This window comes from Hyla sarda, chromosome 3 (genome assembly GCF_029499605.1).
Source record: "Hyla sarda isolate aHylSar1 chromosome 3, aHylSar1.hap1, whole genome shotgun sequence".
Lineage (NCBI taxonomy): Eukaryota > Metazoa > Chordata > Amphibia > Anura > Hylidae > Hyla > Hyla sarda.
Genome location: NC_079191.1, coordinates 121,111,093 through 121,183,181, shown reverse-complemented (window position 1 = coordinate 121,183,181; position 72,089 = coordinate 121,111,093). Strand labels below are relative to the sequence as shown.

Genomic DNA, 72,089 nt, shown 5'->3' with positions numbered 1-72,089 from the left:
CCGCCTCCTTAACAGGGTGGCCTCAACCACGGTGACGTTCCCTGTTCTCACTAAGTGAGGGGAAAAAACAACAAAATAAAGTAATAGATAGAAAGGGATAGGGCTGCACAACCCGAGGCTCCAGAGACAAAGTGTATGTGATAACCACAATAGTGCAAAACAAACAGACAATAACCCAACTCCAACTCGTTTCACCTGTCATATCTACACAGGATCATCAGGGAAAACAGTGGCACAAAACATAAATATTAGTGATAGTACCAATTAAAACAGGGCACTTATGATAGCTAAGTGTTCCCTAAATTCACAGCAAGCCAAACCTAAATAGTGGCTAATTCCTCCAAGTTTACCCTCCTAGTGTGGGATGTACACTAGGTGCATGAAGTATGCCACGTATATCAAACTAGATTGTACCCTATGCAGAGTAGAGGCTATAGTTAGCCATGATATTCACTCAATACAAACATGTCCACAATCAGAAAAAAATGCATAATTTGCTAGCATAGATGTATAAATATGTATTAAAGATGTAATTATATACACACCAGATCCTCTGGATTCATAAACTGGATACAGATGGTGATGTAGTTGACAAAGTCACCATTAAATATTGCCAGTAAATATACATAGGTACCATAAAGTAGTAATAACACCATAAGAGGGTGAAAATTGGCCAGGAAAAAGGCAGTAGATGACTTAATGTTAGTGTACTTACAGATGGGTACACTAAACACAGTGATAGCAGCACAATAGTAGCTATCACTAAATACACATAGATACAAAGCTGCCTGACCTGACAGATGTAATAAGTATAACCAATAAGCAAGAGCAAGGGCCCATATCCTAGATAATGGATAGTTGGCCTAGATAATCAGGATATTCAAAGATATAAGAAAAGCCAGTGGAGTGTAATGGCACCCCAGCAGCAGGTATACTTAACTTCCCCAGACGTTGGTACACTTAGGGCATCAGATCATGATAGGCTGGCGACATACTGCGATGTGGCCAGCAAAATGTATCGGCCTGTTTTATATAGTGCGCATCTTACCTGGCGACCAGTCAGAGCCAGCGGCGCATAAGATGATGTCAGACGCCGAGCGCAAATAACGCGTCACTGACCTGTAGATGTTAGTGAAGCGGTCAGGTGCGTCCCTGAGTGTACGGCACTATGGCGCATGCGCGGTTTAGCCGCACCTCAGACCCAGGCTGAAAACGATCCCAAGACACATCACGTGACCTATTTAGGTCACGTGAGCGTTCCAAACGCCGGAAATGGGTTTAAAAGGGTAAGTAACATATATTATGGCCCAGAAAGATGTTATAACATTAGAAAAGAAGCAAATAGCGATGCTATAGCTGCAAAATTTATGCAATCTTATATTGGGAACTAATGTTATGCATAGAGATGGAAAATAAAATAAAATAAAAAATAATATATAAGAGAGTGATCGCTGCTGCAAATGATGAACTTGAAGTACAACAAGGGTTATTAAAAGGTAAACTGACCAGATAATGTAGTCAGTCAACAGGTCCCCATTTTTTGCACAATATGATACCAGGATATAAAAATGGGACAATTCTAGATAGGCTGTCAATGTTGATTAAATATGATGAAATTTCAATGTTATAATAATAGTACAGAAGGGCGGTCTAACTAAGGACATATGATAGATATATGTATATATAATTAATTCATGACCAAATAGATACTAGAAGATGGGAGGATTACTCCCCAATTAAAGAAAAAGGGGGCTCTGAGCGTGGCAAGTAAAACCAGATAGAGGGATTGCCGTCTACTATGATCGGCATAGTGCCTAATCAAATAAAGGAGGTAAATGACAAATGTTCATATCCCCAGGGGATACAGTCCCCAATCTATAAATCCACTGGGTTTCTTTTTGCAGGAGGCGACGATCTATGTCGCCACCCCTTACATTAGCATGTACTACCTGCAAAACCTGAAAAGAAATTGCACAAGGTGTAGACGCATGTGTGGATCTCATATGGTTAGAGATGGGTTTGTCTCTCCGATGATTAATGTCTCCTATATGCTCTAATATGCGACGGCGTAATTCTCTCTTAGTTTTTCCCACATACAGTAGGGGACAGGGACATTGGCATGCATATATTACATTTATGGTTTTACAATTAGCAAAATCCCGACTAATGTATCTATGTCCATCATGTGGGCTCTGCAGATACTTTGTCACCTTAATATACTCGCAGCCTTTACATGTGCCACATCTATATGTTCCCACCACCTTACGGTCAAGCCAGGTCCCTCTGGCTGGTGGTGGTGAAAAATGACTATGTATCAATCTGTCACCTAAATTTCTACCACGTCGATAGGTGATCTGTGGGCATTCACCCACCAGCTCGGATATCGATGGGTCTGATGTCAAGATGGGCCAAAACTGAGTGATGATGTTACGTATAGGTATGGCTGCTGTATCATACGTCCCAATTATTTGGAGACAGTTGTCCTCTTTTTTAGGGCGAGGGGTAAGCAATGAGCTTCGATTACATTTCCTTGCATCATTATATGCTTTAGTAAGAATACAATTGGGATACCCCCTCTCTCTAAACCTTCGTCTTAACTTATTGGATTCTGTTCTAAAGGATGCATCATATGAACAATTTCTCTTCATACGTAAGTATTGAGCCTTAGGGATACCACGTTTTAAAGGCACTGGATGATGGCTGTCCCATTTTAAGAAGTTATTTCCCGCAGTTGGTTTTCTATAAACACATGTATCTATTCTTCCCGAGGGGTTCCTGCTCAACACCACAAAACGAAAACACAGACTATCTTTGTGTATTTCATAGGTAAAATGGAGGCCTATCTGATTAATGTTTAATTCCTGTACAAAGGAGAAGAAATCTTCTCTCTGTCCTGACCAGATGATGATAACATCGTCAATATACCTTCCCCAGAAGGATATTGATGACTGATATTTTGCTAGGGTGTCACCAAAGACAATCGATCTCTCCCACCAGCCCAGATAGATGTTAGCATAGGTGGGCGCTGCCGGACTGCCCATGGCAGTCCCTCTGAGCTGGTGGAAAATCTTGGTGTTAAAGGTAAATAAATTTCTGGTCAGGACAAAGTTAACGAGCTGTAGAACGAATTCATTATGTTCTTTTAGATGAATACTTCTACTGGACAGGAATGATCTCACAGCCTCCATACCACAGTTATGTGGTATGGAGCTGTAAAGGGCCTTCACATCAATGGAGCAAAGCCAGGAATCATTATCAAGTGAGACATCCTCCAGTTTTAGTAGCAAATTGGTGGTATCCCTGATGTACAAAGGGAGCGATAGCACAAAAGGGCGTAATATTTGATCGAGGTAAACTCCAGCATTTTGCGTGAGGTTGTTAATGCCTGACACGACTGGACGGCATTTCAGGGGTGAAAGCCCCTGTTACGCCTAGCGCTCCGGGTCCCCGCTCCTCCCCGGAGCGCGTACGGCGTCTCTCTCTCCGCAGCGCCCCGGTCGGTCCCGCTGACCGGGAGCGCTGCACTGTCATGGCCGTCGGGGATGCGATTCGCACAGCGGGACGCGCCCGCTCGCGAATCGCATCCCAGGTCACTTACCCGTTCCCGTCCCCTGCTGTCATGTGCTGGCGCGCGCGGCTCCGCTCTCTAGGGCGCGCGCGCGCCAGCTCCCTGAGACTTAAAGGGCCAGTGCACCAATGATTGGTGCCTGGCCCAATTAGCTTAATTGGCTTCCACCTGGTCCCTGACTATATCTTACCTCCTCCCATGCACTCCCTTGCCGGATCTTGTTGCCTTGTGCCAGTGAAAGCGTTTTGTGTGTCCAAAGCCTGTGTACCAGTACTTCTGCTATCCACCCTGACTACGAACCTTGCCGCCTGCCCCCGACCTTCTGCTACGTCCGACCTTGCTTCTGTCTACTCCCTTGTACCGCGCCTATCTTCAGCAGCCAGAGAGGTTGAGCCGTTGCTAGTGGATACGACCTGGTCACTACCGCCGCAGCAAGTCCATTCCGCTTTGCGGCGGGCTCTGGTGAAAACCAGTAGTGACTTAGAACCGGTCCACTAGCACGGTCCACGCCAATCCCTCTCTGGCACAGAGGATCCACCTCCTGCCAGCCGGCATCGTGACAGCCCCTTGTGTATTTTGGGCAATCCGTAGAACGTTGCCATAGTGGGATACATAGGATAGATAAAATCATGTTCTTTTTTTATCAATGAGATTGGAGAGTAAAGCTTTATCAACAATGGCCTTGAGTTCTTTCTGAAATATCGATGTAGGATCCCTATCCAGAATCCGATAGCCTGTTTTATCTTTAAGTGCATTTATGCACATGGTAACATAATCCCCTTGATCCATAATGACCAAATTTCCCCCTTTATCGGAGGATTTAATCACTATGGTTTTATCTTCCTCCAAGGCTTTTAGGGACTGTAATTCATCCTTTGTTAGATTAGTGACCTGGTGATGGTCATTTCTCACCGTATCCTCTATGGCTCGGATAACTACTCTTAGGAATGTATTAATACTATCCTCTTCATTGATTGGAGGCATTCTAGTACTACGGAGATGACATGTAGAAAATGGACCTGGGTCTCTCGCTGTCATCCAAGAGAGACACAAGTAATTGTGCATCAGAGAATTCATCAGGAGATAGGCCATGTTCCATACCAAGTCTCAAATCACGCATTTTAAATAATTTTTTCCAACGTAAGGACCTGGCAAACAGATGGAGATCGCGTACCCATCCAAAATAATCAGGTCGATTTGTGGGTATAAATGATACGCCTTTATTAAGAAGAGAGATTTCAGTTTCAGAAAAGATTCTTTTTGACAAGTTAATAATCCGTTTATTGTCTGGTAAGGGAGAAACCAGTGGGTCTTTTGATGTCGATGCTAGCCCTAGCTCTGGGTCAGCATCGGACCCTTCTCCAAAAAAGATGATGTGGAGGAGGAATGCACTGGCACATTGGCCTGTGAAGAGGAAGAGGCAGAGGGCAATCCATATTGTGGAGGTCCATATGATTGATTTCTGTTTCTGCCTCTTCCCCTGCCTCTGGGGGCGTAGTTGTTGTATCTGTTCTGCCATCCTCCCCTACCTCTAAATCTAGTTCCGTATGGTGATCTAGATCTAGATCCTCTGTTTGACTCTTGATCAGAGTTTTCTGTATCGGAGGATGAAATCTCCGTATCAGTACCTCGTTGTGTATCACCTCCCAAAAAAGAGTATGCTCTATTTTCCTTGAATTCAGCTAAGTCTCTCACGTATTGTTTATGTTTTCTATCTTTCAAGATATACTTAAATTTCTCAACTTTATTTTGCAATTCAAGTTCCCTTTTAGCAAACTCAGGGTCAGACTTCAAGGAAAGAGCAATCTCAATGGATTCTTGTAATTTCTGGGTGGTGGTAGTTAATGTTCTTTTTTCTTCTTCTAAAAGCAGGTTCATAAAGCGTAATGAACAGATAGTAGCTTCTTGTTCCCACTTGAGCATAAGCTCAGGGGTACGCGATCTCTCAGCAGGGACTATATTGATTCTTAGTCCCTTTGGTACAATATTGTTGGAAATGTAGCTCTCCAAGGAGCGTACTTCCCACCATGATTTAATATTGTCCCTATAATGATTTGCCACATCCTTAAATGTAGAATTTAAAGTAGGTATCCCTTTATTACTAAGGCTAAGTCCTTATCTGAAAAAACTACTTTGGCCTCCTCAGCCCAACCTTCTAGGTTTATGCGATTAGATAGAAAATTAGCCATCTAACTGACAGCGTAACAGCGTTAGACCCCTAATCGTAATATGCAAATGCCGACTAATATAGTCAACTTAGACAGCTACCGAAATACAAATCCCGGTATTAACTGAGATGCAACAACAACTAAAGGTAATCACCGATTAGAGGATCACTTACAACTTTTGTGATCCTATATTATCGCAATGATAAATGTCAAGAGGATATTAGGAAAGAGAATCACCGAGAAATCATCCTCATGATCGGTACAAGATGATGTTTAAAATATAACTTTTAATGTACTACAAACTAAAACTGGATAGAGGATGACAATTGAACTAATAGTAGGTGCTACATGTACCTAAAAGTGCTAGGGAGCCCGGGGGTGTGCAGACCCAATCCTTATTAGATAGATAAATAACCAAGCCTCTTTTAGATTAAGATGGATTAACTAAGATAGGAACGAATGAGGTCCTGGATTACAGGGTGTTTAAACAATTATTCACTAATGAAGTAATCAATAAGAGAGATGGAGAGATGTGTGCCCACTATGATAAATATGCCCATCCTTCTTTGCCTGCCTTTTGAGGGACCCACCTCCTTAACAGGGTGGCCTCAACCACGGTGACATTCCCTGCTCTCACTAAGTGAGGGGAAAAAACAACAAAATAAAGTAATAGATAGAAAGGGATAGGGCTGCACAACCCGAGGCTCCAGAGACAAAGTGTATGTGATAACCACAATAGTGCAAAACAATCAGACAATAACCCAACTCCAACGCGTTTCACCTGTCATATCTACACAGGATACACATATCTGAACTTTGAAGCCCTCTGATGTCTTCCAAAAGGAAAAACATGTCAACTTTATAATGCAAACATAAAGTAGACATGTTGAATTTGTGAATCAAAATATAATTTATTTGGAATGTCTATTTCCCTTACAACCAGAGAGCTTCAAAGTTAGAAAAATGCTAAATTTTAAATTTTTTTCATCAAATTTTGGAATTTGTCACCAAGAAATTATGCAAGTATCGACAAAATATTAACACTAACATAAACTCGGAATCCAAATGAAAAGTAAAAGCATCCCAGAGTTATTAATGCTTAAAGTACACAAAAAGAAAGAGAGATACGCAATATAATGCACACCCACAATAACTGTAATCCAAAAAGTATATCTTTATTACATATAAATAGTACAAAAAGCAGACAATACAGTTAAAACCAATTAAAAAAGGCCCAATTGGCCACTGCACAAACGAGGGGGGGGGGGGGGGGGGGGGGAGAACCCCCTACCAAAAGGAAGGGGAGAAACCCCACCCAGGGCACCTGCCTCCACAAATACTCAGGTTATCAACCTATCATACAACAAGAATATTAAATCAATACAGTCCTGTCCCCACAACACCAATAATATGTATACAACCTGAATATCCTCAGTATATAGCACAAGGGACTGGTAGTAGAGGACAATAGATGGAGGAGTAATATGGCAGGTGCCCCCCTAAAGACCCCACGCGTTCCGTTGCACGTCGGCAACTTCCTCAGGGGTGTTGTGCCTCCTTGATTTAGTCTCTGCTACATATACCAAACATAATTACCCTAATTACTCCCCCATCTATTGTCCTCTACTACCAGTCCCCTGTGCTATATACAGGACTATATTGATTTAATATTCTTGTTGTATGATAGGTTGATAACCTGAGTATTTGTGGAGGCAGGTGCCCTGGGTGGGGTTTCTCCCCTTCCTTTTGGTAGGGGGTTCTCCCCCCCCCCTCGTTTGTGCAGTGGCCAATTGGGCCTTTTTTAATTGGTTTTAACTGTATTGTCTGCTTTTTGTACTATTTATATGTAATAAAGATATACTTTTTGGATTACAGTTATTGTGGGTGTGCATTATATTGCGTATCTCTCTTTCTTTTTGTGTAGTTATTGTTATTTGGTACGCTTAATAGCACCCCTTTGTGTATGATGCTGAGCCCGCCTGCTTTCTATATACATTAATGCTTAAAGTGACAGTGGTCAGATGTGCAAAAAACGCTCTGGTCCTTAACCCCTACAGGACCCATAACGTAACGTTACGTCCCGACACCCTGGGTCTTAAGGACCAAGGACGTACAGTTACGTCATGGGCAGTTCCGGTCCCCACCATGCGCCGGGCGGGGATTGGACCGGGATGCCTGCTGAAATCATTCAGCAGCCATCCCGTGCAAATGCCCAGGGGGGGTCCTGAGACCCCCCCCCCCCCCCCCCCATGTCGGCGATCGCAGAAAATCGCATGTCAATTCAGACATGTGATTTTCTGCTATTCCGGGCTGATCGGGTCTCTGGTGACCCGATCACCCGGAAAATAGGGATGATCAGAGTTGTCAGTGACAGCCCCGATCATCCTGAGGGCTAAGAGTGAGGTAGCAGTGCTGTGATCTCCTCCTATCCCCTGCCATTGGTCAGAACTGATTCTGACCAATGGCAGCGCAGGACAGTGGGTTGCCATGGCAACCCCCCATTCTGCCCACCCCTGAATGTCAGGCAGAATGAGGGGAGAAGATGGAGGCCGGTACCTGAAAACAAGATGTGTGGGGCCCGGCAATCATCGCAGACATCAGTGGAGATCAGCGACGCAGGTAGGGAAGCGACGGTGGGGGAGGGGAAGGAAAGTTGCAGTAAAGCAATCTTTACTGTGGCAACCACTAGGAAGGCCAAACTGCAACTCCCAGCATGCCCAGAAAGGCTGTCTGGGCATGCTGGGAGTTGCAGTTTTGCAACATCTGGAGGGTCACAGTTTGGGAACCACTGTTACAGTGGTGCCCAAACTGTAGCCCTCCAGATGTTGCCAAACTACAACTCTCAGCATGCTTAGACTGCCCAGGCATGCTGGGAGTTGTAGTTCTGTAACATCTGTCCCTTCAGATTTTGAAATTTTCATGAAATTTTTGAAAATTGCTGCTCTACTTTGAAGCCCTGTAATTTTTTTCAAAAAGTAAAAATATGTCCATTTTATGATGCCAACATAAAGTGGACATATTGTATTTGTGAATAAAAATAAAATGTATTTGGAATATCAATTTTCCTTACAAGTAGAGAGCTTCAAAGTTAGAAAAATGCTAAATTTTAAAAATTTTCATGAAATTTTGGGAATTTTCACCAAAAAAGGATGCAAGTAACGACGAAAATTTACCACCAAAATAAAGTAGAATATGCCACGAAAAAACTATCTCAGAATCAGAATATTCGGTAAAAGTGTTTTAGAGATATTAATTCTTAAAGTGAAAGTGGTCAGATGTGCAAAAAATGCTCTGGTCCTACAGTGAAAATTGGCCTGGTCCTTATGGGCTTAAGGCCAAAATGAGCCTGGTCCTTAACCCCTTAAGGACCAAGCCCCTTTTCACCTTAAGGACCAGAGCATTTTTTGAACATCTGACCACTGTCACTTTAAACATTAATAACTCTGGAATGCTTTTAGTTATCATTCTGATTCCGAGATTGTTTTTTCGTGACATATTCTACTTTAACTTAAAGTAAAATTTTATGGTAACTTGCATCCTTTCTTGGGGAAAAATCCCCAAATTTGATGAAAAAAATGAAAATTTTGCATTTTTCTAACTTTGAAGCTCTCTGTTTGTAAGGGGTAAAGTGAACCTTAATACCCTACAGGTGATTCACGACTTTTGCATATGTAAAAAAAAAAATTATTTTTTTTAGCTAAAATGCTTGGTTTCCCAAAAATTTTAAATTTTTAAAAAGGGTAATAGCAGAAAATACCCCAAAAAATTTGAAACCCAATTTCTCCCGATTCAGAAAACACTCCATATGGGGGTGAAAATTGCTCTGCTGGTGCACTACAGGTCTCAGAAGAGAAGGAGTCACATTTGGCTTTTTGAAAGAAAATTTTGCTCTGGGGGCATGCCGCATTTAGGAAGCCCCTATGGTGCCAGAACAGCGAAAAAAAAACACATGGCATACCATTTTGGAAACTGGACCCCTCGGGGAACGTAACAAGGGGTAATGTGAACCTTAATACCCTACAGGTGTTTCACGACTTTTGCATATGTTAAAAAAAATAAAAATATTTTTACCTAATATGCTTGGTTTCCCAAAATTTTTACATTTTTAAAAAGGGTAATAGCAGAAAATACCCCCCAAAATTTGAAGCCCAATTTCTCCTGATTCAGAAAACACCCCATATGGGGGTGAAAAGTGCTCTGCTGGCACACTACAGGTCTCAGAAGAGAAGGAGTCACATTTGGCTTTTTGAAAGCAAATTTTGCTCTGGGGGCATGCCGCATTTAGGAAGCCCCTATGGTGCCAGGACAGCAAAAAAAAAAAAAAACACATGGCATACCATTTTGGAAACTAGACCCCTCGGGGAACGTAACAAGGGGTTAAGTGAACCTTTATACCCCACAGGTGTTTCATGACTTTTGTATCTGTAAAAAAAAAAAAATTTTTTACCTATAATGCTTGTTTTCCCAAAAATTTTACATTTTTAAAAAGGGTAATAGCAGAAAATACCCCCCAAAATTTGTAACACAATTTCTCCCGAGTACGGCGATACCCCATATGTGACCCTAAACTGTTGCCTTGAAATACGACAGGGCTCCAAAGTGAGAGCACCATGCGCATTTGAGGCCTAAATTAGGGACTTGCATAGGGGTGGACATAGGTGTATTCTACGCCAGTGATTCCCAAACAGTTGTAAAACTCCCAGCATGCCTGGACAGTCAGTGGCTATCTGGCAATACTGGGAGTAGTTGTTTTGCAACAGCTGGAGGCTCCGTTTTGGAAACCGTGGCGTACCAGACGTTTTTCATTTTTATTGGGGAGGGGGGCTGTGTAGGGGTATGTGCATATGTAGTGTTTTTTACTTTTTATTTTATTTTGTGTTAGTGTAGTGTAGTGTTTTTAGGGTACAGTCACACAGGCGGGGGTTCACAGTAGTTTCTCGCTGGCAGCTTGAGCTGCGGCAGAAAATTTGCCGCAGCTCAAACTTGCAGCCGGATACTTACTGTAAACCTTCGCCCATGTGAGTGTACCCTGTACGTTCACATTGGGGGGGGGGGGGGGGGGGGGGACATCCAGCTGTTGCAAAACTACAACTCCCAGCATGTACGGTCTATCAGTGCATGCTGGGAGTTGTAGTTTTGCAACCGCTGGAGGCTCCGTTTTGGAAACAGTGACGTACCAGACGTTTTTCATTTTTATTGGGGAGGGGAGGGGGGCTGTGTAGGGGTATGTGCATATGTAGTGTTTTTTACTTTTTATTTTATTTTGTGTTAGTGTAGTGTAGTGTTTTTAGGGTACAGTCACACAGGCGGGGGTTCACAGTAGTTTCTCGCTGGCAGCTTGAGCTGCGGCAGAAAATTTGCCGCAGCTCAAACTTGCAGCCGGATACTTACTGTAATCCTCCGCCCATGTGAGTGTACCCTGTACGTTCACATTGGGGGGGGGGGGGGGAACATCCAGCTGTTGCAAAACTACAACTCCCAGCATGCACAGTCTATCAGTGCATGCTGGGAGTTGTAGTTTTGCAACAGCTGGAGGCACACAGGTTGTGAAACACCGAGTTTGGTAACAAACTCAGTGTTTTGCAACCAGTGTGCCTTCAGCTGTTGCAAAAGCTACAACCCCCAGCATGTACGGACAGCGGAAGGGCATGCTGGGTCTTGTAGTTATGCAACAGCCGGAGGCATACTTCTTTGGCTGGGGATTGTAGTTATGCAACAGCTGGAGACACACTGGTTTGCTACTTAACTCAGTGTGCCTTCAGCTGTTGCAAAACTACAACTCTCAGCAGTCACCGACAGCCAACGGGCATGCTGGGAGTTGTAGTTATGCAACCACCAGATGCACCACTACAACTCCCAGCATGCACTTTAGCTGATTGTGCAAGCTGGGAGTTGTAGTTATACAACAGCTGAAGGTACACTTTTCCATAGAAAAATGTGCCTCCAGCTGTTGCAAAACTACAAGTCCCAGCATGCCCATAAGGGCATGCTGGGAGTTGTGGTGGTCTGCCTCCTGCTGTTGCATAACTACAGCTCCCAGCATGCCCTTTTTGCATGCTGGGAGCTGTTGCTAAGCAACAGCAAGAGGCTGTCACTCACCTCCTGCTGCTGCTCCACGATGCCGCCGCACATGTCAGTCCCTCGCCGCCGTCGCTCCTGGGGCCCCGATCCCAACAGGGACGCCTGGGATCGGGGTCCCCAGCACCCGGGGTCTTCTTCCCGCACCCGCTCACGTCCTCCGGAAGAGGGGCGGAGTGGGTTGCGGGAGTGGGTTGCGGGAGTGGGTTGCGCAACAGGCGCCCTGATTGGTCGGCCGGGAAACCGGACAACGAATCAGGGCGATCTTGAGGTGGCACCAGTGCCACCTCACCCCTGCTGGCAATTGTCTCTGACGGCCCCGATCAGCCAGTAATTCCGGGTCATCGGGTCACTGGAGATCCGATTGACCCGGAATCCGCCGCAGATCGCTGGACTGAATTGTCCAGCGATCTGCAGCAATCGCCGACATGGGGGGACATAATGACCCCACTGGGCGATATGCTGGGATGCCTGCTGAACGATTTCAGCAGGCATCCGGCACCGGCTCTGCTCCAGCTAGAGGCGGGGGCCGGAAATGCTCAGGGCGTATCCATACGCCCTCGGTCCTTAAGGACTTGGAAACGGGGGCGTATGGATACGCCCTATGTCCTTAAGGGGTTAAGCGGTTGAAGGAGTACTCTGGAGTAAAACTTATTTTTTTTTTTTTTTTAAATCAACTGGTGCCAGAAAGTTAAACAGATTTGTAAATGGCTTCTATTAAAAATTCTTAATCCTTCCAGTACTTATTAGCTGCTGAATAGTACAGAGGAAATGGTTTTCTTTTTGGAACACAGAGCTCTCTGCTGACATCACGAGCAAAGTGCTCTCTGCTGAAATTTCTGTCCATTTGAAGAACTGTCCAGAGTAGGAGAAAATCCCCATAGCAAACTTATGCTGCTCTGGACAGTTCCTAAAATGGACAGAGGTGCCATCAGAGAGCACTGTGCTTGTGATGTCAGCAGAGAGCACTGTGTTCCAAAAAGAAAAGAATTTCCTCTGTAGTATTCAGCAGCTTATAAGTACTGGAATGATTAAGATTTTTTAATAGAAATAATTTACAAATCTGTTTAACTTTCTGGCACCAGTTGATTAAAAAAAAGTTTTCCCCTGGAGTACCCCTTTAAATGTTAGAGAAAAAATTAGTTTGGCCTCAGAAAGATAGTTCATCAAGTTTCCCCTATAAATGCTGCCTGGCACTGGTCACTATAGTGGAGTTTACTGTCCCTCAGTCCCCCAAGTCCTTTTTGGAATTTTTCCCCAGTATTTTATTATTTAGCACATACTGTAATTGTACATGTTGTTTTTATGGCCCAACTGCATAACTTTACATTCATCCACATTACACTATATTGGCAATGTCTATGCCAAGTGCCCGCATCTTCCCCAGACCCCTCTGTTGTATCATGTTGCCCTTCTCTGTGGTGATTTATTGGAATAGTTGAAGTCCCCCGTAATAATGACTTCACCTTTCATTGCTGCCCTATCAATTTTTCCTATTTGTCTTAAGGTTTTCTGCTGCTTCCATTATACTTGGCGACTCATAACAAACCCTTATCAGTAACTTATTATTCTTTCCCCCATTCAGTGATGGGAACCAGTGACGTTCCCACTACTAACCTTCACAGAAAGGCTCCAAGGACAGTCAGTTGGAGACCTTCCCACGGAGGAAAGAAGCCATGGTAGAAAACAATTGTGATCAAGGTGCTGGAGATGAAGAACCATCACAAGTGGAGAAGCCCGATAGCTGGAGACAGCAGAACATCAACCACCTCTCTCCAGAACACATGTCCATCCTAAACAGTGAAGGCTATGACAGAATTCTTGATGATGACATCATAAACATGGCACAGGACTTCCTACACAAACAATATGAAGACTTTGGTGGCCTGCAGACTGTCGCTGCTTTACTTGTGCTGGGGTACAACCTACTCAAGGAAGCCATGTAAATTCATTCTGACGATGGCCTAATGCACTAGCTGACCACTTGCTACAAAAATGGCAACATCCTGGTGGCCGACAGTATTAACATCAACAATCTGTCTCTTTCTATCTGTGAGCAGACAAAGAACATCTACAGTAATGTGGTCCATGAGCCCCTGAAACATCTTAAAGGGGTACTCTGCCCCTAGACATCTTATCCCCTATCCAAAGTATAGTGGATAAGATGTCTGATCACGGGGGTCCCACCGCTGGGAACCCCCGCAATCTCCTCTGCAGCATCATGTGCTTGCAGCATCCTGTGCCTGATGGCGGGCGATACAGGGGCCGGAGTATAGTAATGTCACGCCCCCTCCCATATACTTGCATTGAGGGGGCGGGTCATGATATCACGAGGGGGCAGGGCCGTAACGTCACGATACTCTGGACCCTGTATCGCCCGTCATCAGGCACGGAGCAAAGTTCGCTCCATGCAGCAGATGACACAGGGTGCTGCAGAAGAGATCGGTGGGTTCCCAGTGGTGGGACCCCCGAGATTAGACATCTTATCCCCTATCCTTTGGATAGGGGATAAGATGTCTAGGGGTGGAGAACCCATTTAAGTTTCTCAACGTAGATCATCAGAGAAATGGCTATGATTGTGGGGTATATGCTGCAGCTTTTGCCTATGGGCTGCTAGCAGAAGATGGTGACCCGAAGCAATATACTAACACCAGTGCATAAGAAAACACCTGATAGCCTGCCTGCAAAATGGCAATATCACTGTTTTTGTTTCCCCCTTTTTACCTTGAATTACTTGGAGTCACTTAACCTTTTTTGGGGAATTCAAAGGGGTGCTGCCTTGTGTTATATTTAGAGGTGCTGAGAGCCCATTACTGCACCTACAGTGCTGTACTGACCATGCTAAGTTGTGCTACAGAAAAGGCACAACTAAAAAGCATAATGGTGTACCCAGTGTGCTGCTCAAGGGACCCGATCCATTTGCAACAGGATATAGAGACAAAACGAATGGAAGAAGAAATGATGAGAACTGCTGTCTGGTTCCACCAGGATTCTAGGCCACCACAGTAGCACAGGACTTCATTTTATTTTGGAAGCAATAGGATGGACAACACGTTTCAGTGCTAGCGTGCGCCTTCCTCAGGTGCAATATAAAATTCTACAAAAAATATATATGAAAATAAGAAAACAGCCATAGTGTGATAAATATACATGCAAAATGTAGAAATAACCCCTTTCTGACATGTGACGGATCCGGTCCGTCATGCAAAACCATGTTGTTGGCGACATGTGACGGACCTGATCCGTCATGCAGAGAAAGCAATCAAGGATCAACTTCTCTGCACTTTCAGCAGCGGGACCGGGCTTTGAATCACACTCGGAATTCCGCCACAGCTGCCACGAGAGAGATTGCGCCGGTCTCAGCAGCATTAACCCCATAGATGCTGTGATCAGTACTGATAACGGCTTCTATGGGATTGACAGGGGTAGGCGGCCCCCCTTCTCCCCTCAATGGCGACCTTGCGATGCGATTACGGGATCCTGTTAGTTGCCATGGCAGCAGGAGGCCAGCTGATGGACTCCAGTCTGCCAAGTATGGAAGCCTGTGAGGTCCAGCCATAGGCTGGATCTCACAGGAAAACTGTCAATGTATAAGGACAGTTATACAGATGAACTGCAGCAGCAGAAGTATAATAGGCAAAAAGTTAAAAAATATAAAAACATAAAAATGTTTTCCAATAAATAAAGTGTAAAAAAATAAATAAAAATAAACAAATGTCCCTTCCCCAATAAAGCCCTGTTTTATAAAAAACAAAAAAAAACCCTATTCATATTAAGTATTGGTAATTTTGGTCAAAAAAGTTGAATAAAAATGATCAAAAGGTATCATGTATTACAAAAATGGTACCAATAAAAATAAATGACAGCTTGTCCCGCAAAAAATAAGCCCTCACACAATGCGGTCGGTCGGATGAAAAAAAAAAAAAAGCAGGACATCAGAACATGGCAACACAAATAAGGGGAGAAAAAAGGATTTTGTTGTGAAAAGGAAAATAAAACCATAAAAATCCAAATTAGGTATCACCATAATCGTACCGATCCACAGAATAAAGATAACATTATTTGTACTACATAGTGAACACCATACATTTTTTTTTTAAAAGGCCAGTTTTCCAATTTTTCACAAAATTTTGGAGTAAAAAAAATAAATAAATTTAAAAATAGCTGCATGTATCAACAAAGATTTACCAGTAAAATAAAGTACAATATGTCACAATAAAGACAATTATACAATGTGTGTGCAGAGAAAAAAAAGAAAATGACAGCTAAACCTAAATACCTCAGAACTGTAAAAAGCCTTTGTCCAGAATGACAAAACATGCTTTCAATGTCCTGTCCTTAAAGGGGTACTCCCCTCTAAACATTCTATCCCCTATCCATAAGATGTTAAATTGTGGGGGTCCTGGGGACCCCTGTAATCTCCAGGCCGGCAGCAGCGGCGTCAGGAACACAGAGGTTTGCAGCTGTTACGCCTCATCACATAGACGAGCATTGAAGGGGTGCGGCTGGCATCGCCAGTCATCGGGCATGGAGCGGAGTCCGAATGACAGGGCTGCCACAGCGGAGATGGTGAGGGTCCCCGCAGCTGGATCCCTGCAATCTAACATCTTATCCCCTATGCTTTGGATAGGGGGATACATTGTCTTCAGCGGAGAACCCCTTAAAGGGGTCAAAAAACTGAATGAAAACATAGATGGCATAATGATGGCATGCTGGGAGTTGTAGTTTTGTAACAGCTGGAGGCACGCTGGTTGGGAAACACTGTCATAAGGTTATACATGCCTTTATGACATCTAACCAAAAAAAAAGCTTGTTGCCCATAACAACCAACTACAGCTCAGCTTTCATTTCACCAGAGAACTATAGGAAATGAAAGGTAAGCTCTGAGCTGTTGCTATTAGCAACAATGACTGCCCCAATTGAAGACATGTTAGACTACTCCAGTGAGTTCAGTGTGAATGGTTACGCCCTCAGCCCGGCTACATGAGGTATCTGTGACCCGAGGGAGCGGCCGTACACAGGCGTGCGTGGTACAAGGAAGTGGGCGTGGTTAGGCGGGGGCAGAGGGCGCGGTCGGGCGGACTTGTTGTTAGGAGCAGATGATATGCAGCAGAGCGGTTGCTAGGGTCACAGAATCAGTAGGCGTTCCCTAAGCATGGGGGCGTGTCCAATTACCCGGCAGGTGTATGGATGGGCGGGGCGCCCCGGTGAAGTGGTTGTTCCAGTCTCACTTCTGTCGTTGTCACCTGTGTCTTCCGCCGGAACAGAAATGGTAAGAGGGGGATCGGGGGGTCAGGGGCAGGAGAGCCGGGGGCACGTAGCTGGGTACACCATGATCGCTGCCAGACACCTGTCTCCGGCTGTGATTGGAGCGCGCGTGCGGCTTGACAGCTCTGCCTGTCACAGGTGGTCAGCAGGGAGGTGTCATGGGGGCTGCCATCTATTAACCCTGAAATTACCTGGCGTCACCGGCTTCCTGGCAGTAATCTGTAGTAATGTCAGTATAGGTGACTGTACAGTGACCTGCCGGGGCCACACAGCATTACAGCACGGAAATGGAGAGCAAGTTCACTACTGTACAGGTGTCCATAGAGCAAGGAAGATCTGGGGCAAGACATAACCCACTTATTCTTCTGTATACCATCTATATACAGTCACCGCTCTGTATACCATCTATATACAGTCACCGCTCTGTATACCATCTATATACAGTCACTGCTCTGTATACCATCTATATACGGTCACCGCTCTGTATACCATCTATATACGGTCACCGCTCTGTATACCATCTATATACAGTCACCGCTCTGTATACCATCTATATACAGTCACTGCTCTGTATACCATCTATATACGGTCACCGCTCTGTATACAGTCACTGCTCTGTATACTATCTATATACAGTCACTGCTCTGTATACAGTCACTGCTCTGTATACCATCTATATACAGTCACCGCTCTGTATACCATCTATATACAGTCACCGCTCTGTATACCATCTATATACAGTCACCGCTCTGTATACCATCTATATACGGTCACCGCTCTGTATACCATCTATATACAGTCACCGCTCTGTATACCATCTATGTACAGTCACCGCTCTGTATACCATCTATGTACAGTCACCGCTCTGTATACCATCTATATACAGTCACCGCTCTGTATACCATCTATATACAGTCACCGCTCTGTATGCTATCTGTATACAGTCACCGCTCTGTATGCTATCTGTATACAGTCACCGCTCTGTATGCTATCTGTATACAGTCACCGCTCTGTATGCTATCTGTATACAGTCACCGCTCTGTATGCTATCTGTATACAGTCACCGCTCTGTATGCTATCTGTATACAGTCACCGCTCTGTATGCTATCTGTATGCAGTCACCGCTCTGTATGCTATCTGTATACAGTCACCGCTCTGTATACTATCTGTATACAGTCGCCGCTCTGTAAACCATCTAGATTATCCCAGATCCTCCACCAAATTTCTCAGTGAGACACTTTTTGGCTTGTAGGCCACTGTAGTTTGGTGGAGAATTTGGTAGAATTGGTGGGAACTGTATTTCCCTGCTGTCTGACTGTTTCTAGTTAGAACATTGAATGGCAGAAACATTGATGCCAGTGCTACCATAGGAGAGCAGATAATACAGCCTTTAGGACTTATAGGGGCAGATTTATCAAAACCTGTCCAGAGGAAAAGGTGCTAAGTTGCCCATAGCAACCAATCAGATTCCTTCTCTCATTTTTGAAAAGGCCTCTGAAAAATAAAAGAAGCAATCTGATTGGTTGCTTTGGGCAACTTAGCACCTTTTCCTCTGGACAGGTTTTGATAAATCCCCCATAGTGTTGATACCCACAACTGATGATCTATTCAGATCTATCAGAAATACTAGAAGACTTTTCTTCACTTGCTAGTTGTCACCGCTTCTCATGTTTAGCGGCAATTCATAAACTGGTTTCCTATGTGAGTTGCTGCAAATATTCAGTCATATTGATTTACCTACAGTCAGAAATTGTATATGAATACCATTTACATAGTAACAAAACATCTTATACATTGACTCAACCTCCAGCTGCAATGAGCAAGCAGTTCTCCCCGGGGTATATGCTGCGGTGTTACATTCATACATGTAGAATTGCTACCCTTTTCTTATGTAAGTACTATGCAACTTATAGGATTTTATCCTGGGAGATACTTATTGCACAAGTGTCTCACCTCTTTCATGATAAACATTTTAATAATATATCAGGAATAAACCATAGCAGAGCATGAAAGAATTCCTGCACTCACCATAAAGGTAAAGGTAATCGGGCTCCTTCTCAGGGCCTCTCACAGACGGACAGGCAAGGCTGGCGTGGGGTGCTCAGAGGCGACTGCCGGAGGTTTCGCGCAGCGTGGTTAACTTTTTCCGGTCGGAGTCACCTTTGAGCGCCCCACGCCAGCCTTGCTGCACAAAACCGCTGGCAGTCGCCTTTGAGTGCCCCACGCCAGCCTTGCTGCGCACCATGCTGTGTGAGACCACTGGCAGTCGCCTTTGAATGCCCCATGCCAGCCTTGCCTGTCCGTCTGTGAGAGGACCTGAGAAGGAGCCAGATGACCTTTACCTTTGCGGAGAGTGCAGGAATTCTTTCATGCTCTGCTATGGTTTATTCCTGATATGCTGTTTGCCACCATTCCTAGCACCTCAGCTGGTCCTTCACTCTGAATACCCACAGGGCCGATCCTGTGTCCATATACAAGTGTTGTGGAAATTCGCACTCTTGGTGGGGTGAAGAAAAGTTGAAACTTATCTGGCGCTCGCTGGATGGAGTGAAGAATGCTAGTACACTCCAGGTAGTTTAGAACAGCGTTATTTTATTGTGATAGAATAGTAGACAACGCATTTCGAGGGGGTCTGCACCCATCTTCCTCAGGTTAGCTCCCTGACCTGTGGAAGAGGGGTGCAGACCCCCTCAAAACATGTTGTCTATTATTCTATCACAATAAAAGAACGCTGTTCTAAACTACCCGGAGTGTACTAGCATTCTTCACTCCATCCAGCGAGCGCCAGATAAGTTTAAACTTTTCTTCACCCCACCAAGAGTGCGGATTTCCACATTGCAACACCGCCCCAGGACGCTGGGCACGGACAGACACAGGCTGCTGCTGCTTCCTCCTAGTCAAGGCTGACTACGGTGTTGCGCTCGGAGCGCAACACAACAAGGTGAATAGTTTTATTTACACACCTTTCTCACATCTACTAACGCGAGGTAAAGGCACAGGGTGTGCCGGTTTTTGTCCCGTTTCTTTTTCATATACAAGTGTTGTGATAGTATACAGGCTGCAGTGCTACTCTACATTCTTCTCTAAGTGCTATTTTAGTAATATATACATACTGGTGTGTTCTGGCCATGAGAGTTTATCTTTGTGCCTGTGATCAGCTTATTACACATGTATACACCAGTATTACTGATCTGTATGGCACACATCTGGAAGATAGTGCCCATAATTGACTATATCTGACGCCACATAATGCCAATCGCTGCTTCTAAGGTAGAACCTGAAACCACATGTGGGCAATATTTGGCTGCACACAGACTGCCTACCAGTCTGTAAGACACATTCATGCCAGATTTTTACTACAGGCAGCATAGGTGCATGTGCCAGTATTGTAGGTACTCAATGCTTCATTGTGCTACTGTTTATCAGATAATTTATCAGATTATTATAATTTTTTATCTCTATTCGTTTCTCTCCTATGTAAACATTACTTTGCAGCTAAGATGAGCAGCCCAGCTATAAGCCCTTAGGAAACTGCCTTTCTTCTATATCTCTTCTAAGGCTCCTTTCACACTATATGTTGCTCTGTTTTAAACACCCGTTATAATGTCTTGTTATGAAAACCCTTAAAAATGGCCGTTACAAAATCCCATTCAAGTCTATGGGATTTTTTGATTATCCGTTATCACCCGTTATAGCCCGTTATGAATAACGCATGTTATGTGTGACAGGAGAAATAACATCACATGCACTCATTTTTCTCCGGTCACAAATAATAACATTGTTATTCATAACAGGCTATAATGGGTGATAACAGCTAATCACAAAATCCCATAGACTTGAATGGGATTTTGGAACGGCCGTTTTTTAAGGGTTTTCATAACGGGACAGAGCAAGATATAGTGTGAAAGGAGCCTAGGCTTCTTGTGGTAGAGATGAAAACTGTCAGGGGAATAGCATCATGCTTGGTGATCTATTGTAGTGCCAACGCGAGGCAGTGCTTTATGTAGAAAATTCAGAACTACCCTAGTATCTGGTCTATTAGGCCAGGCAGGCTAATAGACCAGATACTATGATAGTGTGTTATTGTTACAGTGTGTACTTGTATCTGGAGATAATAATAGTCTTTATTTATGTAGTGCCAACCTCCATAAGTAAAATGACTAATATTCAAAACAAATAAACAGTGAGACAAATGAGAGCTCCCTGTCCATAAGAGCTTACACCCTAAAAGAAATGGGGCACGATAGGTACATTGTCCTAATTTTTAAACTAGATTGGCCCACTGTTTTGACATTTTTAAGATAAATAAGCTGCATGTGTCCATCACCCTGCCACTATATAAATCAGCCGATATACACCAAAATTGATATAGTAGAGATACTCTTGATTTTGAGCAAATCAGGTTGTGTACAGACCACAGACTATGGCTGTGTGACACAAGACGCCTTCTAGAAATGAGTTTTCAAGCTATGCTTTTAAGTGAAAATACTATACCATGTCTAAAAGTCCAGGAGAGTTAGTTCTACAGAATAGGTGCAGCACAACGCTCTTGTATAGCTTTACAGCACCCCCTAAGAAACAGCAGCTGCATGGAGGACATTATAGGGCAATACTGGACAGTGTAAACTGTGAATTAAGCCCTGGGGTGAGATCTTAGACAGTGAACTTGTATAGTCTCTTTGCAGTGACTACATATGAGGAAGAAATAATAAACCTGATTCCATTATATTTCTGACTTCTTCAGGTTTATTTGGTTTACTAATGGATTTTGAGCGAGAAATAAATTAGTGTCAGTTTTATCTGTTCCCATAAATTTCTTGGCCATTTCCTTTTCTTTTACAGACTGTCGGTAAAATGTAAGGTTGTTTTTCAGTAATGAAAGAAAATTTATCTTATTATAAAACTTTTTAATTTACTTTCACAGAATTTTGAGTCAAGGTACTGTATAGAAACATACAGATCTTCGCTTACCCTCTGCTGATTCGATTGCTCCTGGTCACTGCTCCATGGTTCCTAGGAGGGGTTCCCTGCAGGAACTGACCCCTCAGCCAATCACTGGCCCAGGTCACCATGGCAACCAATGATTACCTTTTTCTATAGCTGATATCTAGTGCAGAAAAAATAGAGCAGAGCTTCCTTTAAGGTCAGTATGTTTGTGGAAATGTGCAGCAGACAACGGAGGTAGCATCTATTAGATATGTGCTCACCTTATTGGGTTGTGTGGTTGTGTTCCCGGGGATCAAACTCTGGTTCCCTCAGTTGATCTTGGACTTCGGGTAGAAGACAGGAAAAATTCCGGGTGTTCAGGCGCGTGCCGCAAGAATGGAATGTCATCCAGTGGTGGGAGATATATATATATATATATATATATATATATATATATATATATATATATATATTCTTTATTCAGCCGATAAAGAATATATATCCTACCACTGGATGCCATTCCATTCTTGCGGCACGCGCCTGAACACCCAGATTTTTTCCTGTCTTTTTCTGGAGCTGGGATAACTCTTTAAGGGTAGGGTCACAATTATCGGATCTGCAGCGTATTTTACGATGGTGATCCGCTCATGACTGACCCTAGAGTGTGCATCCTGCTATGTTCATGTGACAGCTCGTAGCAGCAATCCAATGCTACGAGCAGACACCCAGGAATCTGCACATCCCTAGTAAACTGCGGGCACATACGCAGTCTACTCACAGACATCGCGGCCGCTCCCCCTGCTCCCTGAGGTAGGCAGAGAGCGGCCGCGCTGGCTGAGAGTAAACTGTGCATGCGCTTGCAGTTTACTACAGTCGTGTAGATCCATGTGCGAGCAGACACACGAGGATCTGTGCGACTGTAGTAAACAGCGGACGCATGCGTGGTTCACTCGGAGACATCGTGGCTGCTCCCCTGCTCCCTGAGCTAGGCAGCGATGTCTCAGAGTAAACTGCGTATGCGCCTGTAGTTTACTTTAGTCGTGCAGATCTCTGTGCGAGCGGACACACTGACACAGCAGGATGCACACTCTAAGGTCGGCCATCTGCAGATCCACAGCATAAAATACGCTGCTGCTCCATTACACGTGACCCTACCTTAAGAGTAGATAGAGGGTTTTTTTCTACTAAGAACCTTTTTTCATTATTTTTCCATTAATGGTTAGAATTGTGGTCCTGAATCCCTTGTTTCTCATTACTTCACAGCTCCACTTTAAGGGTACGTTCACACATACAGGATCCTGTGCAGATTTGTAACTGCAGATAAGAAGCTGCAGCAGAAAATCCTGTGCCTCAAACCCTGTGCATCAAATCTGCGTACGTGTGAATGTACCCTAAGGAGGAGTTTAAATACACCACCAGTTAAGCATACTTGGGGACTCTCCCTTTTAAGTATATGGGTTTGACGGAGCGCTGAGCTGTCTGTCGGCCCCATAGACATTGAATGTACGTGGACTTTTACAATTCTTTACTGTTTTATCACTGTCACTGTTTGGGTATGCATCTCTCTTATATGATGATGTGTTGTCCACAGTGGTGCTGTAGTGACATCACTATCGATGGCATTTTTCTGAAATGATCCGTGATGGCCATGATTCTTTTGTTTCTGAGCGATTATAATAAGCTGAAGTTTTACAGTGTTGGGAGTTGTAGTTGAGCTGGAGGCACACTGCATGGGGGGACTGATTTACAGATTTACAGTGTTGATCCTTCTTTTTCAAGACTTCTGCAATTCGCCCTCGAAGGATGGATACCAGCTTTTGGGCCAAATCCTAAATAATGACACCTTATTCTTGTCTAATCACTGCTTGAAGTTAAAGGACCGAAAAAAAACATATCCCCTATCCACAGGATAGGAGATAAGTGTCTGATCGCGGGGGTTCGATTGATGGGACCCCCGCAATCTCTCGAACGGGGCCCTGGCATTGCCTGATGGCCATAGTGTCGAGCTCACTGAGCTCAACGAACACGCCCCCCCCCTCGATACAGCTCTATGGTAGAGGCAGGGAGGCACGAACGCTGCATCGCCACCTCTCCCATATAGATACGTGGAGGGGTGTATCAGCCGCAATGTCATGGCCACGGCCCTGTGCAGGAAATTGCGGGGGGGGGGGGGGCATCGTTTGGACCCCCCCACAATCAGACCTATCCTGTGGATAGGGACCACGTTTCTTTTTGCTGCAGATTTCCTTTAATCACAATTTTATTTTAGTTTTTTTTTGTTTCTCAACCCACTTTTTGAGGATTGGCCCCAAGTTCTCAATGGGATTGAGATCTGGTGAGTTTTCTAGCCCTGGACCCAAAATGTCAATGTTTTACACACTAAACCACTTAGTATAGATACAAATAGTTATTCATGGCAGTGTTCTTGGCAAAATTGTGAGTGAGCCTACTCCTTTTGGATGAAAATCCATCACACACATGAATGATCTCAGAATGCTTTAAGTTAGATTGTCACACAGGTTTTTTTGTGGTGTTTTTTTTAAAAACTGTCACTGCAGAAGTGTTTTCAAAAGGAATATAAAATATAAAGGATATATATATCCTTCTTACTGGATCCACTTTTGATGTTGGCTCAAAAACTGCAGTGGCAGTAAAACATAAAACGCCAGAAAAAAATCTATGTGTAAACCTAGCCTTAAAGGGGTACTCCCACCCCAGACATCTTATCCCCTATCCAAAGGATAGGGGATAAGAGGTCTGATCGTGGGGGTCCCGCCGCTGGGGAACCCCACAATATTGCACGCGGCACCCACCTGTTTCTTGTCCGGAAGCGCTGGAGGGTCTGGGTTGCGACCACGGGAACGGAAGTCCGTGACATCAGGACTCCGCCCCCGTGTGACGTCACGCCCCATCCCCTCAATGCAAGTCTATGGGAGGGGGCGTGACAGTCCTGACGTCACGGACTTCCGTTCCCGTGGTCGCGACCCAGACCCTCCAGCGCTTCCAGACAAGAAACAGGTGAGTGCTGCATGCAATATTGCGGGGGTCCCCAGCGGCGGGACCCCCGCGATCAGACATCTTATCCCCTATCCTTTGGATAGGGGATAAGTTGTCTAGGGTGGGAGTACCCCTTTAATGGTACTCTTGGTAGCGCTCACCTTTTCTTCTACAGACAAGAACTTTTTCAGTTGTTTCAAACATTCATTTCAGAGAAAATGACTTTGAGGCTATGTTCACACAATGGAATTTCCATGTGTAATTCCGCATTGGAATCCTGCAGGGATATACTACAGCAGCAGAGTCCCACTGATTTCAATGGTATTTTGCTGTGCAGCTCACATAGCAGAGTTTCCGCATCGGAAATATCTGGCACAGAAATTCAAATTCCATTGTCTGCAGAAAGAATAGACATATCTATCCTGTCTATTAGATGGCGCATTCCCGAGCGGTCCTTGCGCCACCATGTTCTGCCGGCGCTCCACTGTCAGGGGATTTTCCGTGGGGACATCCCTAGCCCAACAGTCCTATGCAGACCCTGTACTTCCTGCAGAATGTCAGTATGTCACTGATGTTTCTCTTGGAGAGTAGTGGCTTCTTTGCGGCCCTTCTTGGCATCAGGCCAGCCTCCAAAAGCCTTCAGCCTTTGTTATTGGTCAATATTTGCCCAAGATTGGTCGAGCTTTGTTCATTTCAAAACCTTTGGCCGTACATTTGACTGTACATTTGAGTTGAATTGCTCATTTTGTACTTCCCATGTAGATTATTAAGTGACCATGTATTACATCAGTGTTTTCCAACCAGTGAGCCTCCAGCGGTTGCAAAACTACAACTCCCACCATGCTCGGACAGCCTTTGGCTGTCCGGGCATGCTGGGAGTTGTAATTTTGCAACCGCTGGAGGCACACTAGTTGGAAAACACTGTATTACATGGCCGTGCCAAATCCCCCAAAGCTGAATCTGTTCTTGGCAGTACCTCTCCATCTATCATGTTAATTTGTCCTAATAGGGTATAGAGCCAAACTGGACGCTCCCTTCAAAAGGTGCTTCCCAGTCCAGATAACTGGGAATGTAGTGCCTCTCCTTAGCCGTGGAACTGTTCCAAAAACAGGATGTGGTGCTACCTCGAAATTTTCAGGTCATTGCATCTGCCTTGAGAATCAGTCCATGTACACAGTCCGTTGCATGACAGTCAGTAGTTTGCTCACAGATTTGTACAGCAGCTAGGCTCTCTTATGAATAAATCATAAATAGTTCCAATTTTTTTTAGAAGCCGTACTGTAATTTTTAGAAACCATCTTTGGTGATGCATCTTACACCCACTGTGCGCTCTGTTCCTGCGTGTTCTTTCAAAGCTGGCACATTGTTGGAATGGGATGGGAGGGGGTATCACAGCAGGCTTTGCTTTAAAGAGTAGCAGTTCTTAATATTGCAAGGGAAGAGAAGCCGAAATAGAGCAGGTCGTCTGAAAATTTTAAATCTTCAGATTGACGTCTCTCGATTGTGTTTACGATGAGCTATAAAGGAATGGCTTCATAATGATTTTTTCTCACCTCTTATCTAAAGATTTTGTTTAAATAGTCAAGTGCGTTTACTGTTCCTGATGGTTGTATTGGTGAGTCTGAACAGCTCGGGGCTGAACATACAGGTTTGCAAAGTAATCATACAAGTGCCTCGTGCCTTTGTCCACACAGAGTTCAACCATCAGTCAAGGTCAATTCACACTAGAGCCCTGCATGGGGATTGGGATCCCACAATAAAAAAAATTGCAGGCAATAATGAGGTTGTTGCGGTTGGGAGCAGACAGTCACGCGATATGCTTGGGAAACCTGTGTACTCCTGCACTGCAGAGAAGACCCTGCCTATATCACCTACATTATAAATGTCAAGAGTTCAGGTACAGGTTTCGGCACTACCTAGCTTAAGCTGTAATAAACTTCCAGTGTGCAGTCACGGTACATGGGAGAGACAAATGTGAGCTTCTGTGGGGTGCACTCAAAGGGATGATAGTCCATGCAATATCAAATATCAAGTAGAGGAATGAGGCACTCACCACTGTAGATATGAGCTTCTTTATTTTCTTAATTCCATGTGCATACGGTAAAACAGTCAGGTCGGGTGAGGACGCCAACTAGTTGGCGTCCTCACCCGACCTGACTGTTTTACCGTATGCACATGGAATTAAGAAAATAAAGAAGCTCATATCTACAGTGGTGAGTGCCTCATTCCTCTACTTGATATTTGATATTACATTATAAATGTACCACCCTTCCAGACCCCCAAATCCCAGCTGAGCTTAACCAGCATCATGCTGTGTGTAAGCACTGCCCAAGCATAGCCCCTTGTCATGCGCTGCTGTATCCCCTGCTGTAAATAATTTGGTGGTACGCTATATACTTAGTACGTGGCATACGTACAATGCCCACAACAGTGGACTTCCCTCTGTATGAGGAGCCTGCCCTTGAGGACCCCAACAGGTGATACTAACATAGTAAATACAAGACAAGTACACTACATATACTCATAGTTTTACACAGCCGCCTTAGTGCCCACCAGATCACACCTTATACTGACTGCAGTGAACATATTTGGCTTAGCCCTAACATTTGCGCAAATGTTACAGGAGCAGACTGGATTGGACACGCGTGTAGCGGGAGTGGGCTGGATTAGACACACGTGTGGGAGTGGGCTGGATTAGACACACGTGTGGGAGTGGGCTGGATTAGACACACGTGTGGGAGTCGGCTGGATTAGACACACGTGTGGGAGTCGGCTGGATTAGCTACACATGTTGCGGGAGTGGGTTGGATTAGACACACGTTGGAGGAGTGGGTGTGAATGGACACATGTTGCAGGAGTAGAACACACACATTGTGGGAGAGGGCAGTAATGGTCCGAAATTCATCTGGAGCGGGTGGCAGCGGGATTAAGTAAACAGTCCTGCGCAGGGCTCTGATTTACACCACATTTTGCTCACACATTGCTGTTGTGTTGACCACCTGTCAAGGTGTGCCAACCAATACTGCAATGTACCTTTTGCATTGGGTTTAATGGACCAAATGTAGTCTAATAGTGACTACAAATGGTCAATTTCCCTCACATATACTGTATCTGCGTAGGACTCAAAAGCATGGTCTGCGTTTGAGCTCCGACTGCGAAGATCATTTCTGTGATCGCTATATACATTACACATTTTTGTACCCAATGCATAGCTTGGTGTCTGGGAAGCCTTTGCTACATGGCAGGTCCTTTCCCTGAACATTCAATGCTATACACAGATACCTGGACTGTCAACACTGCGAGCACCAAGTCTGGTTCCAAATCACTCATTGTAGTGCCCTAGACCTGTTGCTAAGGAGGCAGAGCTACATACTAGACCCAATCCCAGGGGATTCAGTTCTAATGCTCGTGCATCTACAAGGGGAGCTATTAAAGGGGTACTCCGGTGGAAAACTTTTAATTATAAATAAACTGGTGGCAGAAAGTTAAACAGATTTGTAAATTAAGAGACTATAAATACAGAGTCCGGCACTGCTGTGTATACGGCAATTGAAATGACTACAGGTGGGTAGCAGAAGCCAACAACTATTCCATGTGGTGCTCAGTCTTGATATGGCAAGTATATCCAACAGTCAACGTGGTAAGAATAGAAGACGGCACTCACCCAGGATAGTAGCTTCAAAAGTTCTTTATTGTATGAACAAGGTGGCGGTGTCAGACAGGTGAAAAGACAGGAACACCGAGGGCCTCAGCGTGCAGGTTACCTTTTTAGCAGATTTGTAAATTCTACAAAAAAATCTTAATCCTTTCAGTACTTTTTAGCAGCTGTTTATTTTTTGAATTTCTATTTTGTGTTGTCCACAGTGCTCTCTGCTGACACCTGATGCCCGTATCATGAACTGTCCAGAGCAGGAGAAAATCCCCATAGCAAACCTATGCTGCTCTGGACAGTTCCTTACACGGACAGAGGTGTCAGCAGAGAGCACTGTGGACAACACAAAAGAGAAATTCAAAAAGTAAAGAATTTCCTTTGTAGCATACAGCTGTTAAAAAGTACTAAAAGGATTAAGATTTTTTTTTATAGAAGTAATTTACAAATCTGTTAAACTTTCTGGTACCAGTTTGTTTATAAAAAAAAAGTTGCACGTACTTGCGCACATGCGACTTTTCTATACATGCTGGGACTTTTAGATTTTTGCTTATTCCAAAGCACATTTCTGAAATCTGCTCACGTAGTAATTTTTTATTTTTTACTTTGCAGTGGTCATGTATTTATAAAATGCGATAGTCGCTATTTATGAAGACAAAAAAGTTACATCTCCATTTAAAAATCGCATATGTATTCCAGGTCCAACCTGGCTTACAGAAAGTGCATACGTCAACAGAAAAGGACAATAACAACTGTTCTTGTTCTGCATCATGAAACAAAGCTACTACATTAATGTTAATTATAGAAAAAATTAACTCTTTTAATTTTAAGGTTGAAAATACACAGTGCACACCTTGTTAATTTTAGGACATGTACATGCTGGCGTACCCACTGAATTTTAAAATTAATGTTGTGTTAAAAAAGAATAAGGCACAAAATAATTGTGTAAGAATTTGTACAGACTACGTAAATAACCAATATGTTGCACAAAAATTTTTCCTTAAAAAAAGAAACATCCATAGCAATACAGCTTCATGCACATTTTAGAGTGGGTAATGTACCGAGCTGTTTTAATTTTTTTTTATTTTTTATTTTTTGTGGCTTCACTATTGTTTATGTGCCTGTTTGTGCTGCACTGTCTTCCTTCCTGATGTTAACTCCGGGCTCTGCGCAGCAACGTAAGACTCCGCCCACCAATGTCACAAAATGCAGGCTCAAAATTAAACAAAAAAAGCCTCCAGAGTATGGATATTCATGGTGCGGCATAGTATGTTTTTAATATTTTTTTTTATTTCTGAGGAGGGTGGATGGGTTGTTGCGGTATAGCTGGAGTGCAGCTATTTAGTGCCAGTCAGGGTGTCATCCGATGCGGTACGTCCCCCCTCCCCATCACTCTCTAGCAACACTACTGGTAATAAAGGGTAGATAAAGAACTTCGGCTATTAACATAAGGGAAAACTTTTCTGATTTAAAAAAAATGCTTTTGTAAGTGGGTTTCCCGGGTTTCGCTTACGTGTTTATCAAGGGCGTGCGACTATTTGATAAATAGGCCGCATGTAAGTTAAAAAAAATTGTCATATAAAAGCTATACATTTGAAAAGAATGATTAAATCTCCTTCAGGGTGTTTTTCACTTTGTGTGGTGTTTTTAGGCTCAAGGCTAGTTTTCCAAAATCGCAGCATGCTGAGGGTATGGCTTTTTTGTGGGAAATCTTGCTGTTTTTCCCTTTCATAGACTTCTATGGGAGGGAAAAAAACTCCACACAAAGTGAAAAACACCCTGAAGGAGATTTAATTTGAGTACCCTGAATGAATCGCATGACTTGTAAGAAAAAAAGAACACAGGGAATCAAAATGCCAAAGAAAAATGCTTATACTAAAAGCCAGTATTTTTGAATAAAACGCCACATAAACAGTATCTTGGTAATGAAAAATTAGGAGTTTTTTGTGGCTTTTTTCAAGTAAAAAAAAAAAAAAAAAAACTCAGCACAAAAGTTTCCTAAGTTTCCTTCACTAACATAATAAAATGACCTAAAAGCCCCTGAAGCTTGTTTATGCATAACATATAGATTTGGGAGAATGCTGGGAAACACATAAGAGGGTATTTGTTCTCGTTTTTTTTTAATTTACTTTTGTGCTTTATAATTAGATCCTCTATTTATATACTTCTCCTTTGGCTGACTTTGCAACCCAAAAGTCACAAAAAGGCAGTGTTATGTTGTGATGTGTTTATATTTAAACACAGGCGATAGTATCATGTTAGTACATGACACATGTTGTTGGACGCTTCTAATTTTTCCATAAACACTTAACCTAAATGTGTTAAATTGATTCATTTATGTTTGTGTTTAAAGGGACAATTTCAGTGAGATCTGAAGTCTGGTTCACTCTGGATAACGTTTTACACAGAAGATAAAAGTTGGCTGAAATGTGCGATTTTTGGCCAACAATTCTTTAAAATTGATATGTCCACTATTGTTCGTTGTGGCTTTTGTCTGTCAAAAATGTCATCCATCAGGCTGGATTTTTTGGCCATGGTTGGCATGATAAGCCGAGGTTACTCTATCATTTACCACTTTGTGCAAGCTCACGGTCAGTGGTGCTGCTGTGTATTGCATGTGGGAGGGGGGATGCATCCCCAAGAGAGAAATAATCATCTCGCAAAGGTATCACCCCATCTAATGTCTTGTTCTGGGGCTGGAAGCGTGCGAGAGTGAGAAATGCAGAGGAAGATTGGGTAATCGCGGCCAGGGAACAATGGACCTCTCATTGAGCCGCTGTGGCTGCATTTCAATTCACAATCTTATGTCCTTACGCAGGCACGGTACTGACTGACCAGGCTTCTACAAAAAATAAAGTAAAACCTGGCACCCCTATACATGAAATCCTACTAGGCCTGACAGAAAAAATAAGTCCTTCTGGCATGGGATCGTTCATGGATCCAATGGACAATTGATGAGCGGCATTCAGGCAGAAGTCTTATGTATATGGGCACCTTTACTCTTGTTCATGAGCAGTGTTTACAGGTACTTTGGCTTGAATATTTAGGAGTAGCATTGTCTGCAATTCTCTAATGTAATGTTATTAGCTTAAAAGCTCCTACTGAAAGCTGAAGGGCAATGAGCTTTTAGTGTGGAAGCCAAGGGGAATTCTTATGAAATTATTATTTATCTAATAGTGGTTTGAGATGTCTGATTATATAGAGATTAGTGGCACCAAAAGGTGCTGCTCATCTCTCTCAGCAAAAGTGACCTGTTACAGATTATGCTGGTGTCAGGAACATTTCACGTAGGGCAGGAAAGTAGTGTGCCCTAACATTCCCTAAAGCTGCTGTCCCTTCCTATTGCATATCTGACCTATGCGATGGATCTACAACCACAAAGTATGTACATATACTGCCCTAATGTGCTAGGACATCAGAGTAAATATAATGAACTGAAGCTGTACAAGGTCAGGGTACACGTCAAGAACACAAGGGGTTAACACAGTAACCAACAAACAGCACTAAGGACCTAATACACAGCAGGAAAGCTAAATAGCAACAAATATAAATATCAAGGCAAGATATAGCATGCAGACAATCAGTTCAGAGACAAGATAAATGGTAGATATGATAATATGAACAAGGCTGAAAAACAGGATAATAAAATGGCTAAACAGGACCGGGATATGCAGGGGGTGAACGGGTTAATGTCAGACACCAAACAGGTCAGGTTTACTAGAACACAATTCAAACTAGACAGACACAAGAAAAGCTTAAAGCCAAACTCCATAACAGGAATACAGGTCAAGAAACTAAACAGGAATACAGGTCAAGAAACTAAACGGGAATACTAAATACTGAACACTAGACTGGGAAGAAGAATTACACAGGACTGATACAAGAACTAAACAGGACTGATAACCGCATAAAATCTGAACACGGGTCTAAACAAAGTACACAAAATATATACAAAGCATAACACTAAAACCTTCAACAAAGTAAAACATAAGGCTAAAATCTAGATACACAGATGTAGGATAAGAAACCATGGCTGACCTCAGGAAACGTGCACAAACTAAGGGGCTATGAAACAGTGCAAACATAGTGCAGTTAGCCACAAGGAATACAGAAGTGCTAGGGTCTAAATAACTCCACAGGTAAACATATTGGCTGGAAACATTAACACTAGCCTGACCAAAGCACACAACATGCAAAAATTGGTCAGGCATGAAAAGCAGGTGTGAATACACACCAACATAGAAAAACACAGAATGCAGATATTACAGCTGGAAGTTCTTCTTCCAGTTCTGAATTGTGTTTGGTGCCATGTGGGAGGGTGGGCTGTGTCCAGGCACCCGGGGGCAGGGTGGGCTGTGTCCAGACACCCCGGGGCAGGGTTGTTTTTTAAGAAGGGCATTGTTAGGCTCCTTTCACACTATACTGTTGCTCCGTTAAAAAGACAATGTCCCTTTAAGAAAACCCTTAAAAACGTCAGTTTAAAAATCCCATTCATGTCTATGGGATTTTTTGATTATCCGTTATCACCCATTTTAGCCCATTATGAATAACTGATGTTATTTGTGACGGGAGAAAAATTTGTGCATGTGACATTTTTTCTCCCAGCACAAATGACGTCCGACGGGCTATAATGGGTGAGAACAGATAATTAAAAAATACCATTGACATAAATGGGATTTTTAATGGCTGTTTTTAAGGGTTTTCTTAACCTGACATTGTAATGGGTCTTTGTAACGGAGCAACAGTATAGTGTGAAAGGAGCCTTAGCTGTGGATATAATTGTGACTGACTTTTCATTTAAAATTAATCAGTTATTCAGAAATACTAGAAGTTGGTGTGTCAGAAAATGACTCCATAGGTAATCTAAGGATATAAGTTACTAGAGGAGTGACGTGCTCCTGCTGCACCTCCTTTTCACACTATTATAACTTCTAAGCAGGGAGGTTTCCTGTGTGAACTAATGACATATTATATGTTAATAGGTTTCTACCTCACCCTGTTCTTGTGTAATAACTTTATTACTGTGGGTAGGGTTATCTATATCATTCTTTTTAGAACTATGAAATTATATCAAAGCGTCATCTACATATTTCCCTGGAGATATTCATTTAGTCTTTTTGTATGACAACTATAGGAACAATGGCCCTCATTTACTAAGAAAATCGGGTTGTAAGTCTATGTTGCTTTCTTACCCGACTGCTTTTTTTCCCCTGGTATTTATTATTATGTCGCATCCTGTTTGTCGCACGTGGGTTTTGTTGGTTTTGGTTTCCAACTCCTCTGAGCTGTCGGGAAAAAATCCACAACAATACAACAAATTCGGGTTGGAAACCTTTATAAATACGTGGGAAAGCTCAGAAATGTCGGGTTACGCCCCTTTTTCGGGTTTGGGAGAATCCACATCGGGTCCGTCGGGAAAAAATGTCACATGGTGTCGCAGACTGGCGCACGATGTCTGCGACATGGCGCAGACAAAGATGCGACAAAAAAACCCGACAAAAGAGGTCGGGTTTAGAATAGTAAATGAGGGCCAATAACTTTGAGAAAAGTGAATGCGACTAAACCAAGAAAGCTGGGAAGCAGCTCTATGGAAAAGAGAATAATCCTTACTGCCTGATGTGCAGTCGAGACCAACAAGGCAACCCCTTCCAATACCCCTGGCAAAATTCCAGCTCAACATGGAGGGGATCTAGAGGCAAGGCAGAGAGCTTAGGCTAAATTCACATTGAAGGGTCCGTTCAGGTCTTTTTTTTTTTTTCCCTCTTGCACAGAACGGACACTGCCGGGTTCTGACGGACCCCAGTTTGCATGCACAATTTTTTTTCTGCTAAACTCCCAACGTTTTGACGGAATTGCCGACTGAGCTCCATATAGCAGAGCCTGAGGGCAATGTGAAAGAGGACAAGTGGGTGCTTTAGCCATTTCATCCTTTACAGACTGTGAGACATTTGTAATTAAAAGTATTGTACTTTTCATGAAATACATTTCACCATTATTCTGATCTCTCTCATAGATTCGATTCCTCCTTCTGTTCAGCCGGCAAGGGAAGTTAAGACTGCAGAAATGGTATGTAACGCTGACGGAGAAGGAAAAACGCAAGATAACCCGGGAGTTGATGCACATAATTCTTGCTCGGAGTCCTAGGACAAGCAGCTTTGTGGACTGGAAGGACTTAAAACTTGTATACAAGAGGTATATTATTCATGTATATTACACACCAATACACCTACACACCAATATCAGTGCCCCCACCCACATTTGCCAGAATTTTTGCTGCAACATTAAAGGAAAACTGTCAGCTTGCTCCCCCCGCACTAACCAGTGGTTCTGGCTGGTAGTGCGGGGGACGCTGATCAGTTTGATGCTTACCGTGCCCGGATCCGTCCCGCCGTTCGGCCGAAATCTTCGATTTTCTGTATATGCTAATTAGATGCTAACTGGCACAGGCGGGGTTACTGGCACTATGACGTCAGCCCGGCTCATCCGCAGTGCCGTCCAGCTCATCAATATTCCTCCCCTCCCTCTGCCTCTCCCTCTTCATTACAGAGCGGGGAGAAGAGGCGAGGGTGGGAAGGAATATTGATGAGCTGGGCGGCATGTCAGAGTGCCAGTAACCTTGGCCTGTGCCAGTTAGCACCTAATTAGCATATACAGAAAAACGAAGATTTCGGCAGGACAGATCCAGGCATGGAAGGCATCAAACTGATCAATGTCTTCCGCACTACCAGCCAGTACCACTGGTTAGTGCGGGGGGGGGGGGAGCAAGCTGACAGTTTTCCTTTAACAGTAGGCATTTAACAGTTATACGTTTTTTTTTCATTGAATTTTTTGCAAAACAAATTTTATAGAGCAGGGTTGCCCAAAACATTTCACTCTGCCATTGTTCTTTCAGTCATCTGTGTGTTTTAAAATTTATATTTATTAATCCGGCATAAAAATATGCAACTTTTCTCTTAGTGGACTGTCTCGGGCAAGTTTATCCTGAAATAATAAACATTTTTGAACGTTTTTACAACAGGCCAGTAAGTCTGACATCAATAAAGGGGAAATTAATGGCAACCCTACTAAAGGATAGGATTGTGGAACATCTAACATCCCATGGATTGCGAGATGATAAACAACATGGGTTTACTTCAGGGAGATCATGTCAGACTAATCTTATAGATTTTTTTTAACTGGGTGACTAAAAAAATAAATGGTGCAGGGGCAGTAGACATCGCTTATCTAGATTTTAGTAAGGCTTTTGACACTACCATATAGGAGACTTTTGAATAAAATGCAGTCTTTATGCTTGGACTGTCATATTGTTGAGTGGATTAGGCAGTGGCTGAGTGACAGACAACAGAGGGTAGCAGTCAATGGAGAATATTCAGAGCAAGGTCTTGTTACCAGTGGGGTACCTCAGGGATCTGTACTGGGACCAATATTGTTTCATATCTTTATGAGTAATATTGCAGACGGTCTCGATGGTAAGATATTGGTCTTTTTGCTAGCGACACAAAGATTTGTATCAGGGTTGATGTTCCTGGAGAAATACACCAAATGGAAAAGGATTTAGGCAAACTAGAGGAATGGTCAGAACTCTGGCAACTGAAATTTAATGTGGATAAGTGCAAGATAATGCACCTGGGGCATAAAAACCTCCGGGCAGAATATAGAATATTTGACACAGTCCTGCCCTCAGTATCTGAGGAAAGGGATTTAGGGGTCATTATTTCAGAAGACTTGAAGGGGTACTCCGCTGCTAGACATCTTATCCCCTATCTAAAGGGGATAGGGGATAAGATGCAGCACCCGGTGTTCTAAGCAAATGCTGGGTTCCAGCAGCAGTGGTCGTGATGTCACAGCCACACCCTTTGTGACTTCACGCCACACCCCTTCCATTTAGGCCTATGGGAGGTGGCGTAATGGCCGACACCCCCCCTCCCATAGACCTGAATAGAGGGGGCATGGTGTGACTTCACGGGGTGTGGCCGTAACGTTACGAACACTGCTGCCCGCTCCAAGCGTTGTGAACAAAATGTTCAAAACACTGCAGCATGGGAGTCCCCCTTTAACCCCTTCCCAACCTATGACTTACTGGTATGTCATGGATTGGGTGAGGGGAATATGATGCGGGTCTGCGGGTCGGGTCCGCGTCATAACCAGCAGATCCACACTGCTATCAGCAGCTGACATTTGCTGGTAATGAAGGACATCGGAGCTGGCTCCGATGTCCGTCATTGAAGTGGTTAAATGCAGTGATTAAAAATATTTAAAAATCCTCCCCCCTAATAAAAGTTCAAATCACCCCCCTTTTCCCATTGTTGAAATAAAACTCACACAAAAAAAAAAAAAAATTATAAACATATTTGGTATCGCTGCATGCGTAATTATCCAAACTATTAAATCATGATGCTCCTGATGCTGCACGGTGAAAGGCGTAAATGCAAAAAAGTTCCAAACACCAAAATTACTTTTATTTTATTTTTTTTCCTCAAATTTTCACATTTTTTTTTGTTACCTTTAAAATGAAACAAAAATTACCCAAGTTTAGTATCATTGGAATTGTCAGATAGCATGTCAGATTTAACAAATTTTGAACCCTGAAAAAATTAATGCCAAAATTAAGCAATTCAATATTTTTTTTTCCCTAATTTTGCCTTGTATATATTTTTTCTGGCTCCGTAATACATTATATGATAAAATAAAAATAAATAAAATAAAGTGTACAACTTGTCCCACAAAAAAAAAGCTCTAATACAACTTTCTCAGTGAAAAAAAAAAAGTTATGGGTCTTAGAAAATAAGGAGCAAAAAAAAATAAAAAAAAAACGTGAACCAAAAAAAAAAATAATATAAATATATATGTATATTTTTTTTAAAGAGAGAACAAGGAAGATTTGACTTCCCTCAATCTCCAGAACAGGGCACAACTGAGCGCTCCGGACCCTACCTTCCAAGACCTACTCAGCTCTGCAGTCATGTTCCACTCAGCCTATCAACGGCTGCAGTGGTGTCCCACCTCAGATGCTGTTTGGCTAAGCTGCCTGTCACTGCCGAGATCAGACCCTTATACTTAATGGATGCCTCCGGGATGTACAACTTATCCCCCATCCTAAGGATAAGGGATAAGTGATAGACCGCTGGGGCCCCCGCGATCTCCCAAAAGGAGCCCCGGCTCCCTGCATGGAACAGGCATTTTCGGCCACCACCGGAAGCGGCGGCTGACACGCCCCCTCCATGCAGTTCTATGGGAGAGCCGGAGTGCTGCTTTCGGCAATTTCCGGCTCTGCCACAGAACTGCATGGAGGGGGGATGTTGGCCGCAGCTTCGTGCTGTGGTCAAAAACGCTTGTTTCATGCAGGGAGCCGGGGCTCTGTTTGGGAGATCACTGGGGCCCTCGCAATCTAACACTTATCCTCTATCCTTAGGGGATAAGTTGTTCATCCCGGAGTTATCCTTTAATGATGTGGATAGGGGGATAGGGTTTTAAGCTTAAATCAATGCTCAATTTACATTTAAATAACTTGACTTTTACAAAAATTGCCGCCTCAACAATGTTCTGCTATAATCCACCCATTTAATTTATTACTTTAGTTGCAGCCTTTAAATCCATTAAAGTTCTGCTACATCTGTATACTTCTTTAGGGTACCTAAGGGTATGTTTGCATGTGTATATTTTCTGCTGAAGATTTGCTTCAGCAGATTTTGCTGCCCATTGACTTCATGTATAATCAATGGGGGGGGGGATTTATCAAAACCTGTCCAGAGGAAAAGTTGCTGAGTTGCCCATAGCAACCAATCAGATGGCTTCTTTTATTTTTAACAAGGCCTCTGCTGAATGAAAGAAGCAATCTGATTGGTTGCAACTCAGCAACTTTTCCTCTGGACAGGTTTTGATTAAATCTCCCCCAATATCTTTTTTCAAGTGGCTCTGGCTGATTTCATACTGCTGTATACTGTGTATACTGTGTATATTTTTCAGACCATTACTGGTTCCTTCTAAATCCCTATGGTAACCTAGGTTTTGTACTCTTAAAGAGCGGGATGTTTTTCAGAAATAAAGCTCTAAAGCGAGTTTAGTCCCATTATAGGTGACTATAGGTATAAGATAGTTTGAAGTTTATGAAGGTTTGAGAAACCATGAAAATGTATCTCACTCCTAGATTTTCATATTATTACAAATTGACTGACTTGCTATCCTGTCTGTCCAGGAAACGTGTCTGAAAGTGGAAAAACAGCATATCGCTATTCTGGGTATTTCCATCTTTACCTTCCCAGACAGGTTTTTCCCATGAGTTTCTCTATCCTGTCCTGGGAAAGTTGCAGGCAAATAATAAAGGTTACATCACACGCAGCTCATCATATGTCTTAAAGTGAATCTGATATCGGGTTAGGGGGACAATATTATGAGCGTTATAGTAATATCTGTTTTATGAATATGCAAATTAGGCTGTTCTGTGCAGTGGGGCTGTTCCTTTACCCCTTGCGGCACCGATACGGCCACCTACCTGCTCCTTTTACAACGCCCCTTATGAATACTGAGCTGCCCCTCTGAAGTGATGTAATTCAAGCCCACTGTAGAGAGGGCAGCTCAATCTTCTTGAGGGGGCATAGAGGAGCAGGCAGGCGGCTGTTTTGGTGCACCTAGGGGCAAAGAAACGTCCCCCCGTGCATTGAACGGCCTCATATCAATAAAATAGAAATGACAGATAAAGGCATATTACTGCTCCAGGTACTATAATGCTCATGGTAATAGCTTGTATCAGCAGATTACCCTCTCCTCTGGTCCAGATTCTGCTGCACTGGGACCTGACTCTGTGCACCATCAGGATGTTATGTATGGGGCACACTATGGGGAAGATTCATCAAGACTTGTGCTGAGGAAAAGTCGACCAGTTGCCCATAGCATCGAGTCAGATCACTTCTTTTATTTTTCACAAACAAGAAACACAGGCGCTCCATGTCGAGTATCACCCGTGCTGAAGGGGAGTAGGCAGGCGCTTACCCACTCCAGTTGTATACCAACATACACAACATTGAACAGCACGTGGTAAATGATAGAGGTATCCCGTCTGCAGCCTTCCTGTTGTAACATAGAATGCAAAGCCAGACTTCAAGGAGATCAGGAATTCAACCTCGCTGACCGGGATGGACACAACTCAGGTGCGGTGACTTGAAGTAGAACACTTTTATTAACCAAGATGCAACGCGTTTCACTGCGCAGGGAAATGTGTTTCATCTTAGTTAATAAAAGTGATGATGGCGGGTGGCGCTGCAGAGATCGCGGGGCGTCCCCAGTGGCGGGACCCCCCACGATCAAACATCTTATCCCCTATACTTTGGATTTCTGGTGGTCCAGGCCTCTCAGCAGAATCTGTCACTGTTATTTTAACAATGTATGTAACCCCTTAATGACCTCTGCTATGAGTTGTTACAGTGTTCATTAAGCGTTTTATTGTATACTACCACCGTTTTAAGGCATTTTAGAATAGCCGCTAAACTCACAATTGTGCAGTCATTGGTCTTAAGCCCACTTGAAATGTTCTTTAACCGTTCTGCCTTCTTGATCATTACATATACACTGCTTTGTGTCCCACAGAGAAAAAAGCGGTGGTTACCTCTATATCCAAATTAAAGGCTTTCTATAAATGAATACTACCCTTTTATTTTGGGATTTATAGGTATGCCAGTCTGTACTTCTGCTGTGCCATAGAAGATCATGATAATGAGCTGCTGACGCTGGAGATCGTTCATAGACTTGTGGAGCTACTGGATAAATACTTTGGAAATGTAAGTTATGGTGTGTTATATCACCTTCTTTACAAACATTAAAAATAGAGATGAGCGAACTTACAGTAAATTCGATTCGTCACAAACTTCTCGGCTCGGCAGTCGATGACTTTTCCTGCATAAATTAGTTCAGCTTTCAGGTGCTCCGGTGGGCTGGAAAAGGTGGATACAGTCCTAGGAAAGAGTCTCCTAGGACTGTATCCACCTTTTCCAGCCCACCGGAGCACCTGAAAGCTGAACTAATTTATGCAGGAAAAGTCATCGACTGCCGAGCCGAGAAGTTTGTGATGAATCGAATTTACTGTAAGTTCGCTCATCTCTAATTTAAAAGCTGACATGTTGACCATTAAAATCACCTAAGAGGCCGTAACATCCAGTCAGTGCAGGTTGGTCTTTTTCTGTTGAAGAAATGGCTCAGGGTGTTTTCACACTTTTGAGCCAAAATGCTGCATTTCACTTAAAGGAGAACTACTATTTATTTTTTTACTGCCGGCAGTATGGAGGACAGTTTTTCTATTCGGGAGTTCTTCTGTAACTCCTCACTGGAACATTAAAATTATGGATCTGTAATAGCCTAATAGTGTAATATGCTTCTATCACCTCCTTGTGTTACTTTGTCCCATTTTCATGCGAAAGATCCACATCTGAAAGTGCTGTAGTGCAAGTCTTTTTATTTTCTGTTGTCTCTGACCTTTCCCAGCATTCTTTTTTTTTTTTTTTTTTTATTCTTTATTTTTAATTTCATGCATAGTCACCACACGCAATACAATGATACAAAGTTCTTTACAAGATTGTAAGCCTCATAACCCTCCCTCACTTTTGCTGGTACTTTTTCCTCATAAACCAGCACAACTAAGTCCCCCATCCCATAGGAAAAGGGGAGAGAAGAGAAGGTAGGACGCCAACCAAAAGATAAACCAAAAATGACATCTTCAATAATGTGAGCGTCATGCCAATTGCGTTAAAACAACCTACCGCTTATATGTTTCTCTAATTGACTTATATCTATTATATTTATGCCCCCTACCCCCCTTTCCCATCTACCCTTCCCCCAAGCATTACCCTTCAAGTAAAGTAATCAGAGTCTCGCTCCTTAGGGCTCTTCTAACTAAAGAACTTTTAAATTCTCTAGAATCTAAAAATTGAATCCATGGTGTCCATATAATGAAGAAATCCAAATTAGTATCATGGCAAGCTGATCATAAATTCTCCATATATCTCACATCATTAATTTTGCTAAACCATAAGGTCATGGATGGGGCCTTCTCCTGTCTCCATAGTGCCGGGATGCAGTTCCTGGCGGTCTGCACTAACACGCTCATGGGAGAGTTTTTGTACTTGGAGATCGGTATGTTATTGTGCTGTAGCAAAAAAAAATAAAAAATTGAATTAAAAAAAGCTGGATCAAACGGTATATCTTTCCTTGTTATTTTTGCGATTAATTTACAAACTCTACCCAAAAGATGGTTACTCTTGTACGGGACCAAAAAACATGCAGTATCCCACATCACCAACATTTGTCTGTTTTCTGCACTTGCATTTTGTGTAGTATGCTTCGGACACGGTACCACCTCATCAATATCTTATAGTTTGCCTCTTGGAAACCAATACTGACAGATGAGCAGTGGGCAAATATAAAAATTTTGGACCACTGATCACGATCTAACTGAATAGATAAATCTTTTTCCCACTTTGCTGTGTATGCAAGGGCCCCTGACCATTGTTTGTATATCTGTGAAAGTACATGTTGCCCTGGCTCCTTTGCTAGACATAATTCTTCAAATGTAGTAGCTTGATCCCTATATAATCCAGGGTTTGGTAATTTACCTATTAAGTGTCTTAACTGCATTGATCTCCAAAAGCCCAACGGAACCGGGTCTCTTCCTTCCGACACATTTAACCAACCCCTTACCCCACTCTCCTCTTACAAATGACATACCCGGTAGTTATCTTCATCAATCCAGTGACAGAAAACTGGATCAATTAATCCTGGGGGGAAAAGCCGGGTTTCCAATTGCCGTGTCCAAAGGAGTAATGATTTATGTACTGTTTTATTATTACAAACCCGCAGGGTTGCACCAATCGTCAGGCGTTGCCACAATTCTTTGTTCTTCAATTCCTGACACCATGGCAAACATTTAAGCAGAACTGAGGTTTCGGCCTCCTCCACTATTACCCATGATTTCTGACATTCTTGTTTACACCATTCAACAACTCTGGATAAGTGGGAAGCAATATAATAGCACTTTAAATCTGGGAGTCCTGTCCCCCCTTTCTCCTTTGGGTAGCACATTAATTATCTTTTTAGTCGTGGTCGCCCCCACAGATTAAATTATTCTGGCTTTCCCAGCATTCCATGTGGCCATAGACAATATGTCATAAGTCACATGGTCTCCAGATGCATAGCTATGCTGCAGTGGGTGAGGGGATAGCAGGGTGGAAGGGATTTACTGAAGTTATGCTATACACCCACTCACTACAGTATAGCCACACTCCCTGGTGACCATGTGACTTATGACATACTGGGGGAGATTTATGAAAACCTGTGCAGAGGGAAAGTTGCCCATAGCAACCAATCAGCTCGCTTCTTTCATTTTTAACAAGGCCTCTGCAAAATGAAAGAAGTGATCTGATTGGTTGCTATGGGCAACTGGGCAACTTTCCCTCTGCACAGGTTTTGATAAATCTCCCTCATTATCTCTGGTCGATTGGAATGCTTGGAAAGGTCAGAGACAACAGTAGCATAATAAGGGTATGTTCACACTATGCAATTCCCGTGGAATTACGGGATGCGAACATAAACATCAGTGTGAATGGGTTTCCGCGAAACCCGTTCACACTGAGAAATTTCAGTGGCGGACAATTCCGCCGCTGAAAATTGTTCAGCGCAAAGAAGAAACATGTTAATTCTTTGCACGGAAGTCCGTGAACACTGCATAGCCATCAGTCGTGATCGCGCAGTGCCGCTGCCAGAATGGAATCTCCCCTCATGAAGATTCCGCTCAAAATATGTAGTCTGAACATACCCTATAAAGACTCGCACTACAGCACTTTCAGGTGTGGATCTTCATTACCACACTTTTGAGTGTGGGCATGAAATAGAATAAAGGAGCACACAGAGGTAATAGAATAATATTACACAGAGGTAATAGAATAATACTACACAGTATTATAACTTGGTAACATGGTCTCAAAGGCTGATGGGGGGGGGGGGAATCCTGAAATACTCCTTTAAGCTCTGTTTGGTCTGTTTACTCATGTGACGGGTATTTTGTCCTTCTTACTAGTTCCAGTTGCTTTGTGAACCCTTTGACGTGTACAGTACTGAATGTTTGCACTCTGTTAAAAACATTTTGTTATTATGTACATGCCAAGAATACTGATTTTAGTTCTACACAAAAAAAAGCACTGGAGATCATTTAAATGAACTCCATTATCCTCCTCCCCAAAGCTGAATCTGTTAAGTTGATGTAAAAACCAAAGTCTCTGTAACCCCTCAACACCCCATGAATTACTATTTAGTATGCAGGTTGTTCCTGCAAGTTGATATAATGTTACATCTTTGCAATATTGCGGGCACTATGTATTATACAGCTGTCACCTAGCTGTAATAGTCATGATTAATCCTAACTCTTTAGATGCCGTGATCAATGCTGAATGCGGCATCTATATGGTTTGACATAGGGAGAAAGCTTTCCTTTTCACTCTCCCCACCTTCTTAATGCCACTAGATTGCTTTGGCAGAAATTGCATCAGGAATGTCCTGGATTCCAATTTCAAATGAAAACAATTACCCTGAAGGCAGGAGTTTTGAGGCACAAAAATCCCTATATCACAATGCCTCCCCTCCAACTTAACTTTTAATGTAATTGAAATTAAAGTAAACCAGCGAATGAACAGACTGTTAAAAACCAATGTCATTGGGGGAAATTTATCAAAACCTGTCCAGAAGAAAAGTGCTGAGTAACCCATAGCAACCAATCAGATTGCTTCTCTCATTTTTTAAAAGTCCTCTGAAAAATGAAAGAAGTGATCTGATTGGTTGCTATTGGCAACTCAGCTATTTTTTTCTCTGAACAGGTTTTGATAAATCTCACCTATTGTGCCTTATATAGAAATTACATATAGTGGATATGCATCCACGGACATATACCGGCAAGTGGGGCCACAAAGCTGCTCCACCATCGGTGGATACCTATCCACCAAACTACTGATTGATTCAAGGCACAGTATGAGACTATGTTAAGACAAAAAAATAATGCCCCCTCTACATGTTTAGGCGACTAATGAGGCAAACTACTTCCCTTATGCAGAAGAGGGGTATATATGGGCTATGAGAGACCTCATCATCAAGCTGCCTCACTTCAATGAACAATCATATGATGGCCGGCCGGACCGTCACCTTACTACAGGCAGGACCTAATGACAAACGTAATAAGTAAAGGGTCTTTACTGGAAATATGCCTTTGTGTCAAAGACAATTTATCCCTTTCATTCTGGAGAATCTTGCAATTTAATCTATTCTCATGTAACTATAAATTATTAGATAATTTTTATCCTTTTATCAAAATTTGTGTTACTTATGCATCCACATTACCACAGCTGCTGTATATTTTCCTCTTTTCTTTGTTCCTAGGTTTGTGAGCTGGACATCATTTTTAACTTTGAAAAAGCATATTTCATACTGGATGAGTTTCTCATGGGGGGTGAAATTCAGGAGACCTCCAAGGAGTCTGTGGTGAGGGCCATTGAGGATTCGGATATGTTACAAGAGGTAATTTTCTTTCCAGTTCCTGATAGTAGTAACCAGATTTCCATCACATGTGCTCTTTTACTCTGCTTTTTTTAATATATGGCTTTCACACTTGGCTATATTAGCCACCAATGGAAAAAATTAGTAAAAACATGCTAACCATCTGGTACCTTTGTGGCAAAGACTGTAATCTTTCTTCTATAATCCTATCTTGTGGGATATTTTAGTCTTGGACCTTATACACTCAGGTTAATCTGGTCTCACCCTTATTTTAAATAGCCTTTAATAATGAAGGAAAAGGGGGGGGGGGGGGACGCATGTGTTTTAACCTCTTAAGGACACAGCTCATTGTAGCCTTAAAGGCGATATGCAGTCTCGCCTTCCTACATTCCCCCTTTGCTCCGGGATTGGCGTCATGTTCCTCCACTGCTGCTGGGCTCTGTGCATCTTGGGCTCGAAACGTCGCGCTGCGGTCAGCGTATCGCCAGCCACAGTGATGTCCCGCCTCAGCTGGTGATAGGCTGAGCATACTGTCATGTAATGAGCCGGCCCAAGCTCAGCCTATCACAGGCCGAGGCGAAACATTGCTGTGGCCGGTAATACGCTGACCACAGAGCCCAGCAGCAGCGGAGAAACAGGACGCCAATACCGAAGCAAGTGGGCAACTTAGGAAGGTGAGTTAAAGTTTGTTTTTGCAGCCCGGGCAAAGGGGGACTTAAAAGTTTTAGACTGCATATCCCCTTTGAGAACACAAACCATTTTAATTTTTGTGTTATTGTTTTTCCTCCTTGCCTTTTAAGAAAAAAATAAATTCTTTTTTTTTCCATCCACAGACCCATGTGAGAGCTTGTTTTTTTGCATAACTAAACTTTCTACTTTGTAAATACATCTATTATTGTATCATAAAATGTATGGCTCAACCAAAAAATATTAATTGGGGGGAACACAATTTAGCGACTTTTTTGTTAATTTTTATGCAGTGAGCTTTACTGTGAAACTGACGGTCCCTTATTCTGAGGATAAATACGATTAAAACGATACCCACATTTACATGCTTTTCTATTCTTGTATTGCTTTTAAACAATACCGAAATAGTATGTTTAAAATAGCCCTATTCTGACCCCTGTAACTTCTTTATTTTTCTGTATAGGGGGCTATAAGAGGGCTTGTTTTTTTTTTTTTGGCACTCTCATCTGTGGTTTTGATTAATACCATTTTGCTTACATGTGGTATTATGATCACTTTCTATTCCATGTTTTCTGGGATGTGATGTGATGTGATGTTTTTTTTTACTTTTACTCCGTTCACTGTACGGGATCATGAACATTATTTTTTAATAGCTTGGACATTTTCTCACGTGGTGATACCAAATATTGTATTTTTTTTCAGGCTTAAATACAAACACAAAAACTTAATGTGCACATAGCCCCAGAAAATATTTTGGGTAGGGTCACACGTAACGGATCCACTGCGTCTGACCGCTATAACCTCTTCTTCTTTTTTTTTTTTTTCCGTATACGAGGACGTATGAGGGCAATTTTTTTTGCGGCATGGTCTAAAGTTTTTAGTGATACCATTTTTGTTTTGTTTGGACTTTTTGATCCCTTTTTATTCATTTTTTTTCTGGTATTAGAAGCGACCAAAAATACGCAATTCTTGACTTTGGTGTTTTTTTCTGTTTACGCCATTGACCGTGCGGTTAAATTACATGCACGCAGCGATACCACATATGTTTATATCTTTTATTTTGTTTACATAATTTTATTATAAAAATGGAAAAGGGGGGTAAGTCAAACTTTTATTAGGGAAGGGGTTAAATCACATTTATTTACTTATATTTTTCATTTTTTGGGGGGGGGGGACTATTACATGCAATCCTTGGATTGCATACACTGTTTAATGCTATGCCATAGCATAGCATTGATCAGTTTTATCAGCGCTCCATTACTCTAGCCTGCAATAGCTTGCTGCAGCATAGGAGCACAAATTGGAAGGCAGGGAAGGAGGGAAGAGAGACATCGCATTTCCCCGTGATGGTCCCGATCAGCTCTACTGAGCTGCCGAGAACAGATTTACGCACTTTTAGTTGCCGGGATCAATTTTGATTGCGGTGTCTAAAGAGGTAATGCCGGTTATTGGCCATGGATCCTGGCTGCTGAATACAGCCGGGACCATGCGGGTATGATGCGAGCTTAGCTCCTGAGCTCTCTTCATACCCCTGCCGTGATCTGCGTTCAGCGGCAAAGCGGTTAAACAACTGGGATAAACATATATCCTAAAATAAAAAGGATGGTAATTTAAGGGAGCATATGGGTCTTCTATTGCTGTCAATTAGGGCAAGGCACGGCCGTCTGTGCCTTAACATACAGCGACATTCCTGGCAAAGTAGCGCCATTCCCAGCAAAATATTCTGCTGGCTGAATATCCGCTTACTGCAGACGCTGCTGAATGCTTCATCACTAGGACTGTGCAGACATTGCCATCTCCATTCCGTACCAGTGGAATTATGTCCAAAAAATGAACATGTTCATTCTTTAAGCAGACATACTTTCCGCTGGCGGAATTCCGCTGCAGTGATTCCGCAGTTTGAACATAGCAGCAGAATGTCCACTGTGTGGGAGGAAAAAAAAAACACAATAATTTGGTTGCATAAGTTTGCACACCCTCTTATAACTAAGGATGTGGCTGTGTTCTGAATTAACAAATCGCATTCAAACCCATGCTTTATAGAAGTCATTATACACCTGCCATCATTTAAAGTTACTCTGAATAATCACAAATAAAGTTTAGCTGTTCTAGTAGGATTTTCCAGACATTTGAGCTTCCATAGCATCATAGGGATCTCATTGTTAAAACATATCAGTTATGAGAAGGGTAGAAAATAATTTCCAAAGCATCAGATATACTAATGATAATAGGTGAAGACAAGTGGAAAAAATTATTGTTGAAAAAACCAAAAGAAAACTGGTCTGAGAGTCTTTCAAGAGGCCTACTGCAACAATAAAGAAACTGCAGGCAAAAATTTATGGCAAATACTGGTGGTGGTCTACATGTGACCACAATCTCCCATATTCTTTATATAAATGGGCTATAAGGTAGGGCAGCCAGACAGGAGGCTTTTCTTCCATAGAAAAAACATCCAAGCTCGGCTGAAGTTTGGAAAAACAAACATCAAGTCCCCAAAAAGCCTGTGGGACGATGTGTTATGGTCTGATGAAACAAAGGTTGAACTTTTTGGCCATAATTCCAAAAGGTATGTTGGCTTCACTGCACATCACCCAAAGAACACCATATTCACAGTGAAGCATGGTGGTGGTGGCAGAATCATGCCTTGGGGCAGTTTTTCTTCAGTTGGAACCAGGTCCTCAGTCAAGGTGGGGAGAGTTAGGAATAGTTTCAAATACCAGACAGTTTTGGCACAAAACATTCAGGCATCCATTAGAAGCCTGAAGATGAAGAAATAGTTTACCCTTCAGCGCTACAATGACCCAAAGCACACATCCAAATCCACAAAAGTACGGCTTCACCACAAGAAGATTAACATTTTAGAATGTTCCAGCCAGAGCCCAGACTTTAATCCAACTGAACATCTGTGGGGTGATCTGAAGAGACCTGTGCTTGGGAGATGTCCTCACAATTTGACAGATTTGGAGCCCTTTTGCAAGGAAGAGTGGGCGAATATTGCCACGATGTGCCATGCTAATAGACTCCTCAATTAAATGTGAATTCCTGTACTGTACAGCATACCTACCTTTGTACAATTGGCTACTGTGAAGGTTTGTCAGTAATACGTATTGATGGGCAGTGTACTGACCTATTTAATACTGGAGCACTAAAGTAATTCATCATAAAGGTTGTCCAGGAAAAAAATAGCTAAGCAGAGCCTGATCAAATACATTCTGATAGAATGTTAATCAACCCCTATTATAATCATTCCCCTATTATAATAACATTCCTGCCCCTCTGACAGATTACCTTAACTGTTAGAAGGAGCTAAAAAGTGCTATAACTCGAGAACAGGGGAGATTGACATGCTATAAAAAGGTATGATTTGATCTGCTCCCCCAAGCTATCATTTTTGTACATTATTATGAGGGCTATCATCTTACGGGAATTTTTTTTTTTTTTTTAACAGCATTTAGAGAAATGCTGTACAGCAAGCCCCATGGAATTCGAAAACAATAGACAGGAACTGTCCCATTGACATGAATGGGAAAGGTTGTTGGGCGTACTCTGTGACCTTTGCAAAGTTCATTTTACAGGGAGGAGGAGGCTAAACTGTGAATTTCTATTGTCTTTTCTATCTACTGGTGTCACCTTCCATTGTATTACTGTAGACATCACTTTTAATCCGTCTCAGCTTAGTTTTAGGCTTAGTAGTGAGAATCCTTTTCTGATGACACATTCCCTTTAAAGGGGTACTCCAGTGGAAAACTTTTATTTTTTTTAAATCAACTGGTGCCAGAAAGTTAAACAGATTTGTAAATTACTTCTTTAAAAAAATCTTAATCCTTCCAATACATTTTATGGGCTGTATACTACAGAGGAAATGCTTTTTTTGGGGGGATTTCTCTGATGTCACAACCACAGTGCTCTCTGCTGACCTCTGCTTTCCATTTTAGGAACTGTCCAGAGCAGCATATGTTTGCTATAGGGATTTTCTCCTGCTCTAGACAGTTCCAAAAATGGTCAGCAGAGAGCACTGTGGCTGTGACATCAGAGAAATCCAAAAAGAAAAGCATTTATTCTTTAGTATACAGCCCCTAAAAAGTACTGGGAGGATTAAGATTTTTTTTAATAGAAGTAATTTACATAACTTTCTGGCACCAGTTGATAAAAAAAAAAAAAAATCCACATGAGTACCCTTTTAAAAAGCAACTGCCAAAACACACTTTAGCTGCCATACACGTCTCTTCCATCTAAGGTTATTAAAGGAGGAGGTGGTTGGATATAAGATAACATTAGTTGCATAATGATAAGAAAAGCCATAGGAAACAAAGTGTGATAAAAGTAAATAAATGTGATAAATGTGTTCAGAAGTGTAATGGAATTTCTAACCCAAAAAATAGTATTCAAAGCTTTCATCTATAAAGGGATAGGAGAAGGTTAAGCTCCACAATCTTCACATTTGAAAATAAATCCATTCTTTTACTGCAAGAACACAACTGAATGTTCTTGGGCTGAAAGCATGTGTTGTCATCAAGAAGCCATTACTAAAATAAGAAATAAACAGAAGTGTGTGCACAAGGGGAGGAAGGTTTTATAGACTAATGGGCCTGGGTGATCATATCTATGAAAATAACAGAAGGCAGTATATAGGCCACAACAACAATGAAAGACCCTTCAAGTTAGGTCTACGACCATTAGTCCAGCATGAAGGAGGATCAGTGTAGGTTTGAGGATATATAATGACCCAAAGTCCGTCTGGGTGGGTCCTTTTTAACAGAAAGGAAATGTCCAAAGGAGAAGGCCCTTTTTAAACTGGACTGTAGGATCAGTTTTTGGATCCATATTGTAATAGTTAAATAGTTAGTATGATTGAAAAAAAGACACATGTCCATCAAGTTCAACCAAGGAGGTGAAGGGAAGGGGTATGGGTGGCTAAAGGGAGGGGGGGATGCTATATTTCTGCTTATGCATTAAGGTTGTTTTGTTTTAGGAATGTATCTAACCCTTTATTGAAGCCTTCAGCTGTTCCTGCTGTGACCAGTTCCTGAGGCAGATTATTCCATAAGTTCACAGTTCTTATGGTAAAGAAGGCGTGTCGCCCCTTGAGACTAAATGTTTTCTTCTCCAAACAGAGGGAGTGCCCCCTTGTCTTTTGAGGGGGTTTTACCTGGAACAGTTTTTTCCCATATTTTTTGTATGGGCCATTTATATACTTTTTAATATGTTGATCAAATCCCCCTTTAATGTCTCCTCTCAAGACTAAATAAATGTAATGTAAGAGTAAACTACAGAAATGTCAAATCTGGGCAAAACAATAATCTTGATGTAAAAGAACGTTGCTCTTTAATATGCCCTGCTTGTACACCCACATCACAGAATAAAGCCTGAATTGAAGATCGGTGAGTTGCTTTTACTAAGTGGATATATAAGGGGTATTCCAGGAAAAAACATAATTTTATTTATTTATTTATTTTTTAATATCAACGGACTCCAGAAAGTTAAACAGATTTGTAAATTACTTCTATTAAAAAATCTTAATCATTCCAATAATTGTCAGCTGCTGAAGTTGAGTTGTTCTTTTCTGTCTGGCAACAGTGCTCTCTGCTGACATCTCTGCTTGTCTCAGGAACTGCACAGAGTAGAAAAGGTTTGCTATGGGGATTTGCTTCTACTCTGGACAGTTCCCGAGACAGGAGTCATCAGAGAGCACTTAGAAAGAAAAGAACAACTCAACTTCAGCAGCTCATAAGTACTGAAAGGATTAAGATTTTTTTTTTTTATAGAAGTAATTTACAAATCTGATTAACTTTCTGGAGCCAGTTGATGTATCAAAAAAATAAAAAAAATAAAGTTTTTTCATGGAAAACCCCTTTACATGCATAATTCTGGACTATTATGCTGAGCACCACAGGGGAAGGCTAGAACAGAGTAGTGCCAGCTGGTTTCTTTGTTGGATTGAAAATATTTGTTTTGTACCGTTTACAGACCATGGAAGAGTACATGAACAAACCTACATTTTAAGTGACAAATCTGAAGATCTGTCCACTGGACAAGAAGAAATGTTTGATTTGGCAGAAGGCAGAAGACATGGCCACTGCATTGTAGAGACAAGAGGGCACCGCTGGGCGGTCTTCCTACCATCCTGCAATCGGGCAGAATAAAAATCAAGTGCAACAGGATACCAACACTACCTTACTAAACCCTTTTGCGGCTGTATGGACCTAGATGTAAGCAAAGTGAATGCACATATGCAAAGGAAACCTTGCTTTTTAATGAAGAAATAAAATATTTTTATATGTATATTTTGGCTCTTGTAATTACAAAAATGACTGCTGGAATATGCCAACCAAAGCAAGGACTTAAGCAAATGATTTTTTATATCTTTTCATGTATTTATATATCTGGTGTGAATTAACATATTGGGGCAGGTTTGCTGCCATAACAACCAGTCAAAGCTCAGCTTTTATATTTCGAGAGCGCTTTGATTGGTTGCTATACTGAAGAAACATAGTTCATAAATCTGCCCAGCAAATCTGGTCTTGTTGACCCTAGCAACCCATCATGGTAAACTTTGATTATTCCTTAGCAGTTTAAGAAATGAATGCTGAGATTGGATTGCTGTGGCCAGTTATTCTGTTTATAAATATTATTGTAGATCCTTAAAAAAAAAATCACACAAATATCTCGAATAAATGGTAAAGGTTATCACTTGATCATGGTGTTTTGCAACATTAGATTTTTTGTTAGCTTTTTTATTATTTTTTATTATTTTAGTGTTATAGGTCCTTTTAAAGCACAAACTGTTTAGATCTGTCTATGGATATATGCATCTATCTATTTGTCTGACCTTACCTTGAACATCAATGTGTGCATCTTCCTATGGACACCTGTATAGGGAAAAGCAAATAGTATAAAGGGGTGGAACCTGAAGTGTTTACTGCCATAAAGAAGATTGTGCATTGGCGATAAAAGCCACACACTTAAAATGAAAACCACACTGTGACTGCATGGAGAAAAAAACCTTTACGTAGGCAAACATTATGTAGTGCCTAATATATGTGTGTGTGTATGTGTATATATATATATATATATATATATATATATATATATATATATATATATATATATATATATAAAATATTACTGTTGTTTTTTCCTATTTAAAACCAGTTTTGGATTGAACACCTTTGTAAAAGCTAGAATTTACTGCTTTTCCCTAGTTCAAACCAAGTTTTTACTGTACGCCTTAGTTCAAACTAGAATGTTACTGCTAATACAAAAACTCAATGTTGTATCCTATATGTTATACCGAATATTGTTGTATACTCAACTAATGCTTTGTCATAGAAATGTTTTTAATTCCCAATTAAAACTTTCAATTGCTTTTAACTGATTTGTTTCACTCAAACAGGTTTCCCTAGTAAAAACTTGTTTTAAAACCTAATTCAACAATACCTACCGGCTAATACCTCCTTTGAGTAATCTAATACCTCCCCATCATCAGGTGCCCAACTTTATTCATGTTTTATAGTTTTTTTATTCAAACTAGTTTTAACTAAGTCATTTAGTAATAACTAGCTTTCTCCAGTTTAAACCAGTTTTAACTGACATTCGAGTTTTTGATTAGCAGTAAATTCTAGTTTCCGTGAAGGTGCTCAGTAAAAACTGGTTTCAACTAGGGAAAAGCAGTAAATTCTAGTATTCACAAAGGCGTTCAGCGAGAACAGTTTTTCACTAGGAAAAAACGTTTTTAACTGTAAAATATATATCACAATGTGTAAGTGTGTTCCAACATAACTTCCAAACAACTGGAGATGCTTTAATGAATCTTGGCACACATTTTACTTATGTCAACTAAAAATATAGAATAGTAATATTAACTATAGTTGGGGTCACTGAGACATGGCTGGACTCCTCGCATGACTGGGCTGTCAATCTGCAGGGGTTTACATTGTTTCGCAAGGATAGAATGAACAGAAAAGGTGGTGGCGTCTGTCTGTATGTAAGAAGTGGTATGAAAGTCAGTGTGAACGATGCCATAGTGTGTGATGATTCTGAGGATGTGGAATCATTGTGGGTAGAATTACAAAAGGAGGGAAATACTGAAAAAATAGTATTTGGTGTAATCTACAGACCCCCTAATATCACTGAAGAGATAGAAGTTCGGCTTCATAAACAAATAGAGAGGGCCGCCCGGGCAGGTACAGTGGTAATAATGGGAGATTTTAACTATCCAGATATAGATTGGGGTCCGGGGTTGGCTAAAACTACAAAGGGGCGACAATTCCTAAATTTATTGCAGGATAATTTTATGGGCCAGTTTGTGGAGGACCCAACAAGAAGTGATGCCTTGTTGGATCTGATCATTTCCAACAACGCAGAGCTGGTTGGTAATGTAACTGTGCGGGAAAACCTTGGTAATAGCGACCACAATATAGTTACTTTTGACTTAAAATGTAGAAAACAAAGACAGGCGGGGAAGGCAAAAACATATAACTTTAAAAAGGCAAATTTCCCTGGGCTGAGGGCTGCACTACAGGACATAGACTGGGGGGAGGTGTTGGCAAATACTGATACAGAAGGTAAATGGGACATCTTTAAATCAACTCTAAATAACTATACAGCTAAATATATACCAAAGGGGAACAAATATAAACGATTAAAACTAAATCCTACATGGCTGACACATGATGTTAAAAGAGCAATAAACAACAAAAAAATAGCCTTCAAAAAATACAAATCTGATGGGTCAGCTATAACATTTAAACAGTACAAGGAGCTTAATAAAATCTGTAAAAATGTAATAAAAACAGCAAAAATTCAAAATGAGAGACAGGTGGCCAAAGAAAGCAAAACTAATCCTAAATATTTTTTTAGATATATAAATGCAAAAAAACCAAGGACAGAGCATGTAGGACCCCTTAATAATGATAATGGGGAGGTTGTCACAGGCGATCAAGAGAAGGCGGAGCTACTGAATGGGTTCTTTAGTTCTGTATACACTATGGAAAAAGGAGCTGACATTGGCCAGGTCAGTGCTGGTAACACATCATGTAATGTACTGAACTGGCTTAATGTAGAGATGGTACAAGGTAAGTTAAGTGATATAAATGTAAGCAAATCCCCAGGACCGGATGGACTACACCCAAGAGTTCTTAGAGAGGTAAGTTCAGTAATATCTGTACCCCTGTTCATGATATTTAGAGATTCTCTGGTGTCTGGTATTGTGCCAAGGGACTGGCGCAAGGCGAATGTGGTGCCAATCTTCAAGAAGGGCTCTAGGTCTTCCCCAGGAAACTATAGACCGGTAAGTTTAACGTGCATTGTGGGTAAATTGTTTGAAGGACTTATAAGGGATTACATACAGGAATACATAGGGGATAATTGTATTATAAGTGATAGCCAGCATGGGTTTACTAAGGATAGAAGTTGTCAAACCAATCTAATTTGCTTTTATGAAGAGGTGAGTAGAAGCCTTGACAGAGGAATGGCTGTGGATATAGTGTTTCTGGATTTTGCTAAAGCGTTTGATACTGTCCCTCATAGACGTCTGACAGGTAAGTTAAGGTCTTTGGGTTTGGAAATTTTAGTTTGTAACTGGATTGAACACTGGCTCATGGATCGTACCCAGAGAGTGGTGGTCAATGATTCGTACTCTGATTGGTCCCCGGTTATTAGTGGTGTACCCCAAGGTTCAGTACTGGGCCCGCTGTTGTTTAATTTATTTATCAATGATATAGAGGATGGTATTAACAGCTCTGTTTCTATCTTTGCAGATGACACCAAGCTTTGTAGCACGGTACAGTCTATAGAGGAAGTGCATAAGTTACAAGATGACTTGGATACACTAAGTGTCTGGGCATCCACTTGGCAAATGAGGTTCAATGTGGATAAATGTAAAGTTATGCATCTGGGTACTAATAACCTGCATGCATCGTATGTCTTAGGGGGGATTAAACTGGCAGAGTCACTGGTAGAGAAGGATCTGGGTGTACTTGTAGATCACAGACTACAGAATAGCATGCAATGTCAGGCTGCTGCTTCCAAAGCCGGCAGGATATTGTCATGTATAAAAAGAGGCATGGACTCAAGGGACAGGGACATAATACTCCCCCTTTATAAAGCATTGGTACGGCCTCACCTGGAATATGCTGTTCAGTTTTGGTCGCCTGTTCATAAAAGGGACACTGCGGAGTTGGAAAGGGTGCAGAGACGCGCGACTAAACTAATATGGGGCATGGAACATCTTAGCTATGAGGAGCGATTAAAGGAGTTACAATTGTTTAGTCTTGAGAAGAGACGTTTAAGGGGGGATATGATAAACGTATATAAGTATATTAATGGCCCATACAAAAAATATGGAGAAAAACTGTTCCAGGTTAAACCCCCCCAAAGGACGAGGGGGCACTCCCTCCGTCTGGAGAAGAGAAGGTTTAGTCTCAAGGGGCGACACGCCTTCTTTACCGTGAGGACTGTGAAATTATGGAACGGTTTACCTCAGGAACTGGTCACAGCAGGAACAATTAACAGCTTTAAAACAGGATTAGATACATTCCTGGAACAAAATAAGATTAATGCTTATGAAGAAATATAAAATCCCATCCCTTCCCCAATATCGCGCCACACCCCTACCCCTTAATTCCCTGGTTGAACTTGATGGACATATGTCTTTTTTCGACCGTACTAACTATGTAACTATGTAACTATGTAACTAATCCACCCCCATTTGCAATGGTTGGGTTTTTGTCTAAAGTCCCATGTAAGTCTATGGAACTTCTGATACCTTACTCCACAAGCTTCACTCTGCATCTTCTGGTGAGTGCTTCGGTCCAGCTTGCAAGTCACTCCCCTTCCACAAGCCACACTCCTTCTGTTTTTGGCACTTGGCTCAAGACCAATAAGCACCATTTTCGCCCATTACACCCACATTACAGGTCCTTCAACCACAGTTCTTTTATCACAGCTAAGCCCCACCTTACTTGAGCATCACCGGGTGAATGTGCCAGTTTGGCAAGCCATGCCCCTCCCATAAGCCATGCCTACTTATATTTTAAACCTAAAATCACTTCATCACAGCTTAGCCCCACCTGAAAACAGGATATGTGGACAAGAGCATCATTGTTGCTTTTCTTCTTCCACAAAGTTTAGGTAGGAAGATGGGGCAAAGCCAGGTACTCTGCTAGTTTTTGATATTTACTGGAACATTATTTAATCTTGTGCTCATCAGTCTAATCCTTCTATATGATCTGCTAGATGTTCACAGCAGAACCAGTGAAGATAGGAAGAGATCAACCTCATGTTCAGGCGCTGCTTAATCCGGTAACGAAAACCCCAAATACTTGGATGTTGTTCAAGCACTTGTAGCACTTGTTTAAAATGATAAAATTACAGTAATGACGCATTTCAGGGGCAAAATTCCCTTTCCTCAGTTGTAAGAAAAGTACATAACAGCAGACCTATAGAAAAGGTCTGCTGTTATGTACATTTCTTATGACAATCTGAGAAAGGGAGACTGTTGCCCCCAAAACGCGACATTACTGTAATTTTATTATTTTAATAAACAAGTGCTACAAGTGCTTCGACAATATCCAAGTATTTTGGATTTTCTTTACCGGGTTAAGCAGCGCCTTCCTATCTTCATTGATTCTCCAAGGATGGGCAGCCCCTATCCTGTGACCTCCAGGACTAAGCAGCTTTCTCAATGAGGTTTGGTACCCCTGCACAGGGGTGATAGGCACATACTTTACCTATACAAGGTGAGAAGCCCTCTTGACTGCTGACTCTGCATCTTTTGACCCCCACCACTGTAATACACGAGGCGCTGCCTTCTGGTCTCTTGTTTTATTTTTTCATTCAGCTCCATCAGTACCAGAACATACTTTTGACAATTCTGTGTTTTGCGATGAACCGTGCATGTTCATTATCGATGCCTCTGAACACCACTTTGTCTGGATGTTTCGCACATGGCTGCCCTTCATGAACAACTACTGATTTTTCAGTAAAAGTCATGTTAGATGACAGATGGGTTTGCTGAGGGGCTTGTATCCATGACAGCCTATATTTGTAGGTAATAGAATCATTTGACCCAAAACATTTTTTTCACTAGCACCTTCTGTTTTCATCAGAATAGTAGAAGCCAGCAGGAAGATGGAGATAATGGAAAGATCATGTTCACCTCACAGCACAAATAGTGATGTAACGATCCTTCTATTAAACCAATGTATGATTATTATAGTGTATATGTATGCTGAATAAATGAAATCCATTCTTTCCTACTGAGAATGTTTGTTGCATTTATGTCACAGTTGTGTAAAGCTTTATTAACAATGTATATGAGTTAATGTTTTTCACTTTTTTTTTTTTCCTTTAAAGCCCAATGCTTCTGTCTAGGCTAGTGTTTTCCAACCAGAGTGCTTCCCGATGTTGCAAAACTATAACTCCCAGCATGCCCGGACAGCCTTTGGCACTCCGAGCATGCTGGGAGTTGTGGTTTCACAACAGCTGAAGGCACTCTGGTTGGAAAACACTGCTCTAGAGCAGTGGTCTCAAACCTGCGGACCTCTAGATGTTGCAAAACTACAACTCCCAGCATGCCCGGACAGCCTTTGGCTGTCCGGGCATGCTGGGAGTTGTAGTTTTGCAACATCTGGAGGTCCGCAGGTTGGAGACCACTGCCCTAGGCCAATAAAGAGAAAAAAAGCATTTTTATTTTCCTAAATTGTAACCCCTTAAAGTGGTACTCCGCCCCTAGACATCTTATCCCCTATCATAGGGATAGGGGATAAGATGTCTGATTGCGGGGGTCCCGCCACTGGGAACCCCCACAATCTCTCCTGCAGCACTCACCTGCCATCAGCTGCACATAGCGAAGATAGTCACTTGTCATCTGCTGCAGGAGAGATTGTGGGGGTCCCCAGCGGCAGGACTCCCGCGATCAGACATCTTATCCCCTATCCTTTGAATAGGAGATAAGATGTCTAGGGGCGGAGTACCCCTTTTAAGGACGCAGTCTGTTGTTGCCTAAAAGACTAAGCCCAATTTTTCCAATTCAGCATGTCTCTCTTTAGGTTGTAATAACTGAAATGCTTTTACTGAGCAAAGCAATTCTGAGCGATATTTTTTCGAGATATATTGTACTTTATATTAGTGGTAAATCTTTGTTGATACATGTAGCATTTGTTGTGAAAAATTCCAAAATATTGTTAAAAATTTGAAAATTTGCGGCATTTTTTTAAAACAATTTTTTATGGCATTCACTATGTGGTAGAAATGTCAATTATCTTTCGTTTGGGAAAATGATTATGATGATACCAAATGTATATAGCTGTTTATGCTCTTTTTGCTGTTTATGCTCTTTTTTTTTTTTTTTTGTGTTGCCATGTCCTGACATCCATAATTTTTTTAATGTTTTCATCCAAAGTCAATGTGAGGGCTTATTTTTTGTAGGAGGAGCTGTACTTCTTTATTGGTACCATGTTTGCAATACATGCTACATTTTGATCTTTTTTTATTTCATGTTTTGGGCCAAAATACGCAATTCTTGCATTTTTTTTGTAATTGAGATATATATATATATACATACATACAGTGTTCACCATGCAGCAGGATGAATAACATTATTGTTTTATTGTTACGTCATTATCAACGTGGCAATACCTATTATGTGTAGGTTTTTTATTTATTTTTTTGTGATAAAAAAAGGGCTTCATTGGGAAATGGACATTTTATTTTTTTTTTTTTTTTGCACTTTATTGAAAAACTGTTTATTTTTATACTTTTTAGCGTTTTACCTGTTACACTATGCTGCAGTACAAAGGCTGCCTCACTAGGCAGACAGGAGGCCATCGGCTAGCCTCCTGCTACCATAGCAACCATTGGAACCCTGCGATCGCATCACAGTGTCACCATTTGGGAACAGGGGGAGCCCCCTCCCTCTGTCAATCCCATAGATGCTGTGATCAGTACTGATTACAGCATCTATGGGGTTAATGCTGCCGAGACCGGCACGATTCTGGTCCTGCTGCCAATCTCCTGCAGCGCAGAGCTGGGAATCATTAGGACATGTGCATACATCCTATTGCGACAATGTGTCAGAAGATAGGACGTATTCATACATCCTGTGGCGGGAAGGAGTTAAAGGGGTTTCCAGGAATACAAAGTAGTTAACCCTATGCTGTCCCATCTATCATATCAATGAAAGCCTGCATACTTACATCACTCCCTTCCCTGGAGCTGCCGCTGTCATATTTTCTGTTCGCCATTCTAGTGTTCCGTTGTTTTTATGAATAGCGGGATGTCATTAGAAGAACACTGTGGAAAAAGGAGTCCTTAGGCTAACTAGGCTTCCAAAGCCAGAAGTGTAATAGGGCATACTGTATAAAGAAAGGAATTACACTTCTCTTCCCTTATGGATCCACTTCTGACTTTGGCTCAAAAACTGCAGTGGCAGTTTTCCAAAAGTGGAAACTTAGCCTTATACAGCCCCCTATACAGGAAAATAAAGTTACACCAGTGGGAAAACTATTATTATTATTTTTTTTAATCAATTGGTGACAAAAAGTAAAACAGATTTGTAAATTACTTCTATTTAAACATCTTAATCCTTTCAGTACTTATTAGCTGCTGTATGCTCGAGAGGATGTTGTGTAGTTCTTTCCAGTCTGACCACAGTGCTCTCTGCTGACATCATTGTTTGTGTCACGAACTGTCCAGAGCAGGAACAAATCCACATAGCAAACCTCTCCTGCTCTGAACAGTTCCTGACATGGACACTGGTGTCAGCAGAGAACACTGTGGTCAGACAGAAAAGAACTATATACAGCTTCCTTTGCAGCATACAGCAGCCGATAAGAAGGAAGGATTAAGATTTTTAAATAGAAGTAATTTACAAATTTGTTTAACCCCTTCAGGACGGAGCCCATTTTGGCCTTAAGGACCGGAGCGTTTTTTGCACATCTGACCACTGTCACTTTAAACATTAATAACTCTGGAATGCTTTTAGTTATCATTCTGATTCCGAGATTGTTTTTTCGTGACATATTCTACTTTAACATAGTGGTAAATTTTTGTCGATACTTGCATCATTTCTTGGTGAAAAATCCGTAAATTTGATGAAAAATTTGAAAATTTTGCATTTTTCTAACTTTGAAGCTCTCTCTTTTGGTTCACATATACAATATGTCTACTTTATGTTTGCATCATAAAATTGACGTGTTTTTACTTTTGGAAGACACCAGAGGGCTTCAACGGTCAGCAGCAATTTTCCGATTTTTCACAAAATTTTCAAACTCAGTATTTTTCAGGGACCAGTTCAGGTTTGAAGTGGATTTGAAGGGTCTTCATATTAGAAATACCCCATAAATGACCCCATTATGAAAACTACACCCCCCAAAGTATTCAAAATGACATTCAGTCAGCGTTTTAACCCTTTAGGTGTTTCACACGAATAGCAGCAAAGTGAAGGAGAAAATTTCACAATCTTCATTTTTTACACTCACATGTTCTTGTAGACCCAATTTTTGAATTTTTACAAGGGATAAAAGGACAAAATTTTTACTTGTATTTGTAGCCCAATTTCTCTCGAGTAAGGACATACCTCATATGTCTATGTAAAGTGTTCGGCGGGCGCAGTAGAGGGCTCAGAAGGGAAGGATGGACAAGGGGATTTTGGAGAGTACGTTTTTCTGAACCTTTAGGAAGCCTTTATGGTGCCAGAACAGCAAAAAAAAAAAAACACATGGCATACCATTTTGGAAACTAGACCCCTCGGGGAATGTAACATGGGATAAAGTGAACCTTAATACCCCACAGGTGTTTCACGACTTTTGCAAATGTAAAAAAAAAAAAAAAAATTTACCTAAAATGCTTGTTTTCCCCAAAAAATTTTATTTTTAAAAAGGGTAATAGCAGAAAATACCCCTAAAAATTTGAAGCCCAATTCCTCCCGATTCAGAAAACACCCCATATGGGGGTGAAAAGTGCTCTGCTGGCGCACTACGGGTCTCGGAAGAGAAGGAGTCACATTTGGCTTTTTGAACTCAAATTTTTCTCTGGGGGCATGCCGCATTTAGGAAGCCCCTATGGTGCCAGGACAGCAAAAAAAAAAAAAACACATGGCATACCATTTTGGAAACTAGACCCCTCGGGGAACGTAACAAGGGGTTAAGTGAACCTTTATACCCCACAGGTGTTTCACGACTTTTGCATATGTAAAAAAAAAATATTTACCTAAAATGCTTGTTTTCCCAAAAACTTTACATTTTTAAAAAGGGTAAAAGCAGAAAATACCCCCCAAAATTTGTAACACAATTTCTCCCGAGTACGGCGATACCCCATATGTGACCCTAAACTGTTGCCTTGAAATACGACAGGGCTCCAAAGTGAGAGCGCCATGCGCATTTGAGGCCTAAATTAGGGATTGCATAGGGGTGGACATAGGGGTATTCTACGCCAGTGATTCCCAAACAGGGTGCCTCCAGCTGTTGCAAAACTCCCAGCATGCCTGGACAGTCAACGGCTGTCCGACAATACTGGGAGTTGTTTTGCAACAGCTGGAGGCTCCGTTCTGGAAACAGTGGCGTACCAGACGTTTTTCATTTTTATTGGGGAGGGGAGGGGGGCTATATAGGGGTATGTGTATACGTAGTGTTTTTTACTTTTTATTTTATTTTGTGTTAGTGTAGTGTAGTGTTTTTAGGGTACAGTCGCACGGGCGGGGGTTCACAGTAGTTTCTCGCTGGCAATTTGAGCTGCAGCAGAAAGTTTGCGGCAGCTCAAACTTGCAAACAGATACTTACTGTAATCCTCTGCCCATGTGAGTGTACCCTGTACGTTCACATTGGGGGGGACATCCAGCTGTTGCATAACTACAACTCCCAGCATGCCCGTTGGCTGTCGGTGACTGCTGAGAGTTGCAGTTTTGCAACAACTGTAGGCACACTGGTTATGTATCACTGAGTTTGTGACCTAACTCAGTGTTTCACAACCAGTGTGCCTCCAGATGTTGCAAAACTACAACTCCCAGCATGTATGGTGCATGGTGTACGGTGACTGCTGAGAGTTGTAGTTTGCAACAGCTGGAGGCACACCGGTCGTGAAACACTGAGTTAGGTAAAAAAAAACTCTGCGTTTCACAACCAGTGTGCCTTCAGCTGTTGCAAAACTACAACTCTCAGCAGCCAACGGGCATGCTGGGAGTTGTAGTTATGCAACCAGCAGATGCACCACTACAACTCCCAGCATGCACTTTAGCTGTTTGTGCAAGCTGGGAGTTGTAGTTATACAACAGCTGAAGGTACACTTTTCCATAGAAAGAATGTGCCTCCAGCTGTTGCAAAACCATAAGTCCCAGCATGCCCATAAGGGAATGCTGGGAGTTGTGGTGGGCTGCCTCCTGCTGTTGCATAACTACAGCTCCCAGCATGCCCTTTTTGCATGCTGGGAGCTGTTGCTAAGCAACAGCAGGAGGCTGTCACTCACCTCCAACGATCCAGACGCTGCAGGTCAGTCCCGCCGCCGCAGCTGCTCCTGGGGCCCCGATCCCAACAGGGGCGCCGGGGATCGGGGTCCCCAGCACCCGGGGTGCACGTCCCGCACCCGCTCACGTCCTCCAGAAGAGGGGCGGAGCGGGTGCGGGAGTGACACCCGCAGCAGGCGCCCTGATTGGTCGGCCGGTAATCCGGCCGACGAATCAGGGCGATCGTGAGGTGGCACCAGTGCCACCTCACCCCTGCAGGCTCTGGCTGTTCGAACAGCCAGTAATTCCGGGTCATCGGGTCACTGGAGACCCGATTGACCCGGAATCGCCGCAGATCACTGGACTGAATTGTCCAGCGATCTGCGGCGATCGCCGACATGGGGGGGCATAATGACCCCCCTGGGCAATATGCCGGGATGCCTGCTGAACGATTTCAGCAGGCATCCGGCTCCGGTCCCCAACCGGCTAGCGGTGGGGGCCGGAATTCCCACGGGCGTATGGATACGCCCTCGGTCCTTAAGGACTCGGGATGCAGGGCGTATCCATACACCCTATGTCCTGAAGAGGTTAAAGGGGTACTCCGGTGCTTAGACATCTTATCTCCATTTGTAATCAGTCCCCGGAGCGTGTTCCTTCCGGGACTGATTACCGGCGACTACAGGGCGGGCGGCGTGCGATGTCACCCCCGCCCCCGTGTGAAGTCACGCTCCGCCCCTCAATGCAAGCCTACGGGAGGGGGCGTGACAGCTATCACGCCCCCTCCCCTAGGCTTGCATTGAGGGGCGGAGCGTGACCTCACACGTGGGCGGGGGCGTGATGTCACACGCCACCAGCCCTGTAGACGCCGGTAATCAGTCCCGGAGCGAACACGCTCCCGGGACTGATTACAAACAGGGTGCCGCATGCAAGATCACGGGAGTCCCCAGTGGCGGGACTCCCGCGATCAGGCATCTTATCCCCTATCATTTGGATAGGAGAAAAGACGTCTAAGCACCGGAGAACCCCTTTAATTTTCTGGCACCAGCTGATTAGAAAATAATTGTTTTCCACCGGAGTACTCTATTAAATGGGTCTGTGGATTGCTCTTGGAAGGCTAGGAAGCAAAAAACAAAAAAATTATATGGACTTAAGAGGTTAAACCATCCCTAGAGTTTTAAGATAAAAAATATGTGGATTTCCCTATTGAACATTTTTTGTATATCGCACATTCACTAACAATGTTAAGATGTCATTGTCGGCATAAGCAAAATCACTGGAGGTGTTGACAACCCAAGGCATGTGCGCCATTTGGTGTGATTTGCATAATATCATTAGTCTGGCAGGATTCTGATGTAGGCGCAGAATTAGGGGAACGTTAATTCACTTGTTCTGTTAGACACATATGGAGGCCCGAGCAGTCTGCAGAACGCCATCCTACCTCCTCATCCCCTGCACAGAGACAACACCTTACACTGGAGAAGAAATAGAGGGATGTCTGAGAAGAGACTGGAAAGGATCAAAACAAAGAGCATTGAAGATTTGGTGCTTGGATACCTGTTGCTTAGCAATATATTCAAGGCCTTAACTCATTATTGTGTAACAGCAAGAAATAGATGTTTTAGCTATTAAGATGCTTTTACATAACAGGACATAGCAGAAGTGAATTCACAGCAGGGAGACGTTTATGGAAAATGAATTAATTCTACAATTCTAGTGTGAGCGGATGCAACATAACTACGCAACGTGATAACACAAAATATGTCAGTGAATAACTAAAGTGAAATTGTATATTTCTTAGCGGGTAGTGTTAGGGTGGGCCAGTTACCAAGACAACGTCTGTAGCTTAAGCCAGAAGTAGATTCCAAAGGATTAAGTCATTTAAAGGGGTACTCTGGTGCAAAACAAATTTTTTTAAATCGACTGGTGCCACAAAGTTAAACAGATTTGTAAATTACTTCTATTTAAAAATCTTAATCCTTCCAGTACTTATCAGCTGCTGTATGCCCCACAAGAAGTTGTATTTCTTTCTGGAGTTCTTTTCAGTCTGACCACAGTGTTTTCTGCTGACACCTCTGTCCGTAACAGGAACTGTCCAGAGCAGGATAGGTTTGCCATGGGGGATTTGCTTGTATACTCTGGACAGTTCCTGACATGGACAGAGGTGTCAGCAGAGAGCACTGTGGTGAGACTGAAAAGAATTCCAGAAAGAAATACAACTTCCTCTGTAGTATACAGCAGCTGATAAGTACTGGAAGGATTAAGATGTTTAAATATAAGTTAATTACAAATCTGTTTAACTTTCTGGCACCTATTGTTTTAAAAAAAAAATATTCCACATGAGTACCCCTTTAAGGCCTTGCTTTTTTTGTAATGGTCTTTTTTTGGCTTGAAAAAAGCCCCACAAACCTGCAGAATGATTTTTGCACTAAAATCATACACACTGCATTTTAAAGGCATTTTTATGGTTACTCTAACCCCAATGCTTCCTTCAGACACAACATTTGATCTGCTGTTTTTTTGGCCTGGAAAATAATCTGCCAAAGAAAACACCAAAGCTATAACATTCAGCAATTTTTAAAAACTGCCACTGAGCCCAAAAAAATGACACTTATTTTTATATTTTCCCAGCTAACATCTGGGTGCAGTATCCCTGTGCAGACAAATGTATTCCACCGAAAGAATGAACCCGGTCATTCATTCTGCTGAATCCCACAGTCTACACTCTGCAGTGGAATCCCATTCACAGCCATTTGACTTATCTGCATTAGAATTTAAAAGTGAGATTCTGCTTGGAAAATCTGTAATGTAAACCCAGCCTCAGAGATCTTTAGCTTGGATTCTATCCTGCTAAACAACTATTAGCATTCTTCCTTTATCCATTGAACAGCAAAATGTAACATTTTTGCACCAATTTAAAATCTTGAAAGATTTAGGCTAAGCTTCTACTTGTTTTTTTGTCCTGCGTTTTCTGGTTTGAAAAAAAAATGCCTGAAAAAATGGCAGTGCAATTTCCTGCATTTGTGTGGAAATTGCACCTTGGCAGTTTTTTTGGTACCCAAAATTTGTTTACATGTATATATTTTATAACAAAATTTGAATTAATGTTTAATAAAGTGTGTGTGTTTCACTTTTTTTCTCTATCGCAGAGGAAGATCGCAGCGGGTGTCAGTAGTGATACCCGCTGTGTTCTGTTCTTACCTGCAGGTACTACTACTCCCAACATGGAGCACACTCTGCTCCATGCTGGGAGCTGTAGTACCTGCATTAATAGACAGAACACAGCGAGTGCAATTTCTGACACCTGTTGCGATCTGTCTATTAATGCAGGTACTACAGCTCCCAGCATGGAGCAGAGTGTGCTCCATGTTGGGAGTAGTAGTACCTGCAGTTAAGGAAAGATTACAATGGATGTCACTCCTAACACCCGCTGTGATCCTCGTGTATAATGTACATATGCTGGTGGCCCCTCTTCTATGGTCCCCTGCACTGACATATATATACACCTATTCCTATTTCCCACAGAGAGCTGTGATTGGCTGGAACCATCTGGCCAATCACAACTCTCTGTGGGAAATATGAATAGGTGTATATACAGTATACGGCAGTGCAGGGGACCACAGAAGAGCAGCCGGCATCTGTACATTTATACAGGAGGATCGCAACGGGCGATCTGTCAATTAGTACAGGTACTACTACTCCCATCATGGAACAGTGTGTTCCATGCTGGGAGTAGTAGTACTACCTAAAAAAATGTAAAAAATTAAGAAAAATAGTGAAAAACATACACACACTACATTTTTATTATTGTCGGCTACATTTTTAGGTCCCCGCCCGCCCACATAAATTGATCCCTGTTTTAAAAATTAATAAAAAATGTTGTTATAAAAAAATACATTTCATTAGATACAATTTTTTCCTTCTCTACTGTATCTTTTACGAAATTTTAACAAAAAAAGTATCTCCATCACTTTTTTGCATCGCTAAAGTCCAAAAAAGAATAAAAACCGCCTGCAAAAACGCCAAAGTTAAAACCCACATATCGTTTTTTTTTGGCGTTTTTTCACTCCCATAGACTTCTATGGGAGAAAAACGCCACGATTTTGACAAAAAAATCGCCAGTGGCTCAACATGCTGTGATTTTGGAAAACCGCTAAGGAGCTGAAAACCGCCAAAAAAGAGTGAAAAACCGACAAAAGGATAAAAAAAAAAATGCCAAACTGAAAAATGCCAAGTGGAATAAGAATTTTGCATCTGGCTGCAGCGTTTTTTGGCCGGAAAAAAAGCCATGCGACAGAAAAAACAAAAAACAAAAAAACAAGTAGAAACTTAGCCTTAGGGTGGAAAAGGCAAATTACAAGAGATTGTGAGAAATTATTATCATACAGGTTTATAGTTTAGATATGGATATGGCAAATTCTGCTCATATGGCATGCTTAAAAGAACATTGAGACATACATTTTAGGGTATGGTCACACATACAGGATCCTGTGCAGATTTGATGCACAGGATTTGTAACTGCAGATTAGAAGCTGTGCTCAGTCATTTAGTTTACATTGAAATTTGCAGCAGAAAATCCTGGGCATCAAATCCTGTGCATCAAATCTGCACAGAATCCTGTACGTGTGAACATACCCTTAACGACCACGGACGTAAATGTACGTCCTGGTTTGGCGGGACTTCCCGCACCAGGACGTACATTTACGTCCTGTGTATGACCGCGTGCATTGGAACGGTGCTCGCGTCATACACGGCAGGTTTCCCGGCTGCCAGCCGGGGACCCCCACCGGTAATGGCTGACATCCGTGATCGCGCGGATGTCCGCCATTAACCCCTCAGATGCCGTGATCAATGCAGATCACGGCATCTGCGTCAGTTCGGTACTTTGAATGGATGATTGGATCGCCCGCAGCGTTGCCGCAGCGATCCGATCATCCAGCATGGCGGCCGGAGGTCCCCTCACCTGGCTCCGGCCGTCTCCTGGGGTCTTCTGCTCTGGTCTGAGATCGAGCAGACCAGAGCAGAAGATCACTGATAATACTGATCAGTGCTATGTCCTATACATAGCACTGCACAGTATTAGCAATCAAAGAATTGCTATAGATAGTCCCCTATGGGGATATAAAAAGTGTACAATAAAAGTTGGAAAATGTAAAAATAAAAAGTGAAAAATCCCCTCCCCAATAAAAATTGTCAGTTTTCCCATTTTACCCGCAAAAACGCCCACATTTTTTTTATAAACATATTTGTTATTGCCGCGTGCGTAAATGTCCGTACTATCAAAATATAATGTTAATTATCCCGTACGGTAAATGGCATAAACGTAAAAAATAAAAATCCAAAAATCCAGCTTTTTTTTGTCACATTCTATTACAAAAAAATGAATAAACAATTATCTAAACGTTTTATATATGCAAATGTGGTATCAATAAAAAGTACAGAGGACGGCGCAAAAATTGAGCCCTCAAACTGCCCTATATATGGAAAAATGAAAAAATTATAGGTGGTCAAAATAGGGTGATTTTAGATTACTGATTTTGTACAAAAAGTTTTAGATTTTTTTTAAGCAGTACAAAAATATTAAAGCATCTAGCCATGGATATCATTTTAATCGTATTGACCCACAGAATAAGGAACACATGTCATTTTTACCGTAAAGTGTATAGTGTGAAAACAAAACCATCCAAAATTGGGGTTTTCATTTAAATTTCCTCCCTATAATTTTTTGGGGGGGTTCGCCGTACATTTTATGGTAAAATGAGAGGTTTCATTACAAAGTACAATTGGTCATGCAAAAAACAAGCCCTTATATGGGTCTGTAGATGTAAATATAAAGGAGTTATGGATTTTAGAAGGCGAGGAGAAAAAACGAAAACGCAAAATTAAAATTGGCCTGGTCCTTAAGGTTAAAATGGGCTTGGTCCTTAATGGGTTAAAGCATACCCGTCAGATCCAACAATTTTTTTTTTTTTAAATATATCACTCAGTTGTGGTCGGAGCTCCACACGTGACCGACAAGACCTACCTACACCAGTAGATAATACTTCTTCAGTGGTTCCTGTAAGGAAACTAATAACACATATGCATAACACTGTGTAGTAAAGGGGTTGAACTGTGCCCAAAAACCCGCGAATGAGGGTTAACCTTTAGAGGGCATACCCTATTAATTGATAAAGAAAACAAAAGGGGGGAAGGGTGGGTTTCGCCAAACGCAATGCACGCACCTGTGTGACAGGGGGCGTGCGTTAAATATACAACGCCCCTCCCACACATACGCACACACCTTTGTGACGGGGGGGGGGGGGGCATGCGTTAAATATTTAACGCCCCTCCCACAAATACAGCCTGATAGGCTTATCACTTATGGTCGGGCTCTACACATGACCGACAAGACTTGCCTACACCAGTAGATAATGCTTCTTCAGTGGTTCCTGTAAGGAAACTAATAACACATATGCATAACACTGTATAGTAACGCAGTTGAACTGTGCCCAAAAACCGCAACAGAGGGTTAGCCTTTTGGGGGCAAAAACACAAAACCATGCAGGAATAAAATAATTTATTGGAATTACAAAACCAAGTATCTGAAGACATCAGCCATTTCGTTGTGGGGTTTGGGACATAAGTAGCATAGCAGCCTGACTTCCACCTGCCTAACTTCTGTATAATGTGCGAACCCTGTGTCGTGATTCTGCCCCAATTCGAAAAGAGTGACCTGAGAATTCCCAATGATTACCTCCCAAAGTGATCAATGACCTTATGTGAGAAACGAACTTTGGTCAGAGCAAACTTCCCATCGTGTTCACGTCACAAATGTTCTACGTACCTGCATGGAAGGTTAAACCTAACAACAATGGCTGAACTGTGCCCATAGCTGCGACCGAGGGCAGGCCTTTAGAGGGCAAAACACCTGACCTGGTAAAGTAATAGAATGCATAAACCTCATAAACAACACCACCCCCTAACTTCACTGACCATGAAAACCTAATACAAACCCTATGATAGCAGAATCAACCAACTAATTATGAACGAAGGCTCTACCTAGTGATGGATAGCTATAACCACTCTACCTAGCCAGCACTGACTCTAGACCATGTTCGCATACAAGCTAAATATACTGACGTGTGCCATTAAACCAAGAGAAACTGATAGCTGCCTGTCAGGCCTAAACTACACTATACGATCCCTATTTTAGAGGCAAAAAATCACAAACTGTTAGCCAACTGACATACAAGTAACCTGACCCCATGACAGACCTTGACCATGATGTGCATATTTACCTGTAACCAGAAATAAGCTCGAGAAACTTACCTGAAGACTACCCGAACTGTACCGACAGCCATACCATGAACTACCCACCAACTGTACTCCGAAGCATTTGCCTGTTGCGGGTATTCAAACCTTGCATCGCCATCGTACCTGTAGACAGGCCAGGACTATGTGTAGACAATGGGGGAGATTTATCAAAATCTGTCCAGAGGAAAAGTTGCCCAGTTGCCCATAGCAACCAATCAGATCGCTTCTTTCATTTTGCAGAGGCCTTGTTAAAAATGAAAGAAGCGATCTGATTGGTTGCTATGGGCAACTCAGCAACTTCTCCTCTGGACAGGTTTTAATAAATCTTCCCCAATGTGCCTATCCATCTGAGAGGTGTTACGTGCCATCGACTACACTCGAATAACCCCATCCTGGACACTGACCCAACCTTAAACCGCTGAACTTCAGCTTCAAAACTGAACCCCCAGGTGACATCCTGCAGCGATTGACAGATAACTTCATATCCATCGTGCCTGTAACCGTGACAGTTCCTTGCATAACCCTCGAACCTGTAGTTCTATTTGAGAACCACCATGCCTGAATCTTTACCAGGTCTTTTCGTAACTGTCGTGCCTGTAGACGTGACAGGTCTTTTCGTAATCATCGTACCTGTAGGTGTGACAGTTCTTTGTGTAACCCTCTTGCCTGTACACGTGACAGGTCTGGCATAACCATTGTTTCATATATTTATTTTAACTATTTGAACTATAACTTGTGTTAGTAAAAATAACTACGTGTTAGCAACAATAACTATGCAGTGTATCCCACTTCAGGTATGGCAGGTATGAAGGGACTACAACCCTTATGCGCCATGCGGTTGTTGCTCTGAAAGCGTGCCATTAACAGCAACTCCGCAGTGCATCCTCCTCCAGCCGTGTTAGGTATTAAGAGTATACAGCCACCTGTATGTCGTGATGTTGTTGCCCTGAAGATGTGTATACCATCTATGTATGATGTGTATACCATCTATGTCTACCGTCTATGAGTCGTGATATTGTCGCTCTGAAAACATATTGGTACCAACAACTATGCATTGTATCCACTGCAGACGTGGCAGGTATGATGGGAATACCACCACCTATATGTTATGATGTTATTGTTCTGAGACGTGACCATAAAAACAAGTGTTCCGTGAATTCCTCTGCAGCCGAGTCACATATGATTGGTATACAACCGCCTATGTGCGGTGATGTTATTGCTCTGAAAACGTGTCAGGAACAACAACTATGCAATGTATCCCCCTGCAGACGTTGCAGGTATGATGGGTATACCACTGCCTATCTGTTGTGATGTTATTGTACTGAAGATGTGACCATAACAACAACTGCTCAGTGAATTCCCCTGCAGCCGTATTGCGTATGATCGGTATTCAACCGCCTATGTGGGGTGATGTTGTCGCTCTGAAAACGTGTCAGTGACAACAACTATGCAATGGGTCCCCTGCAGAAATGGCAAGTATAATGGGTATAC

At 42.3% G+C, this 72,089-nt stretch overlaps 1 protein-coding gene across 1 annotated transcript; it reads left to right on the top strand.

Moving 5' to 3' along the window:
* Window positions 1-16,865: 16,865 nt before the first annotated feature.
* Window positions 16,866-52,886, top strand: AP1S3 (adaptor related protein complex 1 subunit sigma 3). The gene is made up of 5 exons (XM_056564923.1): window positions 16,866-17,086; window positions 34,668-34,846; window positions 40,320-40,428; window positions 45,065-45,202; window positions 51,836-52,886. Exons 1-5 carry the CDS (start codon window positions 16,970-16,972, stop codon window positions 51,869-51,871), a joined length of 579 nt encoding a protein of 192 aa, XP_056420898.1. The 5' UTR covers window positions 16,866-16,969; the 3' UTR covers window positions 51,872-52,886.
* Window positions 52,887-72,089: the final 19,203 nt, after the last annotated feature.

What these genes read in the sequence shown, in the direction of transcription:
- AP1S3 (XM_056564923.1), top strand. Translation starts at nt 16,970, where the DNA reads ATGGGGGCGTGTCCAATTACCCGGCAGGTGTATGGATGGGCGGGGCGC. An exon ending in TTAAAACTTGTATACAAGAG is followed by an intron (nt 34,847 to 40,319) that starts GTATATTATTCA and finishes TGGGATTTATAG; the next exon opens with GTATGCCAGTCTGTACTTCT. An exon ending in ATTCGGATATGTTACAAGAG is followed by an intron (nt 45,203 to 51,835) that starts GTAATTTTCTTT and finishes TACCGTTTACAG; the next exon opens with ACCATGGAAGAGTACATGAA.